This window comes from Parasteatoda tepidariorum, chromosome 7, assembly GCF_982258835.1.
Source record: "Parasteatoda tepidariorum strain Cologne lab strain chromosome 7, Ptep-v5.0, whole genome shotgun sequence".
Lineage (NCBI taxonomy): Eukaryota > Metazoa > Arthropoda > Arachnida > Araneae > Theridiidae > Parasteatoda > Parasteatoda tepidariorum.
This window is the reverse complement of record NC_141761.1, coordinates 9,352,723-9,413,670: the sequence shown is the minus strand read 5'-3', so window position 1 is coordinate 9,413,670 and position 60,948 is coordinate 9,352,723. Positions and strand designations below refer to the sequence as shown.

General features: G+C 28.3%; 2 protein-coding genes and 1 pseudogene across 3 annotated transcripts; all 3 read left to right on the top strand.

Moving 5' to 3' along the window:
- The first annotated feature begins 351 nt into the window (after positions 1-351).
- LOC147806819 (coatomer subunit beta-like) lies at positions 352-4,267 on the top strand. The gene is made up of 4 exons (XM_087168643.1): positions 352-685; positions 2,168-2,281; positions 3,974-4,111; positions 4,201-4,267. Exons 1-3 carry the CDS (start codon positions 352-354, stop codon positions 3,985-3,987), a joined length of 462 nt encoding a protein of 153 aa, XP_087024769.1. The 3' UTR covers positions 3,988-4,111; positions 4,201-4,267.
- A 2,123-nt stretch (positions 4,268-6,390) lies between these two features.
- LOC147806818 (guanine nucleotide exchange factor subunit Rich-like) lies at positions 6,391-10,018 on the top strand. Its single transcript, XM_087168642.1, has 4 exons — positions 6,391-6,488; positions 7,886-7,965; positions 8,930-9,037; positions 9,844-10,018. Exons 2-4 carry the CDS (start codon positions 7,904-7,906, stop codon positions 10,001-10,003), a joined length of 330 nt encoding a protein of 109 aa, XP_087024768.1. The 5' UTR covers positions 6,391-6,488; positions 7,886-7,903; the 3' UTR covers positions 10,004-10,018.
- Positions 10,019-15,754: 5,736 nt separating this feature from the next.
- Positions 15,755-45,355, top strand: LOC147806817 (afadin-like; annotated as a pseudogene). The gene is made up of 18 exons (XR_015435735.1): positions 15,755-15,834; positions 17,169-17,211; positions 18,798-18,813; positions 23,119-23,383; positions 25,502-25,638; positions 25,834-25,937; positions 28,837-29,036; positions 29,154-29,197; positions 31,300-31,540; positions 33,051-33,245; positions 34,376-34,607; positions 35,739-35,954; positions 37,435-37,602; positions 38,598-38,764; positions 39,946-40,034; positions 41,601-41,729; positions 42,670-42,738; positions 45,134-45,355. The product of XR_015435735.1 is annotated as an afadin-like (transcript).
- Positions 45,356-60,948: the final 15,593 nt, after the last annotated feature.

Sequence of the window (60,948 nt, the reverse complement as noted above, 5' to 3'; positions counted from 1 at the left end):
AGAAATGACGGTAAACAGAAGGAAGTTTACTCTTCAGAGACTAGACACCATAGTGGTGCCCGTTGGCAATTGTTACAGTATTTTCAACAAAGGCAAAACGGAGGCCGTTCTGAATTACACCACCTTCTCAGCTCCTCTCTTTGATCATCAGTACCTAGCACCCCACACTCACGATTAAAACTTTTGACGTCATGTAATGCCAGGATGTCATCATTTATTGAGGGCAAATATTCAATCAAATATGTCTTTTTTTTTATATTAGAAATATGATTTCTCTTTCAACAAATCACCCAAACATCAATCCGGAAAGAATATTCAGTGACTTTGATAACTTTTCCGTGCATTTTTTTAATGAATAGTGACTTTAAATTTTTTTGGATAATTTTAAGCATTTTATATGCTTCTTTTCAAGTCTCATTACAATACTTTACTTTATTTATTATGTTATATCAGAATATGTTTGAGCTAAGGGTTTCTCAAACTATGGGAGTGCTGAAAAGAGATTATGCTGCTGATTTAAGCTCCTCTAAACTGAGCAAAGTGACTCAACTCACTGGGTTCTCTGATCCACTTTATGCTGAAGGATATGTTCGTGTAAACCAATATGATATTGTTCTGGATGTGTTGATTGTCAACCAAACTTCTGATACTCTTCAAAACTGTACTCTAGAACTAGCTACATTAGGTAATTGCATTTTATTGTTTAGTTTTCCAATTTCAGTTTTCTTTTTGTTATTGTCTTTCTTGTACGTATAAGTAAGTAAGTGTGTATTTTTATCTATATTACAATATTTTTATATTACTGTAGTAAGATAGTCTAATTATTACTGTAACTCAACTTTTTGAATGAGGTCCTGAAACTTTTATTTATAATTTCATGCTAATGGCAATCTCTTAATTTTCACTCATTTAAACTTGATTTTTTTTCTTCTTTCTTGAAAAGGATGCTAAACTGTACAGTATTACTATTATTCTCATATTATGCTGTTCTGACGTTTTTTTCTTTAAATTTCATGTAAAATATTTTAAATTACTTAATTTTTTACTAATTTTAACTTTTTTTTCTAAAAAAAAAAAAAAAAAAAGGACTCAATCTTTTATAGCTCAAAAAAAAAAGGGGGTAACAATTTCTTGCTTCTCTGCAATTAATGTACAATAGACTTTGATCAGAACCAGTTCAGGGAAAGAAGGAATAGTTAATGATTTCTTATATGTTTGAAGACTGATTGTTTTTTTATTTGTATTGATTTGAATTTGTAAATGAATGGATTCAATGTAAGTGTGTTTATTCAAAGATATCTCATTCTTTTCACTCAATGATACCAGATCAAGGTGATGATAAGATTTATGTTTATAATTTTCTGTTAGAATTTTCAAAAAAAAAAGTATTTATTAGTGAGTGTTAAAGATCTTTAAGGGACCCCATGTTTAACTTAGGAGACAAAATTAATCTTATTTTTGACGTGGAAAAAAATCCAACAATGAAAAGAAATAAAATAAAATAGGCTAATGAAATAATGAGAATCATTATAAAAATATTTAAAAATTAAACAAATTAAATTCATTATCAATAATATTTTTTTCATCTACTTAAAAAAAAAAAACTGTTTTTGTTTTATTTTGATTTTTTAAACATTTTAGAAATCTGTTTACCATATTGTCTAAGTAGGAATTTGATTTTAAATATAAGTATGCTGTTTATTATTGTGATTTCACGCCATAAGGTTTGTAATAGTGTTTTGTGATAAAAAGATGTGATTAAAATATTTAAATCTAGTTAAATATGGAAAATTTGCTCTTTTTTTTACAGTAGTTCTGTAAAATTTAAATACTTTACTTCTTTCAATCATAATATTAAGATTATTTAAGTGTTAGTAAAATATAGCTTAACAAGTTAACAATATTATCGATTTATACATCTGCAACAAATTTATTAAAAATGTTCGTAAACAATATTAGAAGAAGTAACATTTTCTTTTTTTGTAGAAGTTCTTAATTGCCAGAATCTCATTTTATGGAATTTGTGTCGTTAAAGACTTGAATTAAAATGTTATTCACTTCAAATGTATTTTACTTAAGTTGTAGCTTTAAAATGGGAGGGTTTATTTAAAAAAAAAAATATATCTTTTTTGAAAATACTACATTTGATGATTTTATTTTATTGCAGGAGAACTTGTTGAAAAGCCATCACCAGTAATTCTTGCTCCTCATGATTTCTGTAACATCAAAGCAAGTGTTAAAGTTGCATCAACTGAAAATGGCATCATTTTTGGTAACATTGGTAAGTCATTTTTAACTATTCATAAACTAATTTAACTAATTTGACTATTGAATTATTTAATGTAAAATAATTAATTTATATTTTATATTATTTATTATTTATATTTTAACTATTAAGAAAGTGTCAACCATTTGGTTGTCAATATTATTTAATTTTTGTAAGAACAAGTTAGATATTAGTTTTAATTTGTTTGGTACTATATAATACCTAATAAATGTTTTTTTTTAATGATTTATTTGTGCCAAAAAATGTTTCTTTTTGATTCATTATATTAAAAATATTCGTAGAATTACTTATAAATTTTTTGAGACCCTTAAATTTGTCATGACTTATATTCGTTTTTCTATTATTACCCTTTTCTTAAGTCATAATCTTATGCTGTTAAAATCCAAATTTTCTCATGATTAACTTTAATAATGTGCCTTAAATTTTACTATAATTATAAAATATTGCTTTAATGTTATTTCTTTTTTTAAAGAAAAAGCATGATATTATATGATAATGATTTATACTCATAAATTAAATTAAATGTTGCGAAATTTATGCAAGGTCTGATTTGACCAAAATTTAATTCTAATTTGTTTATTCTAGTTCATTACCAGATTAATATATGATCTCTTTAACTCGCTAGCTGTTTTGACATTTTTATTATTACTCCTTTCAAATGTTTACTCCTTTTATTTTTATACAATTATTGTTCAGACCTTTCCCTCTTCACACCAAAAAACCGTGCCATAAAGAGTAATTTTTCTTCTATATAATTCAAAATAAGTAGCTGTTTTTGCTCATTAAAATAAGTTTTTGTTCTAAATGAAAAATTGATGAAGGTTTTCCACATGCTTGACCATTTGGTGGGATCAAAAAAATTAAGTTCTACTTGCAGAACTGCCAGTGTTTTCGACAGTATTAATTGATCAGATAAAAAAAAAGTTCCTTTTTTTCTTAAAGAAGGTCGTTAATACTTAAAGATCTGGTTAATAAAAAGCAATAAGCCACTTCTTTTTCAGCACGACAGCCCCTTGCAGGTTTAATAAGACACAACTTATAAAAATTTTAGAAATAATTATGTTCATCAAGATCTTGTATTCATTCTCCACAAGCAGTAAAAGGTTTTTCGAATTTTAAGCAAGTCAATGCAAATTCACTTTTTTTTTTATAAGCCACAAATATCTGTAGTATTTTTCAAAACCTAAATTAGATTTTCTTTTTAAAAACTATTCAACTATTATTTTTTTTTAAATGTTAAAATTTTGTCAAGAATTATGAGTGAGAGAAAAGCACTTTATTGATGGATGATTTTGTTCACAGACCAAAATATGGAAATTAATTTGGATAAACTTGATCATAATATTTTATTTTCCTCCAGTCAAAAAAATGTACCGATAACAATGAAAAACTGCTACACTATTGTTATACTTCAATAAATATATTCAAATTTATAACACATAAATAACTGAAGACTGAAAAATAATGAGTTATTTTGTTCAAATACTATGTCCAAGATACTTTTGCTTGATACACATTGTTATCAATTAAATTTCATAGAAATGAATGATTTAAAATATTTTTTGTCATAATTATTTCTGAAAAATAACAATGAGGCATTTCTAAAACTGTCCACAAGATATTAAATAAATGGATTAATGCCGATTATATTTGATATTAAGTGATAATTGGTTTCTTTCTTTCTAGAGGCTGATCCGTAAAACTATTTAACTTATCATGCTTGCGCTACAAGTATATCTTGCTACAGTATATCGAAAGGAAAAGATTGTCTCAGCATTGAAAGATTTAAGTAAAGATATCAGAATCAAGCTGGATTTTGGAGCTGTAAGTTTTCTTTCTTTTTAATAGAAATGTATATGTAAGTACTTAATTGAACATGAAATACTTATATTGCAAATTTTTGATTAATTTAGACTCTCCTACAAACAGGAAATGTTTATTTGAAAAAATGAAGACTCGATGATTGACTATGGAAGTGTGGTATGTAGGCTTAAAGCTCTTGCATAATGTTATTTTTTTAAATATAGATTTAAAACACTAAAATTCTTTTTTTCTTTCAAATTTTATTTCTGCAAATTTTTAAAATGTCGTGTAATTCTAGTATTTATTTTTTAATATAAAATTTTAGATTCATACTATATTTTCTGGTATGATTGAATTTTTCAATATATATATTTTTTCTTTAAATTAACACTCGTTTTAAATAATCGATTATGAATACAAATTTCGCAAAGTTTTCAGTCTTTAAATTTAAATACTTTTATATTTAAGAAAATTGAAGAAATTTTGGTTTGAAGTGATAAATTTCTACAAATAAAACATTCTGCTACCATACATAAAATTTAATTTAAAATAAGAATTCAATCAATGAATAAAAAAGATTTTTTTTTGCCTCCTCCACATTATTGTAATCTTTTTTTCAAAAGCATGCACTAGAAACATTTGGCCCAGGTATTCACGTATTTCTGTACTCCACTATTTGACCTTGATGTTGAAAGTCATTAGAACTCAAGAAATTTAATCTTTTGTTTCCATTTTTTCTTTTTCAAATCTAGAATTACAATTACTAAATTCCTTTGATATAATTTGGTACGAAAAATAGGTTATTTCTAGGATTATTATTAATAGAGGTTCAATTTTTTCGACTGAGGGAGATTCATTGCTCTCATTTTTTATTATGATTTTCAAACATTTTATTTCTTCATTAGTATAATTTTTAAAAGAAATTGAATCTGTACTGTGAATTGTACAGCTTTATCAGCATGAATTATTTTTATTTTATTTCCTTTTCTTTTTATCTCTTTTTTAAATTTTTTCTTCTTCGTAATTTTACATCAAAGTCACTGATAGCTGTTCTGATTTTAAATTATGTTTAAAGTTTGAATTATTTTCAGTTCTTTTAAAAAGCTAGGATCTTTAGAAATTTTTCTAGTACTCACTTTGATTGAAGGTAGAATCAGTTGGTCTATTCATGGTAAAAAAATAGCAAAAACATGAATGATACAAAAAAAAGAAAAAAAAAAGGTTTGAATCTTTGAAACAAATGTTGAAATTCAGAAAGTTGAAAAGAAATTGCGACTTACCAGAATAATGTCCATATAATACCAATATATTAGGATAGTTTCTGTAATAGTGTAAAAATTGATTTTATTTAGCAGAACAAAATTTGTCGCTAAACTAGGTTGTACACTTTAATCTCTAAACTATTCAATAATCAGCACGCTTAAAAAAAATTCTAATTTTTTTAAATAATTTTTTTTCCAATATGCTATTTTAATTTATTTTATTATTAAATATTTTTTAATATATATTACTTTTTTAAAGGGTAGTGTGTGTGTGTTTTCTTGATACTGGTTGAAACCTGTCTTAGTCATTACAAAATCATTGAAACATTACTTTAAAATTAGTTGATTATGATTGTTACAAATTTTAAATATACATTAGTATGATGGAATATTAAAAATTGAAACTTGTTTTTTTTAAGGTGTCAGTACCATAAAACGGTCTCAAACTTTACTTGTTCAGTACTTAACAAATAAAATTGAACTCTAAACTATTCAGACTTGTTCTGAGCAAAGCTATTCTAAAATTAAAACAAATATACTTATTATATATCATTTTTTATATATTATAACTATATGTTTTAATTTCTAATGTTTATAAATATATTATTTTTTGTAAATATTTGCCTTTATTATACTCGAGTACAGCAAGTTTTTATTTTGTCGTTTGCTCTTTTTAAGAGCCGTCTGGTACATGTATACTGTACCAAAAATTATCCTGTTTTATTTTATCAATTTATTTATTGATGTATTTATTTTTTATTTTATTTATTTATTTTTTCACATTTTATCTTAGTTTTCTCTTGGCTGAGCCTGAAAAATAAACAAAAATCCTTTTTTATAATAAGATAGCAAGATTTTGTTTATGGTTAATTTTTCATGTCAACTTAGTTGAGGTTAATAGCCTTCCTTGTGAAATCATCCTAATAAAACATATCCTGATAAATTTGAATATAGATTTACTACTTTTGAAAATTTTTTGTCTTTGATTTAGTGTTTATTTTGATTTAGTGTTCACATATGAACATTTCTCTTTTGTTAGATTTTATCAATTTAATGTATTAAAGAAGTCTACTCCTGACAATTTCAAGGAAGCCGATGTTAGTTTTGATTCCTGAAAATTTACAACCATTTATATCGTAAGTATGATCAATTATATCAATAGTTTTAATTGTAGCTGAAACTTTTATCATTTTAACATATCTTTTATTATAGGTTGTCTTTTTTGTGATTGTATAAAATGTTTTTTCATTAATTCTTATGTTTTGGAAAGAAACTGGGAACTTGATGAACTGTTTCTCTTGAAAATAAAACAGTCCTTAATTCTGATGCAAATCAGTTTGGTTTTGATAATGTAAAAACTAAAATAGAATTAGAAATAATAGGAATGAGTTTAGGAATAAAAATAAGCTTGTTAGATTTTCAACTCTTTTCCATTTTTTGATTAGTTTGTTCATTCTTTTAATTGATTCTTGCAATAGGAACAATTGTAAGATAAGTTCTTAGTAGAAGTTTCTTCGTAAAAGAAAGGCATTTAGACATTATAATTATAAGCCATAGATTTTCCAAAGCATTAATTTTTGCATCAATCTAATCCTCAGTATTGTTTCCATTTTGGTTTACGGTTCAATGTTTATTGTTTTTATAGTAAAAATAAGCTTCTCTTACAGTTTCAAATCTTTTATTTATTGGTTAGCTCATTGTTTTAATTGACTCTTGCAATCAAAACAATTGAAAGATTATGTTAATAAATTTAAGTGATTTTAAATATTAAAGTTATTTTTTTAAAAAGTAAGTACACTTTTTCCTAAAATTCACATTTAATTTCTCATAATTTTCTGTTTAAATTATAGATCTCATTTATAGATTTTAAATTATAGCTTTCATGTCTATCAATAAATAATTTTAGTTCACTTCTTTCGAAAAAAATTTATGTGCAGCTATTATTAATTTAAATATATTATATTATTAATTATATATATTATATTATTAATTTATATATATTATATTATTAGTTATATATATTATATTATTAATTTATATATATTATATTATTAATTATATATATTATATTATTAATTTATATATATTATATATTGTAGATTTGATGAAGTTTTTTTTTTCGTCCCATTTTGATAAATCTGTATGATAATTTAGTACCCTTTGCAACTCAAAATGACCTTTTGAGTTGCAAAGTGAAAGGTCATTTTGAGTTGCAGACTCAAAATGACCTTTTCTATGACGAAGCATCCTGCTTTTTTTATTCCTAGAGAGAACTCTACCAGTTTTACAACGGTAACATTTTTATGTAATAAATTCTTAAACATTTTAGATGTTATCAGAAAGTTTATTTCTCAAAGTTTTACGAAAATTATTGTAAACTGGTGAATTATAATATGAAATTTCAGTAATTTTTATAACACAGATCAAATTTTTTTGCACCACACTTGTGTGTCACCTTATGTTGGTCATAAAAAACATCTCTGTTTTTTTAATAGTTAATGTTTAATATTACTAACTGCTTATTCTTTTTCAGACTAGCCTCAACTATCTGATGTTTTATCGAGTTAATATTGATGATTCTTTGAAATCTCCATATGAGCAGTTGGATAGCAAGTAATATATTTCTTTTATTTCACTTTAATGCTTTTGTACAATATTTTGTTATCAATTATTAATATTTATTTAGTTAGGTATTTGCAAAACAATAATTAAAATAAGTGAAAATTTATTGAAAAAGTACAACATAATTTCATTTTTACTCATTGGTGACTTTGGTGACTATGTAATTCGTAAAAAATTTCTTGCCAAGTTCAGTTTTATTGAATTATATTCAAGGAAAACAGTTCTTAACACAGAAAAGCAAACTGGTTGTAAATCAAACTAAGTTAGTTTAGAGTCTACAGGTAAAAAGTTTCTCAAATGTTGTACCTCACATAGAAAAAAATTTTAATTGAGTAATATGAGGATTTCCAATTTTTGTAACAAAATGATTTGAAATAATTAAATTAATGATTTTTAAATCAATTTAGAAATGACACTTGTTCCCTTATAAATTTACTTTGATTTATAAATTAAGACTTCTGATATGATTTCTTTAAAAACTAAAATTAATCTACCAAATCTTATATAGCAAAATAAATTACAGTAAAAATCATAGAAATTAAAAATTACAGTATACCTCAAATTCGGCATGGTTAAAAGATGTCAGTATTCTAAATTTTGTTCTAAAATGCAAGAATATTAAAATTTAAAGAAATAAAATAATAAGGAAGAAAATAGTAAGGAAGTAAAATGGTAAGGAAATAAAATAATAAGGAAATAAAATAATAAGGAAATGAAGTTTTTATTTTGTAGAAGTTTCTCTCTTAATAGTAACAATTTTAAGTATTTTTGTACGGTTGTATAGGTTTGGTTATCAATTAGTTAATTTTAAATACTGTTGAATAAATCCATTTAATTTTATTCTTTGTTTATTATGTATTTTTTCAAATAAACTTCAATGTTTTTATTTTGGTAAAAACTGTAGTATTGTTATATTTTGCATTTAAGGAAACATTTTTCCTGTTATTTTTTATAGGGTCTCTGGATTACGTAGAGAAAGCGATGAGCTGTTTTTGAAAGAAAAAGTGCCACCTCTTTCACTAGAACTTGTGAACAATTTATGCCTTGACTCATTAATATGCAGGTTAATATTTTTTGGAAATATCATTTTATGCTTTCGTGCATTTGTCGACAGTGAAAAGAGATAATCCTCATTAGTTACTTAGAATAGTCTCAGTAAGGCATTTTAATTGTACTATTGACAGAAATTTTCAGTTTTTTACTACACTTTTTACTTTTAACACAAAACAAGTACTTGGTTTTGGTCCTCAAGGCATAATTGAAAGCCTTGCCATTTTGCAATTGAAAGATGATTCGCTATATACTAGTTTAAAAACTAAATAACTTGTATAAGAAAAAATGCTAATTGTTTTTTTCTAACTGATAGCAGTTTTTTTAAAAAGGAGATAAAAAATTATAGCTTTAAAATTCCAATGTCTAGAAATGCTAATTCAATTGTCTAAAATTTAAACACTTCTTTTTTTTAATTTAAAAAATGTTCTGTAGCCAAAACACTTGCAGTTCAAGAATTTACTTAAAAATCAAAGATGCAGAAATTCATTTAGACTTAAAGGAATAGAACTATTTTTCAAAAGAGAAAATTAAAATTTTTTTTCATTAACCTATAAACTGATACTATAAACCAAATGGTGTTTTACTGTGGCCTTTCAATGAAGGTTGTACTCCCCTAATCTAAATATTTTTTTTCACGTTATGTAATTTAATTATTGAAAACCAATTTCATGAAATAGCTTTCCAACACAAAAATATTTCATATTGATTGAATTTAAAATAGAAAAATTATCTAGCTGTATAATTTAAAAACAATTCTTTTTAACCAATTGCTTTTTTTGTGGCTTTTTAAAGAAAATTTGTCTTGTATTCTTTTAGTCTTGTGTGTATTCGAGATGAGCTTATGGTTACCACTCTAGATGGTCATTTTTGGCGGGTAAGATGGGATGCCAAATTAGAGGAGGATTACACTCCAATTTTATGCAATATTTCATTTCGCTTAGATCAGCTGCAATCTAGAGGTAAGTTTTCTTTGTAACAAGAATTCAAAAGATTCTTTTAGTGTGCAAAGCATATTTATTCATTACCTTGTGCTCAATATACACTGAATTTTAGTCGGTTGACTTATAGAAGCTAAACAAATCAGTGGTTGTCCAAAGAAAAATTAGAGAGGTAAAGAAGCATAAGTGAGGTCTTGTGCTCTTTTAAAGAGTAAAAAGGCTGAAAGAAGAACCTTTAGTTGAAATTTATTAAAGAGAGATAAAGTACAACCACCCAAAAAGAAGAAAAAAATTTAAAATAGGATCCTGGAGATCCTTAGAAAATTATATGAATTTTTAAAATTTGCGTGTTGTAATAATATTAACTAATAACTAATAATATTTGAGTTAAAAAAATTATGTGAAAATGGTTAAGCAACAATAAAAAGCATGTTCAGAAATCAATGTGGATTCAAATTCCAAATTCCCGTGTCATAATAGTCACTTGTCATTGTATTAAAAGCATCAGCATTAAAAAAGCTATGTGGAACAATGATAACTTCAGAATATGGTGTGAATGTACAATAGAGTTGTTGAAAACTGTGCTCGTCAAAAAGGGATAACTCAAATTTGAAATTTGCTTATATTAAAATTTTAAGAATTGTTTTTTTTAGCCATTACTATGTGTTTCAACAAACACATGGTAATGGCTAAAAGAACATTATATAACCTACTGAAAAAATTATCAACAAGCAACTTAGATTTTTATGATGTAGTCGAGGTGAATCAAGCATATCAAAAAGAAATAACTCAAATTTAAAAAATTTTTGTGTTGTAGTAACCTCAAAATTTAAAAAATTATGTTGAAATGGTCGAAAACGATAAAAAATTATTCGTATTTACGATGAAATCGTTGTGTAAGAAGTGCATTTAAAATGTGTTGAATAAATTTGAAATCCTTTTTTTTAATAAGATTGTATTGAAGACATTGGAAATTTAAAAATAAAAAAATATGAGAAACGACGGGAATTCACTTAGAACTGTTAAAAATCAAACATGTAAAAAATTAATAACTCAAATTTGCATATTTTCGTAACATGGTAAACATAATGGAATTCAATAAGAAAATAAGACAGATTTAGGAGGAAATTGCCTCTAATGAGGTGCGTCAAAAGTGCTAATTCAAATTAAAAAACTTTTTTGTCATAATAAAGTCAATTAAAAATATTGGAATTTGATGAAAAAAGAAAATATGTGGAAGTGGCTGAAAAAACGATCGTAAGTGCTGCAAAATCGGAAACGGTGGAATTGTTTAAAACTAAACGCTTAAAAAATGACTAATATTCAAAATCTGTGTGCTTTGTAATACTGTATTAAAAATATTGAAATCTGAAAAATTATGTAGAAATGCCTAAAAATGAGCGAAAAACCATATGGATTTTGAAAAAATTGGTGGAGATAGACCTTTTTAGTTAATTTTTTATTTTTTATTTATCAGGCAGGTAATCATAATTGAAGGTATTATTCAAAGTGCTAATAGGCGATGTTTTCTGCAAGAAACAATTATTTTTCTGTCTGATTCGAAGAAATGGAAAATTTAGTTTAAATGAACAAAAGGGTAGATATTTAATTTGAATAAAGCTTAATGTTCTAACATAGGAAATTCAAAATAACAAACTTTTTGTAGAAGCAGAAAGTGATTAATGAGCAGATTAATTTGAAAAACAAATAGTGTGGATACTAAGTTAAATGAAACTTAATATTTCTCTTAACCTTTATTAAAAATGATGAAATCATAGCAGAGAGGCAATAAAAAAACACTTAATCAAAGTTAAAGACTTTATCCAAAGAGTTAACAGTTGTTGTTTTCAACAAAAAGCAAGTATTTTAGTGTAAATGAAGAAAAGAGAGTAGTTGTTGCTCCAGGGATAGAGTTTACTTCCCAATAATGTGACACAGGTACGAATACAAAGATAAATGGTACCAAAATTTTAATAATTGTCTTAAAATTTTGTAACTTTTTTTTTATTTAAAAAACTAAATGTTTATAATTTTTTATTTATTTGATTAGCAAATATTATATAGCATATGAAAATTTTGGCTTTTCATTCATTATTTTCATGCTGTGCTGTGAAAATAATGAATTATGGCATGGAACGAAATGTTAAGAATATTCAATTTTTAAATTCTTTTTTTTCTGTGAGTGTCATACTTTTTCTTCTACTTTTATCCAACTTCAGTTGTCAGTCATTTAAAAAAGTTGTTCAATCAAGGTTTTATTTTATTTATTTGCAATAGTATAGGGCAAAGAAAGGGAACATTTTTACTGTGAGAGGCCCCATTTAAATTAGGCATAGGTAAAAGAGTTGATGTCATGAGTTGATAAGCACATATTTTAAAATTGAATGCGACTTTTTTTGAAATTATTATAGTTTTAGTTTAGTTTATCACTTTACATAGAAATTATGCAAAAAACATTAAGTCATTTCTTGAAATAAAATTTACAGTAAAAAATAATCTTTTAATAAATAGCTACGTATGTTTGTGTATATTGCTACAAGCATATACAGATAAATACATACCACCAACATGAGAGTTGCTATTAGTTAGGAAAATAGTTACTGCCTGTCACTCAGAACATCACAGTGTTAGTGTATTTTAGAGCCGTGACCGAAAAGATTTTCTGTTGTTGGCAAATTGGAAAGTGTGCCACAATAATTTCAGACTGAAAAATTGCTAGAACTACACCACAACTAATTCATGTCATGCTCAACAGATGGTAGCACATTATTTATTTCTATTAATTTTCAAACTGTTATAATCTATATAATTAAATATCAATTAATAAAAGAGTCACACAAGAAACTCATGGAGGCCTTCGTTTCTCCACCTTTTGTATAATGTGTAGCACCTTTAAGTTCCTTACCATTTGACGATGTCATTTTACGAGCTATAACTACTGACTTACCACAGTTTTAAAATTCATGTATGTGTTCAATTAAAACAATATAAATCATGTTAATGTTTAATTATTTTGTGCAAACATTGTTCAAATTTTTGCATTGAAAATTGAGATGTTATCGTTTTTTTAATTAGTTACTTATTAAATTCTTTGCATTTTATTAATTTTTTAATGTTTTGTTATGAATATATATCATAAATCTTACTTTAATTTTACCATCCTCCATTTAAGGATCCAAATTTCATGATGCACAAATCCATATAAAAAATATGGAATATTCTTCCATCATTGGAGGGTTTTCAGTTGTACTATCAAATGGTCATCCTGTTCTATTACTGCTACTACATTGAAGTTTGAGCCTCATGTATGTAATGATTCCTTTTTGTTGTGTAAATTATTAAAAGTGTATGTACACATAAAAATTTATTGTATAAAATGTTTTGATAGTATTAAGTAAGAAAAAATATTTTCTTCACCTTACATTTATATGTTAATTTTAAGTTTTGAAAGTTCATAGCTCTTTCCTGGAGCAAAATTATATCTAATCTTTAAAACAAAACTTTTGACAGTTGCAAATGTTTTGTGAGTATTGCCAAATATAAACGACTCTCATTAATTAAACCATTACCATTATTTTTAATGACCAATAATTTTCTTTCTTGCACACTAAATTCTCAAAAAGAAGTCTTAATTAGTTGTATATAAAATTATGTTTGCATGCTTACTTAATGAAACAGAAATTGTTTACAAGAAAGAAGAAATGTTGCAAAGAAATGTGAATAAATTGTATACTTAAATTGTAATTTATATTACAATTTATTTCAAGCATAATTTGTGCTGTGACATACATCATAGTTTTGTGCATTTCTGTTTTAGGAACCTAGAGTAAATAAGCAAAATTAGTATTTTTATTTAATTTATGTAAAACTTTAATGTATTTTTTTCTGATGTACATATATTCAAATAACTAATGATAAAAACAATATAGCTTAAAGAGGTTTTATCAATTGAATGCCTTTATTAAACCCCCAACATTTTTGTCTTGGGTAGAATATTTTTTTCAGTGGCAGTGAATTAAAACAGAAGTATTTAAAATAGAATATTTATAAAACTTTTGAGAATAAAAAACAAAAGACATAAAATACGGAAATTCTGAAGTAGTCAAAGAATATGCTTTTATTTATGATATTCATTCAATCACACGTTTTTATAAATTCAAGAAAAATTTTATTGTTTTGAGTTTTTAAATTTGTTATCAATATAAAGCTTTTTTTATCTAATTATTTTTGAAATATGATATGGTTTTAAGTAGATTTTTCCAGCAATTATTATTTATGATAGGAGTTAAGTTTTTTTTTCTTAGTAACTATTTTGTATTTCTTGCAGCAAGTTTTTGGAATCTTTGCTAATGATGTTCAGAATGCTACTTGTACAGCTGTGAATCATAGGTTTCGACTCATTGTTTATGGGCAAACAAAGTATGCCTAATTTTTTTTAAATTATCTGCACTATCGATAGTGTTTTGTATTTTTATTGCTAAGTTTATTTATTATTGAGTTCAGAGTTATTAATGATTTTTTTTTGAAATTTGAAATAACTGTTGTAACTTTTCTCATAAATTTCCTTGTGAGAATGAAATACGTGAGCCTTTGTATGGCTGTTTCTTTTCATCTTTTGCAAGAGCAAAATTATATCATTGCTAGTTTTTTTTAATATATCAATTGTTTTTTTAACCTTTGCCTGTAATCTGTCAATTGTTGTATGACAAGCAGGACAATATAATAAAGAAAAATTAAAACAATATTCAAAGGAATTGTCAGTGCCATAAAATAGAAAATTATTGAGAATATTAGAGCATATACTGAGGTTCTCTTCAGTCATAGACATGTAGTGGTTGCAAAGAAAGCAGGTTTTTGTATAAACCAGTTCCATTTTATACTGATATGATGGTTTTGCGAGATCTATTATTTATTAAAAGATCCTGAAAAAAAAACAAAATATATTCTGTCATGACTTAAATTGTTTTATTTGAATAAAAGGAATTACAATCTTATAAAAATTTTACTTGAATATCTTGTTAGAAAATTAGATTAAGGGCTATTTCTAGTTCTAAACAAATGAATAGAAATGATATTATTATGCAAATCTGTGACAGTTTTTTTCCTTGTACAAATATTTGTTTTTTGTTTAAAAGGGAATAAATTAATAGACAGGAAAATAAATTTGATCTTTAATGTATGCTTGTCGTTCCTTTCATTTCCCAGTTCATGGAAAATCTAACTAATCATCACCACTTAATCATCGAATACTTTATCTCGAATTCCTTTATTTAATTAAATGTCATTAAACTATTTTTACCTAAAGATTGTAGTTAATTTTTTTATTAAATAGTGTTTGTTTTGATCGTTGTTTCCCTTAGAAGCATATTATCCTTAAAATTCTATTTTATGGACTTGTTGAGATTGTGAAAATACTCAACCATTATATTACAATTCTTATAACAATGTGATTATCCATACTTCTTAATTTTTTGTTATCTAAAATTTTTTTAAACTATGCTTTTTTTAATTATATGCTTTTTTAATACAATTTCAGTGCTCAAGGGATCATTTTCTGCACTGACGATTTAACAGGTGCTCTACAATCCACACATCAATTAGTATTATCCAGTAAAGATTTTCCTGGTAAACTAATCATTCTTATTATCTGTAATTTAAGTTTTTCGCACCTTTATTGGTTCTGTTTGTTTGCTTTAATGAAAGGTTTCTAATGTATATAACTAGATGCTGAAACAGCTGCTGGAGCCGTATCAAATTTGAAATGGACTCATGATGGAGGAGCTCTTGCTATGACATGGGAAAAAGGTGGCTTTGCAATTTGGAATGTGTTTGGTGCCTTACTGATGTGTAGTCTTGGTTGGGATTATGGGTAATTGATATTTCGAACATAATAATAAATAATTGCCTAATACTTACTGTAATTTATGGTATTAATTAATGTAATTAAAATTGGAGATGAAGGAAATTTTACTGTTGGAACAGTAATCTCAGGGTATATATCAGTATTTTAGTCTGTGTAAAATTACCTTATACATTGGTCTCATTTTAATCCTTATAGTTATCTCAAACTAGCCTCAAAGTACGTCTCAAGTTTTTAATTTTTATTAAACTGTACTTTATTTTAAAATGTTTTCTATTCTCTTAAAATTGATTAACTTATGGTTCTTTTTATTGATGATATAATCCATAAATGACAATTTTTTTTATTTTATCCATGGTTAAATAAATAAAATGATAAAACTAAAGTAAAAGTTTTTTTTTGTATTATTACTGATTAGCCTGTATAAGTTGCTGTAATAAATTTATGTCTAATTCTGAAAATTGCATTTTCTGAAAAATAGTATAGTAGTTTTCTTTTTGTAGAAATGCTGTGACCTATCTATATCTAAAAGTTAAATTATCACAATGTTTTGCGTGATTGTGGTGCAGTGTATACTGTGATTTTATTTTTTCTATAAGCTTCCCATGAGAAGATCCACTATTGATTTATTCAAAATTAATATTTCAGAAAATATTAATCAAAAGTATTATTCTAAAATCCCAAACTTATATTAAATATTTTGCTTCGAAATTGGTATTCCCATTTTTAACTATTTTTAAATTTATTTTTTATTAAAATATGGCATGATATGTTTTTAAATGAAAATAAGCTGTCCGGCATCATTATCTACGTGTGAGGTAATTAATACTAATTGGTTACTTTTTCTCCCTTGCTTTTATCTATATTTTTTTGAAAATATTTTATTTTCGAATTGCCAAAAAATTAGAAAATAACTTCTTTTTCCTTCACATTTTGATTCAGTTTCTTTAGTCACTTTTTTAAAAATTAATATTTAATTCATTTATCAATTCTGATTATATTATTATTTTTGACTGAAAATAATATTTGAGTTTTGATAAATATTTACAGTCATATAATAATAGAAATCGTGATAGTTTCCCTCTGCCATAATTTGTTTTTGGTGCTTAAAATGGATTATTTTTTCAATAACGAAGTGATGTTTTTTTGCTTATACAGCGTTTACTATATATACATAACTATAAATACATTGTAATTTAATGCAAAATCCGTTTTAATATGGAGCTTTAAATACAGGATTAAAAGAAGGCATTTAATATATTACTCTGTTTTATTAATCAGATTAAAAATTCATATTTGGAATTGTATAAATAACAAACAAAGCATGCTTTTTATTTTTATAGGTCTGCTGATGTGATGAAAAATGTTTCCCTTCTAATATCTATGGTAAGTGGACTTTAATAATGTAATTATTTTTAATAAGTTTCTTTTTTTGTTTGATTTAGGATTTTATGAAACCATTCCTTTGTAATTTTATTAAGAGGGAAGGATCTGGAATAAAAAACAAATAATATATTCTTTCCCTTCTAGAAAAACTTTTAACTTACCATTTCTAACTTATAAGATAATGTTTTGAAAAGTCTTATGCACTATTATTATATTCCATTTTTTTATAGAGTATGCAGTATGCATGCAGTTAAAAATAACAATATAAAAACATTTTTAATAATGAAGTATCGATCTTTCTTAAAAGTAAACATCCTTTTTTAAATTGCTAAATCATTGTTATTTTAATTTATCACCAGAAACATCTTTAAATATATGAAACCTTTTGTGCATAAAGGAAAGTACTAATAAAATTAAACTAGAGAAAATACATTTTAGAAATCTCACATTTATAATATTCCTTATCACATTTATACATTTTATTGCTTTTAACTTCCCATAATAATATATAATTCTTTACTATCAAAAGGAAAAGTTTCCATTAAATTCTCACAACTTAATACGGATTTCAAAGTTCTTATAGATCTTTATTATTTTTTTATAAGTAGACTTAATATTATTTTACGTAAAAATAGGCAGATAAGAATATGCTTCCTTATCTAGAGTAATGGTAATAATGGATATTTTATTATTTCCGAAAAAAAAGCTAAAAATAAAATTTATTGGTTACCAGTTTTTACTCTTTTCCATCTTGATATATATGAACTTTCAGCCCTGTAGATAACAAGATGTTTTTCAGCTAACTAAGTTTCAACCAGATATAAGATTTTGAATTTAATTAAACAGTATTATGTTTTCGAAATATAATTGAATATGCTTTTGAAAATAAAGGCTTAAAAACACAAATTTTTTGAATTTTTATTTATCAAAAATTATTTAAATATTGGCCATTAGCAGTATCTGTTACAGAAGTCTCTTTTTTTATTCTTATTGTAAATAGAATTTAAATCAAACTAATGCTATTTGCTTTTGTAACATTAGCGAGTTTGTATGAAAACTATAATTGTGAGCATCATGAATTTCGATATATATTTTGTTAAAATGTTAGATATGTTGTTTAAAATTTTTTAATGGTAAAAGAAGGATATTATTTGAATAATTTGAAATTTGTGTTATACGTTTTTTTATTTTTTTTAATAATAAATTTTTTTTGAGCAATGTTTCACACTTTTTTAAAACAAAATTTTAAATTTTCCTAGCATTAATGCTGATTTTTTTCAATAAGTTATTTAAGTATAGTTTACAAAAGTAATAAAGTAAAAAAAAAAAAAACAATAAGCTATTTATTTTACTGGGAAAAAAATTTCACGTTAGATTTTCATAGAAAATAAGGATTTAGTTGGAAAAAATGCATTTTATTGTACTTAAGCTAAAAAACTAATGGTATTTTGTCCTCATTTCCCTGTAATAATATTCATTTAGAAGTTATAAATTTTATAGCTTGCAAATCTTTCAAATTGTTATTATAAAATTTCAAATAATATTGTAATTTTTTTGAATTTTACTGATTATTAATTTTTTTACAGGAGTGGGAACCTGATGGTTATCAATTATGGGCATTATCAATAAAGCAACTTAATTTAAAGAAGAAAATCAGCCACTTCCTACTGTAAAATACCCTAAAATCGATGTAGTTATTTTTCAGTTTGTGAAAAGTGTTAATGCTGGAAAACTGTTAATGCTGGAATGGTTCGTATACTTGATTTTTATAAAATTTAAGTGATAACTTGTAAATTATGTATTTTCTGCAGTATAGCTTGGATCCATGTATAAATCAAATCCAAATTTTAAATATTAAATGGTGGGTTTTGTATGTATCGGATAAATAAGTAAAATGACACAAAGATTTTTTGTATTGAAACCTTTTTTATAAAATAAATTTATACATAAAAACAATATGAAACTCTATGAACATAAGTCAATTTTTTCTATTTCACTCTCTATTAATTATGTTCGTTTTTCTGATGAACTCTTGATGTTCTGTTTGTTTAAAGAGTTTAAATGAGACATGACTGTCATGTTACTTTCTTATGTTTGTGTTTATCTTATAGAATAGGTTACACTTTTATTCTGTGCATCACAGATTTTTCAAAATTCTGTATGTGTCTTACTTCCTGAATGACATTGCAAGTTCAGGGTACAAAAAGTGAACTTATGCACCAGAAAAGGCTGTGTATAAATTATATGAAACTCAGGAAGAAAACTCTTTTTTTTAAAAAAAAAAAATTCTTTTTTCCTCCCCCCCCTCCCCCCCTTCAATTTGCATTTTTTCTAAAGCTATCCTGTCTCAAGTAATTATTCACAGAGAATTTAGAACTGACAATTAAATCAACATTTTTAGTTTATATGCGGCTCATAATTTTTTTCTCATTTTGTTTAGTGAATAATCAAAATCTTTCTCTTGTATAAAATTGAAATGAATTAAAAAAATGGTTTTAAAAAAAATGAATGATGTTGCTCAGACTGATTCTTGCAAATTTCTAAGAAAAATAAAAGTTCTTACTTAGTTAAAAGTTTAATGTAAGCTTGAATTTTTCTAAACCTACATTTTTATATAAAATATAATATTTGATTTTTCTAAAAGGGAAAATTTTGTTGTAGACTGTTCGTGAACATGCTTTTTTGCAAGCTGAAGACAGATTATAGATCAGTGCTGGCGCTGATATTATACATAATAAACCAGTATCACATGATTGCAAGTTAGAACAAGAATCTGTTGGAATCTCTCGTGAGCAGATGCTGGCTGGTAATAAGCAATGGATAATCATTCCTGTAAGTACATATTTATTGTAATAACAATGCAATGTGTTATGTTTTGTGATATGTCTATTTTTGCCCAATGGGGATGCAAAAATTTGAATGAAGCTGAATTATTACACAGCTAAAACTTTTCTTGGTTACCGTATTTTTCGTCGCAAGCGCGCATATCGATAAAAATGAAATTTTTAAAAAAAGTCATAGTAAGCGTGGCAATGGCGCTAAACCGCGCATATCTGCATCCTTTTAGAAGAGACCTTTAAATTACCATTTAATCTGTTTAATAAAAAATTTATTTTTTTTATGCATTTCATAATAAAGTAAAGTTTTAATTTCTAAATTATAATAAAAAATTTCTTTTTCAGCAAAAAAAAAGCAACAAAAAAGGTTTTCTCTTTCAGCAAAAAAAAAAAAAAAAAAGAAAACGATATATAATATAAAGTTGTTCTTACCAGTTGGCACTGCGCAAAAAAACAGAGAAGAACAGCAATATTTATATGTTCAGTAGCTGAACTGATTGAAATCCGTAAAATAATGTAATAAGAAAAATAAAAGAAAGACTGTTTTTCGACTGTTTATAAAAATAGAAGTCACAACACAAGCGTGTTCGAAACCAATGCATTTTAAAGAAATCATTTCAAAATATAATTTTCAAATTTTTATAACCACTGTTTAGAAAAATTGCAAATTAAACTAATGTCATTTTAGTGAAAGATTAAATTATTACTGTAATTTAAATATCAGGTAATACGTAATAAGTGAAAAAATATAATAAATAAAAGGAATTAATTTATTTTTAAACTAACATTATTTTAAAGCAAAATCTTAATTAAAAAGAGTTAAGAAAATTGCTATGAATTATTGCCAACTATTATTTTTCATTTAAATATTGTTAATAAATTAGAATTAAACGTAAAGTAATACGTAAAATAATGCTGTTTATGAATAAAAATAATAAATAATTCGAAAATATCTAGAATACCTAACAATTAGCTGCTGCATTCGAATCCGGGACGACCTATCGTTATTCAGGTTCTTAACCACTAAGCCACAGCACGTCAAGTACGCTTAAATTTAACACCAAAATAAAGCGCTCCTGAATTTTCAAGCATATTGTTTTCATAACTTGTCCGGCTTGCATACGCAATTAATTTTGGGAGTTCATATTCTTAAAATTTTCTACTATTATATGAAGTTTCATTCCAAAGTAAAATTTACCACGCCATGCTTTCCTTTTGTTATTAATTATTGAAAATTCGATACGAATAAATACCCAGGATTTTCTATAATTAAATTCGTTATTTTTTGTTAATGAGAAAGAAACTCACGCAGCCTCTTTGGGCAAAATTGAAGATTATAAACTTGTTCTGTAGTAATAACTGGCAGTTTTAATTTAATTTTTTTACTAAAATAAACTAATATTTCTACTAAATTTCAACTAAATTCAATGAAATAAACTAGCCGTCACATAAAAGCAAAATTCTGTGATGAAAATACATAAAACAATAATTTATTAGGCATAATAGTTAATAACTTTTGTGGTGGAAAATTAGCTTAATTTGAATGAGTTTTATAGAAAAACTTTGTTTTATAAAAAAATAAAAAATACGAGGCAATTTAGCATAAACATATATTTAATTTAATAATATTTATTTTTAATAATAAAATTTTTTAAATTTTTGCTCTGATTTCATGTATCCTATCATATATCTAGCTTTTAAATATCGGTCAACAGTAAAATCACCGATTCCGTTAGCATGGATACAAATAAGATATCGTTATTTGATATCGGCCCAATTATATTAATTCCGCTGAAATATTGTTATCTGAAATACGTTATCGGCACTTTATAAGAAGTCTTGCATTGAACCGAATCTGATACAACCAATACCATGCCAATAAAATGCCGATATAAGACGGTCCGATGACCGACAGTTGCCGATATCACCAACAACGGGCCGCAAAGTTAACGACCTAATGTGTTTGCTGGGAGTATGTGAAGAATTGAGTATATTTTATTTGATCTGTATCTATTTTGCCATTATTACATAGTTTGTAACTCTCATTATTCCTTAAAGAGACTTTTTCTATTTAATGGTATTGCTTAAAAAATTTAGATATCTCCCTATTTTTTTAAAAGTATTAAATTTTTCTAAAAGAATTTTTTTTCTTCATATTTAGCAAAATTCTTTAAGAAAGAAATAAAAAATATTTTGCACAAAATAAGTTAACTGCAAGTAAATTTTTCACCATTTAAAATGTATTTAAGTAATAATTTTTAAAATTAATTATGTATTGATAACATTGTTTTAATTTCAATTCAAAATTTTTATTTTAAAGTTTGGATACTTTTCAGTTGCCCAGGTGCAAGTAAAAAGTCACCAAAAAATAGACCTCTGTCAACTTTTTATTTTATTTTATTTAATTTTTCAAACAGATAGAAATTAAATAGAATAAAAAAAGCAAAATAAAAAATTTCGAATTGCCTTGTGCCCGGCTGACCAAAAAGTAATAAATTTTATTTTAAAAATGATACTATGACAAACATTTCTTATTAGAATGGGAAATGTATTAAAAAAATGAAATTCCTTGTATAATTTCACTAATGAAACGCTTATAGTGAAAAAATATGCTCTGAAAATTCCTTATATTTATCACAAGATTTGTAAATGTAAAAAGTTCCCTAATTTTGTTTTGTTAAAATATTTATTGCTTTTTTATATTTTAACTTAACCTGTAAAATTTTTTTTATAAAGTTTCCTTTCTTTAACTACATGTTTTTGTGGAAAAGAATTTGCAGTTAGAAATTCTTTTGTAAATGCCACAATCTTTTGTAAATTTGTTAGCATCTATAATCTTATGTCTTATGAATTGCAAACATCTATATGTCCTATGAATTGCAAACATCTATATGTCTTATGAATTGCAAGCATAATAATGCACGAGATAATATATAGGGTGTTTAAACATATCCATGAAGCACAAAGTGTGCTCAAAATTGCTACTTACATCACAGTACAAAATTGACCTGGACCATTACAAAAACATGTATTATAAATTTTTTAAAAACTTTTTATATGGTATTTTTAGGTGATACCTTGAGAATATTTGGAGAAGCTTTAAATAAAGATGTGCCTTACAAAACACTTTTACTTTCTACAAAAGATACTGCATCCTATGTGGTAAAAGAGATATTGAATGAATATGGATCCTTTTATGTATTGTCTTGTATAAACTATAGTATCACATCATACAAATGATGGTCCTGATTTTCAAAATGGCGGTATCAGAGAATATATATTGGATGATGATGATTGTCCCCTGATGATTCAGCAGCAGCATAATCGGAATAAAGGTAAAAACAAACTATTAGTGAATTTCTGGTTGATTCAAAATTCTGATTTGACACTTACGTTTTGACAAAAAAAAAGTAGGAAAAAAAGCTCATTGATATGCTAAAAACAATTGACATCATTCCTTTGCAGACATTTTTATAAATTATAGAATATCGAACAACTGCATGTAAAGAGTCCCAAAAAGTCAATTGAGACTGACAATCATTTGAGTATTGTAACCAGGGCTTGAAAAAAACTCAGAAATGTTACCCGTCCCCGAGGACGGCTTGTCCAACAATGTACCCGTCCTCCTTTGAAACGAACCCGCAGCTTCTAAATAAATAAAAATATAATTTTCTCTTATTTATTACAGACATTTATATAAATTGCACAATGAATTACTAGTTACTAGGATTACATTATACAGTAATAAAAGAAATACTAGGTTGCTAATAATAACCTAGTATTTCTTTTATGAAATAATTTATTTCCTTTACGAAATAATTTATTCGGGGGTATTGCGTTTTTTAAATGAATCAAATATGACGTTTGCCAGTTCCACAATCAAGTCAATGATTTACTAAGGTTTCTGCACAGAAATCTGAAAGGGGTTTTCCATTTAGGTAAATGTTCATAATTGCGTTTAACGCTTCTTGTTTAAGACCAGTACGTAATGTGTTTTTTTGTAAGTTCATTGCTGAAAAGCCCCTTTCAAATGCTGCTGTACTCCCAGACAGAGAAGATATCAATTCCATTTCAGGGTCATTTTAGAAGTGAGGAGCTAGACTCGTGTAAGATAACAAAAATTGAAAATGTATCACGAACATAAACGGGAAAATGGCCGTCTGCACGGACGTTGGATTCGAGAAATTCGTTGTCCGCGGGGAATTTTTGACCGCCGAGGACGGGCGGACGGGCTGTTTTTCGAGCCCTGATTGTAGCAAGTACCATGATCAAAATTAAAATATTGATAGTATTTTCTTCATTGATAATGGTGTTTGTTTAAAATACTAAAAACATCGCTTTTCATACTTATTTGATGTTTTCTTTTACTTTTGCTTACTTTTTTTGAAATTGTTTTACTTAAAAAAAATATATATATTAGCATTATTTATTTTATCTGTAAGAAGACTTTTTTGTTGCTTGTTCTTTTTATTTTTATAAATATGTATAGATGTCTGTTTATTCAGTATACTGTAAAAAGTGGATGATTGAAGGAAAGACTGTTTTATCTAAACTAATGTTAATCAAAATATGCTATTAATTCAAATCTACCACAAATTTTATTAGAAATTGCTTAAAGCTTGTTGTAATCAATCAAGAGTAAAGTTCGCTGTAATTGGTAGAAAATAAAGCTTATTGTAATCAATAGAAAAACTTGGCAACAGTTATGAAATTATTAGTTTTTTGCAAAGGTCTTGGCATGATTTAGTTATGAAAATCTTAATTCTTAGTTGTGTTTTAATTATTATTTTTGTTGTCATTTATTTATCTTTTTGTAGGAATCAATAGTATATCTTTTATTTAAAATTATTTATGAGTGGCAAGTTTAAACATAACAAATAATTAATATAAATTTGGATAATCTTTTTTTCATTTATTCTATACAAAAATAATTAAAAAAATTTTTTTAAAACTAATATTAAGTTATGAAAAATTTTTGTGGTTCATATAAAAATGAATGGTTTTGTGTCTGAAAGATTTTATGGAAATGATAGCTCATAAATTTATTTATTTTGTTTTCTAACTGTTATTTTCCTTTCTGCCTGGAAGGTTGAAAACATAAATAATGACAAACTTTTTGTGTAATCTGTTTTTTCCCCCTGTAAATAGCTGTAAAAAATTTTTAAGTTACAAAATTTTTGCAGCTTAATAAAGTATGGTATACATCGTGAATACTTCTTGGCATACTTTAATTTGACAAAGAAAACATATTTTTATTTGCTTTTCTAACTGCTAAGTATGGTTTTGGTTTAATTTTTTTTTATTTTGAACGAACATAATGAATAATATACTTTATTTATATTTAATTTAAATATAAAATTTTTTGAAGCTTGTAGAAAATTGTTAGCCATATGCGAAAAGGAAACTTTACGTTCTGTTGTTAACTCAACCATTAAATGCTTTTATTTTTGTAGGTGACTTATCATTTCATGTTCGAAGACGACCTGCTGATTACCAGCCTAGAAAAAGGAAAAAAAAGTCTAAGCCAACTAAAAAGGATGGCAGGATGATACAATTGAAAAACTACCCTACCTCCTTGAAATGAATTCTGGTACTTATATCAAAAAATAATATCCTAATTTAAGGTTTTTTTTTCTAATGAAAGAAATTGATATAGATCCTTATTCCTTAACATTATAATTGTTTTTTGTGAAAATATTAACTAAATAAATACAAATACTAACATCTTTGCCTTTTTGTTAAAAATCTAAGCTTTTTTTAAATTAATTTGTTGACATGATTACAGATGGCAGTGATGGACATGGGCCTTCCAAGAAACACAGACTTTACCGTAATGTTACTGAAGTTGGTAGTGAAAGAAGTGGCTCTATCGGGGGACAATACTTGCAGGTAAAAGAAAAATTAACGATGAATTTGTGCATTTTTAAATATTAATTAAATTTTGTACAAGAATAGACAAAATAGGTTGGAAATGTATAATTTCATTTAATTGTATAATTTATTGATTTTTACTATGGATAATTTGTGTGTATATAACATGAAATATTTATAAATACTCAGTTGACATTGCTATTTTACTCACATTATTTAATAATTTTTATTCTTCATAATAATTCATAACTCTTAACTGTTTTTAAGAAGAAGTTTTTAAAGCATTTAAATAGAAATAAATATATATTAAAATGTGCATATATATATATATATATATATATATATATATATATATATATATATATATATATATATATATATATATATATATATATATATATATATATATATATATATATATATATATAAAAGACTTAACAGTTCAAACTAGTAGAAATCAATGCATTTCTATAATCCAGGAGTCATAAAATTCCTCTTAAAATCCGCTACTATCTGTAATACATAATAAGTTGAATAGATAGAGTTAATAATTAATAAAGATACCCATAGAACATTTTTTTAATTATTCAAGTCCTATTGCAGAACATAAGTTCTTATTCTACTGCTGTTAACATTTGAATTTATAGTTGAAGTTAGTCATATAAATTGTTTATATAAATGCTTATTCAAGTTTTTCAGGGTTAGTAGTTGGGTGCCTACAGAATGTTATTTTCAGCAAATACTAATGTGGATTTTATAATAATTGATTTAAAAATTCAGATATTGATCCAACATGTTTTTGTTTAATTTAATAACGTTTAAAAAATAGCAAAATTCGATAGTTCAAATTAAAGAATTGCCTACTAATTGCTTTCATACTTTAGACAAATAGCTTTCTCCACATAGCTTTTTAAATTGTAATGGAATTATGCAATTTTATAGAAAAGAAAACTTAATTAACTATTTTATATTATCAAATTTTTATGGTAATGACTTAAATGTTATAACACTCATATATTATTCTCAGCAAATGCAGTAACAAATTTAGTAGAGTTGAATTTTGTTTTTTCATAATTATTGATTTATGTCTTTCATGTAATTTTAAATCAGCAATCAATTCCAATCATCTTTGCAGTAATTATATCGTAGAATTTATAAAAATTGAATCTACTAAATTTTACTTATAAAAAATATTAACTGGCATATTTACTGTGCTTTTGTTTCGTGATTATTAAAATCCTTCATAAAATTATTTTGATTATCGAAGTTTTAAACTCAATTACAAATTTTAATTTAATATTGGTATTAGCGAATATTACTAGGATGAGATTTTTCCGCTTTTTAGCGGATTTTTGGCTTTTGTCTCTCGAGTTTCCGACTTTTTTGTAATTTTTTTTTATGGAAAACTCAGATTTTTCTCTAAATGTTTCACTTTTTTTAATAAATATTCCGCCTTTTCTGAAAATTCAGCTGTTGAAATAACAATCATATTTATTTTCCGATTTTCAAAGATGAACCGAAATTCAAACTATTTTAAGACACTAAAATAGCAATTTTTGTATGTTAAAAAGTCATTAAATGTTTCTACTTCACAATTATTGATGTGTTTCACAGAGCTTTATCTAAATTAGATAATAATATGAACATAATGATTCCAATTTTCTTTTCTTTTCTAAATAATTAAAAAAACTATGTTACTGATATTTTTTCTATAAATCACATATTAGTATTTATTAAAAGAACTTGAAGGTTTATGTATGTTTTCAGTAGTGCTGAACTATAGGCAGAATTCTTAAGTAATAATTGTCTCCTTTGTGTGAACTGAAGAAACTTCTAACTTTATTTTTTCAATGGGTTATTTTACTGAGTGTCAATGTAATTCATATATTAAGAAATTATTATGCAATTAATTATGTATTGACACATAGTTATTTATTATCTTAAATTGTCTAAAATTTATAATTAAACGATTGCAGGCGTGTATGATTTACTCGCGTGGAAATTCAGCTTTTTTCTCTTTAAGCCAACCTCATCCCTGATATTAGCTAATTGACTCCACTTATTTATTTAAGGCAACATTACTATAAATATTTTCTACACATATTGATCTCAAACTATTGTGAATTGCTCAGTGCACCATTAATAAATTTGTAAAAATAAATAAATGTATAACTGTTAAAAAGTTCTGTTTACAGAGTAATTCTGAAATTAAAATTAGTATATTTTGCTATTCTTTTGAATTGAAATTTGCTTTTATAATGCTTTTTTTTATTTGTCCTTTGCCTTTTTCTAAAACAGTATATGTCTACTGCTCAAAAAAATGTCTTGATCTTATCCTGATTTATTTGAAACATTTTGTCCTTTTCCTTAACCCATTATGATGCCTGAGTATTCCTGTTTCCTTTTTATAAAACCCTCAAATAATCTATATATATTAATATCATTTAAAACTTAAATCTATTTTGTATTTTATTTTTAAAATTTTCTTTTCTTTTACTGTTATACTGTTTAATAAATTATTAAGACTTTTATAAATTAAGATATTTATTATCCAGGAGCTTTAATTTCTATTTATTGAAACATTCAGGCTATCAAGTAATATTTATGATTTTATGAAAAACACCATACTGTAAACAGCTTCATGTTTCACTTTTTTATATTACTTTAAAATTTTCTATTTATAAACTATATTTTCTACTTTTTTAAATTTTTTATTACCAAGTTGTTCTATTTATTGTTCTAATATTTTAATTCCTATATTTTGAAAAATTTTGATTTTGTGATATGCTGATATTACTTTTTATAAACACATGTTTTCTAAACATTTAACTATCTTTTTTCATTGAATTTTGTTTATTCTGATCTATGATTTTTCTATTTATTTACTTAAATCTTCGATTATTTATTATACTTACAGCTGTTTGGTCCAAATGTCCAACCTCGTCACTGTGTGATTGCTCATACACAGAGAATAGTTATAGTTACTCCTAGCAGTGGAGATGCAGAAACTTATGTGAATGGTATGAGAGTATGTGAAACAACTATATTACGGAATGGAATGGTTGTACGGTTTGGAAAACTGCTACTTTTCGATTTGTTGACCCACTTCATGACCAGGTAATTAAAGATATTTTCAACAAAGTTTCGATCAAAATAAGTCATTTTCAGATAATTTTTCTTCACTACATTCAGTTGCATATGTTTATTGGTAACATATTTATTTCTCTTTTCTAGAAACATGGTATGGACCCTCGAAAGCATCCTGAATTTATACAAAGGTAATATTCTTATATTATCCTTAAATGTATTTTAACTTTAGTTAAGTAAGATATTTATTGGGTTGGTTTTATAGATAGTTAAAAAAAATTATATGGATTGTATATTTATTTAACCTTCCAAGTGTTGAATACTTCTCCACTATGCCTCTTTTACCTCCTAAAAAACACCTTTTTTTGTTGGAGAGCCCTTCGCTTAAAGTACAGAGTAAGGACTAGATTGTTAATTTATTAAATTTTTTTAATTCATTTCATTTTATACAATATGAATTTTACATTACTTATTTCAACAAATATGTTCTTTTTTTGTGTAGTATTACAGTGTAAGTCCATTATAACTACGATTTAAACAGCAAGTGCAATTGTCGTTATAGTAATTTTGCAGTTATAAGCAAATACACATATTTAATATTAAAACAACAATAAAGGAGCTTAAAAAAATGAAATAAACATATTCATCTCTCTCATATTTCAAACCACTACATATTTTGATTTAAAATATATAAATAGACTGCTTTTGTCTACCGATAACAAACTGGATTGAGAGTTTTTTCAATATGGCAAGTCATTTTCAGATTGTTATAAACTTACAATTTTTGAATTGTTAGTGTCAGCATTTCACTGTGAATGGGAAAACTAAGTTGTAATTACAGACCTTTTGTAATAGATTGTATTTATTATTTCGATATTGCTGTATAATTTATCCTTAATCTTATGATTATTTGCACTTTATTATTATTACATTTGTTATTGTTCATTTGTATTGTTTCTTTTGATGATCATTCCATCTGAAATAATTCAAATTATTAATTTTGAGTAAATTTTAAAAACTACTAAAGCTGTAACAAATATTACCTACTAGTATCATGGTTTAGGAATTAAACATTATTTTATGTTGTAACTTAATTCAAATACTGGGAGAATAAGAACTTAGGGATCATATCAATTAAATCAAAATCAGCACCAACTAATTAGTCAATTTATTTAATTTAATTTTAATGAATACATAAATAAAGTAGACCAAGATCTTGGGCCAAAAAAGAAAAGACAATTAAATCAAGTAATTTAGCTTCAAAGAAAATTTTGAAACATAACTGTACTAGATAAGTATTTCTAAAGATTTTAAAATTTTTATTTTTCTTCTCCCTGTCCTTCAAAGTTAGTGAACTAAAATCTTGTGTGCATTCATAAATCTGTATTTTATTAGCTTTCTATTGGTAAGGAAGAATAGCCTTGAAATTTTAAAACCAATAAATAGTGAATTTGTTGAAATTTTAAAACCCAGGTACGTAAAACCTGTGTAAGTTGACCACTTGTGGTGCATTGTTTTAGTGGTCAACTTAAACAAGTGGGCAACTTATAGAGGGGGTAGGACATTGTTTACTTTTTCGTTTCCTACATCATGTTGCTATATATTTAAAAAAACTTTTACTTGACTTTAAAATTTTATTTAGCAAATAGTCAAATGAATATCTTAAGAAATGTGTTTAAACCTGAATGAACTTCAATTTGTTACACAAACATAATTCTAATATTTAACTAACTTTTTAAAAAAATATTATTTCGTTAGTTATGCATGTGAAGTGCTTAATAAAAATAATTTCTTAAAATATCAGAACACGAAAACATGTAATTTGAAAATTGCAACTGGAAGAGCAACTTTTCAACTAACACACCCGCTTTCAATGAATGAATGAGAGAAATGGTCAAAAGCTGACCCCTACAGTTTCCCCAGTCGGTCAACTCACAAAAGGGTTTAGATTGGCTTTTTACACCATTTCACCGAACAAGTGAAATTTTAACATAATGACAGAAAATTTTCTGCATTTTTTTTCCTGGTCAACTTATGAGGGTTTTAGAATAGAATTTCATAATATTCTATTCTAAAACCCTCCTACCTATAGACAAAATTGACTTATTTCAGTGGTCAACATACAAGATAGACAGGTGGTCAAGTTGCAAAGGTTTTGCTTCTTTATATTATATAGAAAAAATTCTGTTCTTGATAATTGAGGTCAGTTTATGGAGGTGTCCAACTTACAAGGGTGGTCAACTTGGCAGGTTTCACTGTAATTCCTTTAATAAATAATTTTTAATTTTCACAGAAGTCGAAGGGAAGACCAGGTGTTCCTTCATCATCATGGTAGCTATGAAACTACATTTGATGCAGATGGCAATGCAGAAACAGTATCCACACATTCCAGAGATGAGCGTCTTTCCAAAAAGTCTGACGATGCTCTTTCTCATAGGTCGTGAAAGTACACATGGACGCAGTAGTGAGAGATATGAGCGCGAAGAGGGGCAATGATCCTATTCTTCCAGCTGTTTTAGAATTCTGGGAAGATGGTATGGTTTTATAAAAAAATATTTCCTTTTCTATTTTCCTAAAAAGTTTAGAAAAGTTTATTTATTTCCTTTTAAAATTAAAAAAAAGTACTTTTAAGCATATTTGAATGTTAATTGCATATACTTTCTCTGTGTAGTAAAAGCTCTATTACTTGTTAGTTAAAAAAGTAAGTATTAAAGTTGAAAACTGTTTCTGGGGAATCTGTTTCAATTTTGTTGTTGATTGAGAAAGTATTTTAGTTAAAGCTGGTGTGTTTCATGTAAAGATGATTTGCTAAAAGATACTAAAACTGAATTGTTTATATTGATTTATTGACTCTGTATCTTGAAAATTAGTCAAAAGTTAATTGTTTATAATTAAAGCTTTTTCAATGACAAAGAATGCAGGAAGTAAATTTAACTTAGTGTTTTGTATAAATAATTAATAAATCATGTTACATATTAGAAAGAGTGATGCCATATCTCAAAAATGCTCACATCTCTGTTTTAATCGATTAAATTGTAAAGCTGCTTAAAGTATAACTAAATATTAAGTTGCAGTAGTATATGTTGCAAATATATGTAAGTATATGTTGCAGTAGTTTATTCCTAAATTATTTGAGTATAGATTCTTCAATGTAAGCTATGTTTTTGTCCTGTTATAGAATGAAGCTTGTATTTGGACATAGATTTTTAATGTAAGCTATATTTTTGTCATATTGCAAAATTAAGTTTATTTGTTTTGTATGTCTGCGAGTTCCCTCTGTTAATATTTAAATAATATACTATATAATATAAACAGAACTATACAGATACAAATACTATACAATAGGATTTTTTGCATCAAGTTGATTTAATGCACAAAAACTCTATCTACACCCTAAATTAAATGGTTTTGATAAAATTTAGTCATATTTTCTATTAATTTTATATTTTTCGTAACATGCATTGTTTGTGTTAGCGAGGAGAGCAATAGGTAGTTTTGATTAAGTTTGTATCTTTGTTTAATTATTTGTGGTCTGTTGAAAGAGGATCCCAGTTTTTTAAATACAATTGTAGGTAGCAAAAAATATAGTTGCTAACTGCTATAAAAAAAGGTTTTTAAATTATGAATTAAATCAGTTAACACAAAAGTAGAAAACTAGAGCAAAAAAAAATCAAAAATAATATATATATATTTTCTTATATTTAAAATTCAAGTTATCCCAACTCTGCTAATATGTAGTTTAGTTGTAAGATTATGCTCATTTCTTAATAGCGAAGTTACTCATACTTTTACTAATTCACCATGTAAAAATTTGATTCACTATGTTATCTGATCTCGTTAATTTTGGATCACTTAAAAAAATTAGTTGGCAGTATTTTTTGGATGTCTGTAGTTGTCGTGTTACTTGTTGACAAAATCGGATGAGATTTTTCACTATTCAACATTGTATATAATAATTGAAAGAAAATTGTTTTTTTTTTAAAGAAAATTTAATCTTAAACTACTTAAATATTTTAATTAATGTTTTTCTTTTAAAATTTTTAGGTGAAGAAGCTTTTCTAGCTGCATCAATTTCTCAGCTAGATCCTAGTCAAGTGCTGTCACCAACATATGCTCTGTTGGCTGCTCGATATCGTGCCTCTACACATTTTAGGCCCGAAACTACCCCCAAATGATCGTGCTCATAGGCTGACAGCTTTGATGAACAATGCAGCAGCTGTAATGCATCAAGTTATACAGGTAATAGATTTTATTAGTTTATTGAATATTTAAGTCAAATGTTTGTAAATAAGTGATTGGCGGACACAATATACAAGAGCATGCAAACGCTGTTGACGAAAAATGTATGATTGGAATACGATAAAAAGTTTGGTAGTTCAATAACTAGTTTTATAACTTAAAACTGCTAAAGAAAGATGTGTTGGTACATATACTAATCGATGTAAATTTTTATAAAAATTAAAACATGTAAAAAAAATCAGAAAATTTTGAACAAATTTTGTCAGAATTAGGTTAGGATGAAAGATAGTTGTAAGGATCAATAGATTGCTTGCAGATAGTTTATTTATGAGATTTTGTGTTTACAGATTTCATTTTACCTAAGTCTGGTGATTGGATTCAGCTCTTATATTTAGATAAATTTTTATAATGTGAAAAATTTCTAGAATTTTTTGAATAGTTTAAAAATTTTCTCATACAGTTAAGCTCATTAAATATTAACTTTTTGGTTCTTAAAATTTAGTTTTCCTTCAATCATCAATAAGTTATGTATTTCAGTTGAAATTTTATTTGTCATTGTCAATTAGCATTTTTTTTTAGATTTATGTATCTGAATCTGTGTAAACTAAAAAAAAGAAAGCGAATTTTAATATTTCTTTAATAACCCTACTACTTATTCAATGTTAATTAGTTGAAAACAATACCGTATACTACTAATTTTAGGTATGCAAAGCTGAAAATTTTTGTGGATTTTTTTCAAGCCTTTAGTTGAATGCCTTGAAATTTTAGAAATTACTGAGGTATTGTAATTAATTGTACAAAAATTTCACGAAATTAAATTTAAAATTTTTAAAACAAATTTTCTTAAATTTCATTATATTCTATGTGAATAAAAAAGTTACATTTGTTTAGCTTCTTAGCAGTTTTTACGGCTAGTAAAGTATAAAATTTTGTATATATTATAATTTTTATCTGCTTGTGTTGCCTTTAATATTAAAATAAATTCATAATTTTTCTTTTTAATTATGTATAAAATATATGCACTGACATTTTTAACAGTTTTTGTATGGTTTAAAATAAATCCTTTTTTTATATTATTTTTCAATCATTATTTAGAGGATAATTAGTTTTCATTTATCTCTTTTTATTAGGATGGATATCGAGATGCAACTATCCTGGCTTTTTGGCTTGCTGATACTTCTGAATTGCTTCATTTTCTGAAATAAGATCGCCTTTTAGTGAATATACTCTTAATGCCCAAGATTTACTAGCAGAAAGTGTTCTTGCGAAGTCTTGTAACGTGTCAACAGTAGAACATTCAAGATGCAATGCCAGCTTTCCTTGAAGATCGTGATGATGTCAATGAAGAAGAGGGTACAACTGGTAAGCTTTTTTCTTTTACACTGCTTGACATTTGGCCGTTAGGCATACCATAGGAAAACTCTGTAATTAGTGTGATCAACTGTTTTTCTATGTTATATGAACATTTCAAAATAAGGAAGGGAATGATTTTACACCAACTTAACCTCTAAATAAATTTATTCCTATATCTAATTTTACAAAAGTTAGTGTCTTTAGTAATCTATAAATGCTGATCAGAGTGGTAGCCTTCTACCGATTACTTAATGGGTTTGACAATTTTAGCACTCGTTTAAAGGGCCCTTCTTAACATTAGATATATTATTTTTCCTCTAGCATAAATTAATTTTTACCTTAATAGACTAATAATTTGAGTTTGGCACAAGTATACCCTCTTTTTTGATATTTAAAACATTATACTTGCATTTAATTTAATAAAATATGCACAAACAGAGTGTCCAAAAAATATAAAAGTGATCAATGTCACAAGTCTAAAAAGAAGTATCACATATTTTAGAAAAAATGTATTCAATGATACTATTTTGCGGTGGAGCCAGGGAATGCAATTCTTAAATAGAAACCATTTTTTTATTGCAGATTCGGATTCACCAGAAAAAATGCCTCAATTTCATCTACTGGTTTTCTCATTTTGGTTCATAGATGGTGTTGTAATTTTGAATTAAAATGAGTTTCAAATTATTTAAAGACATTTTTCAACCAGTTGCATATCAGATCAAATAAATATAGACATTTTTTAGTGTAAATTCTATTGGTATTTTCTTAATATCGAATTCTATTCTCTCCCTACTTTCTGAATCTAGGCCACTCCCATGGAGTGAGATCAAATTTAATTTCCGATTTCTGATCAGATGCCTTTTTCTAGAGTTATTACACTGTTTCTATGCTTTTTAGATTTCCTGTTTATTTTATTACTAATTTTTGTTACCACTTTTTCAGTAATGAAATAAAATAAAGAATTTTTTTTTTTACCCAGCAATCAACCTTAGTTTAAATTTCTAAATTAGTTCATGGAATTAGCTTTAAACTTTCTTATTGAATTTTTTTCTAACTTTGTGTGTTATAATTATTGTATTACATCTGATTGAAATGCAATTTCATTTATAGCTAAGTTTTATATGAGGTGTCTGTTCTCAGCTGATGTTTTAGCTGTGTCTGTCACTTTTGAGGCGATGCCGTGTCAATGCAGTCATCCAGATGTTTTCACTTCATCAACTGTTCAATAAAGTTGTATGTGAAACCAGAATGAACGAGACTTTGGGGTGCAAGACTAAAGAGAAGGTTGGGACGCGTGGAAGCATAGACTGAGAAAAAAGGATTGCTGCTGATTGTCTTCTCAGTCGTATTGTGCAGGTAATTTTGTATTTTTCGCAATTGCACTTTTATATATAAAAATAGCACTATTTTTTATACTGCAGTGATTCTACTATATCAGGGGTGGCCAAACTCCTTGATAGTCGAGCCATTTTTCAAAATTTGAAATTTTTCGCGAGCCACAATTAAAAACGTATTTAAAAGGTATGCAAAAAAAAGGTGTTAAATTTTTTTTACATAAATTATATTTATTGAAAACATATAAGTAAAAGTACTAAATATGTGTATTTAATTTTCTTCTTAATAATTCTTTAAAATTTGGTTAATAATTGGTGATAGCACTTCTCAGTTATTCCTTGAGATGCTGGTTATTTAATACTGATCGGTGTTTGGATTTCACGAATTTTAAAGTAGAGTAAAATGATTCACATAAGTACGTTGTTCCGAATATTGAAATAATTCGACAAGCAGCCTTTTTTAATTCAGGATACTTCCATTCTGGTACAAATTTCCAAAATTCAGATATCGACGTCGACTTATATTTTAAAAGTAGAGCTTGATCTTCTTGCATCTCTATTAATTCTAATTCTCCAGATGCTTTTTGTGTCATAATTATATTGGAAATGGAAAACTCACCTTGAATTGAACAACGTTGCTCTTAGTTTTTTATATTTGTTCTCGGTAATTTAAAAGACATTTTGAAACACATACGGAACGATAATAATTTTTTTAAATATAATAGCACAAAAATGAAAAGGGAACTCGGGTACATCTATCGAGAGCCACAAATAATCCTTCAAAGAGCCGCATGTGGCTTGGAGCCGCAGGTACTATATGATAACTAACTGTACTGTATGATAACTAAAATTTAACTAAAAAGTTATACTAAAATTTTAAAAATCTTTAAAACATTTTCTACGTATTCAAACATTTTAAACTAATTTATATGGAAAGGATTTCTATCTTGTTTTATTTTCCCCCTACTGGCTTGTGAATTAATTGCATGCAATAATTTTTGAAATTTTTTTAAAGATTTTATATGGGATCTTTTTGGAAATAAGGAAAATTTTTAATTTTTCATCACTTCCATTAAATTCAAACACTTCCATTAAAATCCACTTTCAGACAAAGTATCCCAGTTAATAGTCTATATCTATCTTTAGAATTTTGTGTTGAAGATAAGATGTTCCTTTTATGGTGTAAAAAATATTTTAAGATTAATTTTATATTAATAAAATCTTAATAATGCTGAGAAGTTATGTGAGAAAGAATTTAATTTTTCTTTACATTTTCTTATAAAATGTATGGTTTGCATTTAAAACCTTGAAACTTTTTAAAATTTAAATGTAAACTTATAGCTCAAAATAAAACAAAGCTCAAATTTATAGTTGAGTAAATTGTTTTTTTGCCTAAAGATATTTTTTAATAAAAATTTAGAATATGTAAACTGATGGTTGTTTTTTGTACCCAACATATTTTATGTTGATTATAATAGTGCTTAAATTTAAATGTGTTTTAGGCTGCTCATTTACTGCAAGCTCCAAAAAGCAATTATGAAGACCTGGCTTCCATTAGTTGTCTTTGTTTTAAACTGAACTCACTGCAGTTACAAACACTCTTAGAAAGCTATCTACCTTCAGATGATGAATCTCATATACCTCAGGAATTTATTGAAAGTGTTGTAAAGGTATGTGTTATGTATTTGTAGTAACCTGACAGAGTTCTTTCACTGAATAGTTAGCTGTTATTAAATCCATGACTAACTTTATATTGTAAACTACTGTACCCAAACTTTCTTATAAATATAAGGAATAAACTTTCAAAGCAAAAAAGGAAGAGGGAAAAAGTGAATAATTCTCAACTGAAAGTTCTGAAATGGACATACTACAGTTTCAGTTTAAGAACCTTCCTCGGTGTCTGGATACCAAAATGATGGTAGCAAAGTAAAGAGACAAACACATGCTAAGTGGTTTAGCCAATAGAGACAGAGGAACAGGTTTGAATAATATAATAAAAAATAAGATATGAAAAAATGCGTGAGGGGATCTGAGGAGAGCTCCAGGGGACAACAGATTAAATTAGAGTACACTTCCAAATATTGAAAAACAGTGGGATGCAGAAAGGTTATTAAGTAAATTATTATAATTTTTCAAAGTATGAAAGGACAACCAAAAATTGAATTCGGTAGATTAAGAGCACAGTGTTAAATGATTTTAACAGAATAAAACTCAAACATGTGATTAAAATTCAAACTATGTAGAGCAATGAAAGATCGATTAATGTCCTGACTTTGGTCATAGCTTTCTCTTTTTTCTTTTTTTTTAAGTTGAAGTTTAAGGGTATGTTTAGTTTATCCAATATATGCAAGACTACAGTGACACCAAATTTGATAAAGACACCAGCTTTTAATATCAGATATAGGTTCTTTAAGGTTGGTGAAATTTAATTTATTTACTGGGGAAGAAACTATTTTAAAACTGAAATGTATTCAAAATCATAGCAATTTGGGAACTGATTTTCAGATAATAAGGTAAAACAATCAAATTGTCAAAATCTGATTCGAAATTTTGGTAGATATCAAATTGAATTTTTTATGGATGGAATCAATAATATTAAAAGGAAATCACTGTCTACAGCTATAGCTAGAGAGCTTTTTAGATAATAGTTTTTTTTTAATTTTAGGTTGCTGAAAATACTGCTGATGAACAAGCTAGAAGTGAAGGCAGAGATATTAAACTCGAAGAACTCACAATTGCCTTTCTTGTTGCCTGAGGATGGTTATTCTTGTGATATTGTCCGAGGAGTTCCAGCTGGATTGCAAGAATTTTTGCAACCACTTATTCTAGCAGGTAAAACAATTGCTTTATTATTGATGTACAAATATTTTTAATTTGCTATTTTATATTTATTTAAAATTGCTATACAAGTGAATATTGAAAATTAAATTTAAATATTTAAATGAAAACTATTTTCTTTCGTGACTTAAAACTAAATTTTCAATAACATAATTAAAATCATTATTTTTAACTATAATATTTCCTTGGTAGATGAGTTTCTGATTTTTAAATAAAATTGAAAAAAAAAATTAAAAGATCTTTCAATTTGCCATCAAAATCTTTTTCACTTTTAAATTGATTTTGAAAATTATTATTTAATAGTTGAAAATAATAACTTATGCAACTAATCAAACCACCATTTTTTTTATCAATATAAAGAATATTATGTATGTAAGTAAATTACAAAAGAAAAAATATTTAATGTGTTAAAATTGAGAACTGCTAAAATTTAATAATTCTGAATTAAGCATAGATTTTAATGTTATTTATTGTTTTATTACCTTTTTCAATATTCTGTTATGATCAGTTTTAAAAAAAATTTAATCACATTTTGATGGAAATGTAGAGTAAATTTTGGTAGAATAGTTTTGAATAATTATCCATTATAACTCGAAACTAATAATTTTTACCTTAAGAAATAAATTGCTGTCATGAAAATGTTCTCACAGTTCGAACTCTTTAGAAGTCCTCATTTACCTAAAAAGACAACTACAAATATTTTATATTTTTAAAGCCTCAGTTAAACATTATACACTCAGCTTACTTTGATATATATGATTGATATATATGATTGTTAAGTAAAAACTATAATTCAGTTAATTGGAAATGGGCTTCACTTTAAGTTTTAAAAACTTTTAAAAAACATGACTAACATTTATTTACTAATTATGTGATTTAAATTAATGTTGAATATTTTCTGATGTCGTGTTACATTGTTGTCAGCATACTAAATATCATTGTAGCTATAGTTTTTTTTCTTGTTTTTTATTATAATTATTAGAGCCACATCCTTCTCCCTTTTTAAAGTTATTCGTAAAAGGTGAAATTTGTTTATTCGGACTTTTTTTAATGTATGATTAGAATTAAAGTATTTTTGAATTCATTAATGTAGTAGCTTTTATTATTAATAACTTATTTAACTTAAATATATTACCAGGAGTATTGTATATAACATGTTTAATATTTTGTTAAAGGTCTTTGTCGTCTTACAATTCAGCCTACATCTTCTGGGTATTGGACTATTTACATGTCTGATCAAGATATTGGCAGGTTGCCTTCTGGGGTAATTAAAATTTATGTATTACATTCAAATAGTTAATTTTATTTTGATATTGTTTCTTTCAATTGTTCTGAGAAATTGCTTGAAAATTAATCTATGTATTAAACACTTTAAGTAAATGTGTGTGAGACTTTTTATATATTTATTATGTCATTCATAAATATACTACTGAGTTAAAATATGTGAGTTTTATACTTAAAGTCTAGCTTTAGAAAACTGAAAAAGAAATAACTGTTTTATTTTGATAAACTATTAACATTTGTAAAAAAATTCTGACTTCACTATATTTTTAATATTTTAAGTGAAATCAACATATTCATTAAAATTTATTTTTTGAACACTCTTTAAACTGATATTCTATATCCTAAAATAATAATTATTTGATGAAATTTCCATTGATATTAAAGGACACATGACACTAAATTTGCTTACTGTGAGAGATGTATATCAATAATTTTGTCACTAATGTTTCAAAATAGTATGTTAATTCTTCTACCAGGATGAGAAAAAGTTCACATAAATTTGAAAAGAGTTTTTTACAATAAATACTAACTATTGGAAGATTTTGAGTTATAACTTACTTTCTGTTAAGTTGAATGGAAAGTTTTGTTCACGAAAATGCATGCCTTATTTTATATTAATGTTAAGGTTATTTTATGAAAGAAAGTGGCAGGGTATTTGTCCTATAACTCAATTGTTATGTTCTAGCTTACAGAGACACAGGTATATGGCAGAAAAAAGGAATGTGCATACATATTCTCACTTGTATTGAAAGTATCCAGCAGAGCTAAGTGATAACCCTAATGTATACATTTAAGGATAAACACCCTACCATTTTTTTAAGGCACAGTTTGCATCTTTGTTTAATGAGGTGCGCCAAAAGAAATTTTCCGGTGTACCTAATATAATTTATCGTCAATGCAGGATTCATTACCAGATTCAATTCTTTTGGAATTTTGTGAAAACAATATTAAATTTGTAAATGATTTTGTTCAAACCTAAGATTGTAATCTCAAGTGATACATATTTTTGCAAAAACCACAATTATATATGACTACATGAGCATTTAAATACTAAGAAATAAAAACTAATTTGTCCACTATTTGGTTGTTAGAAAAATTGCATCACCAATTTATTTAAAAGTTTTCCAGGAGGATTTTAATTTTTATTTGTCAATTATCCATATAAAAATGCTCATGTTTTTAAAAGATAAGTTTGATGAACAGTTAAGTTTTTGAAAAGTCTTGTCTTTTTTTTTTCAGTATTGTGGTTTTTGTGAAAGGTTCTATAATAAAATGGTCCTTAAATGGACCTAATTTTTTTCTAGGTCATCCCCAATTATTGATGTGTGAAAACTTGTCTGTATTTGTTCTGTTGTGTTTTAAGAGACATTTTCTTTACCGTCTTAATTTATTTATTATTCTTATTTATTCTGTGAATACGTAAGATTACTTTTTAAAGTACTTTTTAGAAAGTGTGCCACTTTTAAAAAGTAACGACTTTGTCTTTAAAAAATCTAATAACACGTATTTGAGAAATGTTAGAATTAAATTGTAATTTAATTTCTAGGCTCGTAGTCCAAGTTTACACAGTCATGTTGATGATAGCAGCAGCTGGAAAAACCAAGAAGCAGAAGTAGATACAATCCGCTTACAGAAAAGTAATAATGGCATCGGTCTGAGCATTATTGCTGCTGGGGTAAACATTTAATTTCTTTCCTTGTTATAAAAAATTGTTTAACTGCAAAATACAAGAAAAAAAAAAGAATTCTCAGTTTTGAAATATCTTTGCATTTTTTAAATTCAATCATTAATTTAAAATTTATATTAAAAATATTATTTTTAACTAAAATGTAAATTTTTAATTGTAGTCTTAATAATATTGTAATTTTTAAAGTATTCCTAAAATTTTCCCTAGGAGCAGAATTATGTTGAACATTTTACGTCAAGACTTGAGAATCACACTAATAAAATTATTACTACTCTTTTTTAGTGACGAATAATATTGTTTTGCAAACTAAATTTGTAGGCCTTAATTAGAAATACCAAATTATGTATAATTGCTTACGTAACAGAACAAAACTTGATAACAGCATATAAAATTTTCTTCACTTTTAGAGTTGCTTATTCTAACAGTTCTGCTCCATTAATTAGTTGTTCTGTTGGGATTTCCACATACGTTGCAGTTCTGAGCATTAAGCATTTCTTATTATTCTCTTAGAATTTACAATTTTTGTAACTGTTTAGTTTTAATTATTTATTAATATTTTTTAAAAGCTTAAAAAGTTGATTAAAATGTATCCTGCAAATATATTTTAAAATATATTTAGGTGACACTTACATAATAAATGTTTAATATAATAAAATTTTATATTTTACAATTAATATAATAAATATAATAAAATATAATTATTTTATAATGAATGTAATTATAATTTTAGAATTTATTAAAATATTTTCTCTAATTAACATTGTATCCGAAGCATTGTTTTAGGATATGCCGTAATAATTCGAGTTAAATACCAAGAAATATAAATGTCTACAACATTCTAGCCTTGTTAAATTTATATGTTTTTAAAATTTACATATGTTGAAGCATACACATACTAAGAAATGATGTATGGTATTTATTCTTATAGGCTCCCTCTGACGCTGGCAAGATCGGAATCTTCATAAAATCTGCTGTAAAAGGCGGTGCTGCTGACCTAGTAAGTGGTTATAATTGAAGTAATTGTGCTGAAACTAAGAATGGCTTAGAAATAATTGAATTGTAAATGATGACTTAAACCTACTCCTCCCCCCTTACTTAAACATTAGATTTTTTACTATAGAAAAATTTGTTTCTCAGGTATGTATAGTGAGTTATTTAAAAGCATATTTTGTATGAAAGATATAAATCAGGATTCATCATTTTCCTGATGAAAAGTATTTTTTCCTCATTTCTCCTGCTTTTAAGATTTTGTTATTCCTGATTTTTTTTTGTATCTGCAGAATATACCATTTCTGTAATGCGTATATTAAAATAATTTATTTTAAGAATTGAAAGATTTGGATTTTTTTTTATCTTGATTGGTAATGCTAGATCACAAAATTTGATCGATCAAACTTGGCGACTGTCTACTAATTATAAGCATGATTTAGATAAACAACCTTACTCCCAAGATTCATTGCTTCAAAATTTTTGAGAATTCAGTCATTTTATGTGAAAGGAAACTTAAATATTTTACAAAATCAAATTTTATAGTGATGAGTTCAAGGGAGATATGTTTACTTATTATTTACTGAAACGCACACTTCCATGGTGGAATTTTGTGCTTTTATAATTATTGATTCATCTGATTTTAAAAATGACAAATTTCAATCGACCTTTTAGTAATTATATAACTAAATTATATTTTTACAAATGATAAAGTAGCATATTTACTGTGTTTTCGTTTTGAGGTCATTAACACATTAAAATTTCACAAATCAAATTATTTTAAAGTAAACTCTATTACAAATTTTGAAAAAGGGGAATATTAATTCATTTTATCGCCTCTTTCCTAACTACTTTTTTAATACAACAATACTATCATAATTTTTTTATGTATATTTATCTTAAACTATTATAAATTTTGTTCAGTGATCCTCCAATAATTCATCTGATTTTTACTGGAAACTATATAAACTTTCTGTTCTAAGCAAATTTATTCTGAAATTCAAAATTGTTTTTATTATTCTTTTGGTATAAAATTTGCTTTCATTAAACTTAACTAAAGCAGAATATGCTTTCTTTTTTATAGTAATCTGGTATGTGCCTCCTGCTCCAAAAATGTTCTGATATTGAAAAATATTGTAAATTGATAAATATTGTAATTACAATATTGTAAATATTGTAATTAAAGCCGATATAAATACGGATTATGTTTTATCATCAGAAACTTTCGTCATTGGACTAAAGAACTAGAAACTGAAAGATGTAACCATGATATGTAACCATGATATTTCAGTTATACTAAGCTATTTCAATTATTATAGCATTATTTAAGTATGTTCAGCTGTTTTTAAAAACTATACCCGATTTTTAAAAACTGTAACAACTGAAAAATTATTACATTTGCCATCTAGTGTGCTGTTTAATGACATAAAGTGAGAGAAAAAATAGTTCACTACAAGTATCTTTTATATTAAAAATATCGGGACAGCTACTGTCACCGTTGTTTTAGATGTTCCACCTAACTTTAAGTTTGAACTTGCTGCGAATTAACTAATAAAAAAATAAGAAAACTTAACAAATGTACAAGGAGTGCTAAGCAATAAAAGAAAGTTAGTCCGAGAATTATCAACCATTAAATTTGCTGTAAAAAAATGCAGAGTTTTTCGATCATTTGGTTAAAACTTTAAGTTCTTTTCAATGTCCGCAACTTTAGTGTTAAAATTTGACGTGCTGAATGGTTTATTTTCCTTTTTGAATTGAGTGCAATTTTTTTTCAAAAATTAGTTTTATTTGAAAATTATTTCAATTAACTGTTTTTTTCCCCCAAATTCATTTCCCTTTTTCTTTACTTTACAATTATCTATTGTTGTAAAAAAGTATTCACCTCACTCAAAATCTTCGTTTTATTTAATCTTGCTTGACTTGATGTCAAAATGAACAACCAGAAGAAAGAATAAATAAGTACGAAAAGAGAGTTTAATTTTAATACTTCGAAAATGTAGAAAGTTTGAAGCAATTTTCATAGTAGTGTTTGCAGTTTTTTAAAGAAAGTTCAAAACGATAAGGGATTTTTCTTATATTAAATTTCACCATTGCTGTCCATTTATTCTGAGGTAGTGAAATTTGCAATTCTACGTAAAAAGTCCTGAATATTTCGAGGTGTCTTTTAGGAAGTACAAAATCTACTAAGAAAATTGCTTGAAACTTTATCCTGCTTTTAAAATATTTATATCAGATTTCTTCCATTAGTTGCAAAATACAATTCACTACAAAATAATGAAGGCATAATTTTAAAATTTTTCCACGCATGCTCAGTACAAATAAAACTAATTTAAATGCTCATATCTTGTGAATTTTTTTCTTCGAATTTTGAAAGCAATATTTTTAAAACCAATTTTAAATTGCAGGGGAAGAGCTCACTGATGATGCAAAAAACTAAACATCGTGTCGGACCAAGGAATGTAAAAGCTTTGTATCAGTATGGAAAGACGAAATAAGGTAGTCATAGAAGTGGAGTGATATAACCAAGATATTCTTGGATAGAAAGAATTTGGAAAATTCAAGACAGGAAACGGCAATGCAGTCCTTTATTCGGGTACTGATTAAAGACATGGAAAAGGTGTTGGATACATACTAAGAAAAGAAACAGCGAAAAGCTTAATTGAATGGGAACCAATTAGTGATAGTAGATCAAGATTTTATTCCAAATACAGTGGATGCCGCTTAATGTGATCACATCGGGACGAGCATGATTTGATAACAATAACCGATTGATTACAATAAACAAAAAAAATTTAAGGTATAAAAATGATTTTTTTACATACGTATTAAAATAAAAATTATTTTAAATTCGGAGTTGTTGCTGTGAAACTCTAAAGTATTTAATAGAAATTAATTTTCACTAAAGAAAAAGAATTAGTTAGTATAGTTACATATTTAATGATGAACTGCAGAAAACGATACAAAATACAAAAGGTTAATTATTAACTGAAAAAGAAATCATCAATTGTCGATTGTTTAGCATTCTTTCGAAGCAAGTCATTTACGAATCGCTCATAATCATAATGCTTATGAAAGTGTTCCGCGTCGGCTTTGTTTTGCACACCTAGCCGTAAGACTCGAAGTGCCTCCCTCATCTGAGCAGGCGTCGGAATTTTGTCCTCGATAGCACTTTCGGGTTCATCATCGGCATCAGAATCTTGTGACGAAGCTGGATCTTTGACACATACGGCTTCGCAAATGTCCTCATCAGTTAACGAAGTAGAAGTCTCAACCTTCTCGTCGATCTCCATCCATGCTTCAAAATCCTCAGCATTCATATCGGGCGGGGGATTGAAAACGTCTTCCATTTCTTTCATTACAGCAGCATTGTTGTCCTCTGGTTGACAAAATCCTCCATGACTAAAACAATTTCGAATTGTTTTTTCCGAGACATTATTCTATGACATTGTTAACAAATGTATGGCATCCAAAACATTTGTTTTTTTGGCTAGAGCGTTCGCATTAAGATCTTCAGCGTCTTGGTCTTCCATATTTTCTAAGATCCTTCAAGGTGCGGATAATTCCCTGGTCACACGGTTGAATTAAAGAAGTGGTGTTTGGTGGTAGGAACACGATATTTATCTTTTTTAATGAAACAGTTACATCATGAGCAGTGCAGTTGTCTATGAGCAGGAGTATGTTCCGTTTTAGACGCTTGTCCCATTTCAACAGCCATTCGTTAAAGATGGTGGTAGTCATCCATGTCGTTTTGTTGGCAAAATAATCGACGGGCAGATTTTTCACACCTTTAAAACAGCGGGGCTTCTTACTTTTTCCAATCACTAAAAGTTTTTGTTTAGTGCCGGCCATACTAGCGCAACATAGCACAATTAGGCGTTCCTTGGAGGTTTTGCACCCTTGCGTACTTTCCTTCTGAAACATGTAGGTGTGTTCAGGCAGCGCACGAAAATATAGGCCAGTTTCATCAGCGTTATATACATCCTCAAGTGAATATGTGGCAATAAGTTTAGGCCATTCTTCTTTAATCCACTGGTCTGCGGCTACATTATCGGCATCTTTTTGCTCACCATGTGTCCTTCGGAAGAGTATGTTCTGCCTCTTTTTCCAGCGGTGGAACCATCCTTCTGTGACTACGAAGTTTCCTTTACCCAATTTTGCAGCCAAATCTTCAGCTTTTTGGCGCAAAATTGGACCATTAACACGAGCGTCCCTCTCACGAACGTTTGTGAACCAAAGTTTTAATGCAGATTCAACCTCTTTGTCTTTTCCATCTCGATTTCTTTTACAATTCAGATTTTCGTTTAAAGTGCACTTTTTTTCGATATCTTCACGATTTTTTAAAATTTTGCACAAAAGCGGCTGCGAAACTTTCAATTGAACAGCAGCATTCCTTTGGCTCATTTTCGGCAATTTATCGTAGCGATTTAAAATGTCAACCTTTTCTTTCACAGTAAGATCTCTCCGTTTCCTTTCCATTATAAAAAACAAATCAGGTTACAAACCGTAGGAACTATGGTAAAGTGAAAATTTATGCTGATCTTCTTCTAAATGCGTCTTTTAAGCACTTAGATGAGGCTTTATTGTTTGACCACTACCCCCCCCCCCCCCCAATTTTATTGTTTGACCAATAGTGACTGGCTAAGCGACCCGCCCAGATCAAGTGGCATACCCTAAACAATGTTCTCTTTTGAAGGTCACCCCTTACCCCCTTCCCATAGTGGCTGGGACATATCATCTGTCACATTGTTTAGTTCTTCTAAAAAGGGGCTCGTGACAAACATTGACTCGTTACTGGCAGGTCTTCTTTTCTCCTTATTTAGGATTTCCGGGAATTTCAAATCGCACAGTGCTACGGAAATTTACAATGCTTGATCGAAAATGGCAAAATACCCCCCCCCCTCATAATAACACGTGTTTAAAAGATAATATATGAGCCCCGTTTGGACTTTTGGTAAGTTTCAGGAAACACTTCACAAAACACAAAAAAACGTTTTCCTTCTTGTCTTTATTGATTTCAGGAAAATAAATGTACCTATAAACTGATAACAATAAACGAACATTTGATTACAATAAACGATGATTTTTCAATGTATTTTGATATAAGCGGACGGGACTAAGCGATTTTGATAACATTAAACGTTTGATAACATTAACCGTGATCACATTAAGCGGTGTCTACTGTAGTTCAAATTATCAGTCTTACAAGTTTATTCTCAGACAAAGGATTGTGAAGATGAGGAAAAAGAACGATTTTACGAGCAATTGCAATGTGTAGTAAATAAGTTACCGAAACAAGATGTAAAAATCTTAATGGGAGATCTTAATGCAAAAATTCGAAAAAGATTGTCAGAAAGCCAATGCTATGTGGGAAATGAAGCTATTGAAGAAACGAAAACTTTTTGTATCCTTTTGTGAAATGAACGAATTTGTTATTGGTGGAAGTTAGTTTAAACACAAAGATATTCACTGGGTATCACCTGGTGCACAGGAAACAAATAGACCACACTGCAAGCAGAAGAAAATTCTTCTGCCCAATGAAAGATGTTTTAGAGTGAGGAGACCAGTGCAAATTTCTTATTTCGTCTTATTTGAAATTAATGCTTAGAATACACCCAAAAGTTAAAAGAAGAATGAACTTCGACACAGCCAAATTTGACAAGGCGATCGAATGACAAAAATATTTATTTCGTTATCTTATGTTCATTTCTTTAACATTAAATGTATCATAACTTTGATGATATTTCTCTCTTTTGAGTGAATAGTTTGTCCTTTTTGAGACATTTTGCTGGGAATATAGACATTTTTAAATTCTAAATATATTTAATTATATAGAGTAATGAAAGCTAAAATAGTAGATGATAAATCAAAGTAAGTGACTGAAAAAGAATTCACTGTTTGTGCTTGGGACGCATTAAGGGTTGTATTAATTTCAAGAGCGGAGATGTTTCCCCTCTCACTCCCTCGCTAACATGAACTCTGAGTCGGAGGAGGTGGAGCCAAGTGCCAACTCCTGGTGAACGAACTATGTATATATTTTTGATAATCTTTAGTACATTTCTAGGAAACTTTTTTTTTCAATTCAAAACGAACAATAATTGGCATCAGATAATACAATTGATTTTTGGAACAAATCAACAAGTTAAAGTTCTAAGACCGATAACTAAACAAATTTTTACTGAAAGAACTGGACTGAATAAATATAGAGATAGAACAAGGACTGCGAAAATCGTAAGGAAGAAGAGAGGATGCTTCCGAGAAAAACTAGAAGGATATCCAGGCGATAAAATGGAAAGAAACTAAACACCGTAGATCAAATAAAACAAAATGGGAAGGAAGTGGATTGAAAGTCATAGAGTAACAAATAACTGATTCAGGTGATTTTTGACCTCTTCATTTGAAGTAAATGTTCTACAGTTCAAACAATTTTGAAATGACCGGAACAAATAACAATCCGAAGACGCCAGATCTGGAGAATATGGTTGGTGTGGCAGTGCATCCCATTCAAGCTGTAAAAGCTTTTGGCGTTACTTTGACCAAACTTGTATGAGATCTCGCATTTTCTTGGTGGAACACTGTACCTTTTCTGTTGACTAATTCTGGCCTTTTCTGTTGAAGTGAATCTTCCCGTTTGTCCAGCTGACGACAGTAGACTTCCGAATTAATTGTTGTGATATCCGGTAAAAGCTCCAAAAAAGAAAAAAAAATATTCCTTTAAAATCTCACCAAACAGACAGCATCATTTTTTGTAGGATATTGGTTTTCGAAATGCTTTAAGCCGGTTCATCGTTTTTGCTCCATGATCTCTTGTGTTTGACATTGTTACGGGCAACTAATTTTTCGTCCCCAGTAATGATGCTCTTCAAAAATGGATAACTTTCGTGACTTTTGAGAAGTGAATCAGAGACATCCGCGCGACGACACAAATTTCTCTCCGTGAGAATATGAAGAATCCATATATCGAGCATCGAAGTTAAACCCAAGCCTTTCAAGTGGTCATAAGCAGTTGAATTCGATAAATTTCACCTCTCACCGATCTCACGTGTTGTTATTCGCCGATTTGCATCAAATAATGCCTTTATCGTGTCTTATTAGCTTCAACCGGCCTTCCAGAACGTGGTGCATCTCGACATCAAAATTGCCGGATCGAAATTTTGCAAACCAGTTCTGGCACTGGCGTACTGTCAACAGATCTTCTCCATACATATCGGTTAATTTCTTTCTGGCATGAACAGCACTCTTACCTTTTTTATAGTAAAAAAGTAAAATATGACGAAAATGCTGCTTATTGCTCTCCATATTTAAAAGGGCACCAACCAAAAACTACTGCGTAGAATTAAACTTTTTCACACACCAGCCTTGCTATATCAGCTCTCCAGATGCTTTGGAAGTATAATTCATGGAACGCCTTATATAATGCAGCAACATCAGAGCGGACACATCTATCAACAAATTTATTAGTAAGATCTACGACAAAGCATACCAGCTACTTAAATCAACTGCTTGAGATTGAATTTAATGACGTTAACACTAACTACAGTATAATAACTGTTTTTCTTCCTTAATGTGTTCTGGCACTGTTTCTTTACGTTTTTCAGAATTTACTCGAACTAATTTCAAATTAATTCTTTTATTCACATGCACAGTATTTACACTACTGCAATTTATCGGTGCCTCGGTATGCGAGCAACCCCTTTGGGTAGCTGCCGAGGGATCAATCAATTGTTAACTTGAGAGTAATGACCAACCCAGAAACGAGTGGTAATTACCAGGACGCCTGGGTCATTGCATTAACAGAGATACATACAGACTTATATTTTTACGTTAACGTGTATTTCTAATTATGATTCTTTGTGGCAGCTGATTGAGACTATACGTTCTTATAATGTTTAAATATGCCACTTTTAACGCTATGACGCAGATGGGACACCGGTGTCTCTTTTTTTTAAACTGTTTGTCTGACTCTCTAATTTCAAGAAAAATATATTTTAGAAATTTTAAAAAGGCGCGTGTCCCACAGGAAAGCATTTTGTGACCGATGTTCTACCAATCTATCACCTTTTTCATCATTGATGATATTAGAAACGATTTTATTTCTTTTTACGCGGATGACACTGCAATAGCTACGAGATAACTAAATCCTGATCACGCTGTAAAGAATCTAAGTTTTAGCTTAAATCTTTTGCACAAGAGCCAAAGAAGGCGCGCTCAACAGTTGGTCAAAATTAAAAGTCTTAGAAGTGTCTTTAAGATATTCAAGAAGGTTGTGGATAGTCTCCAATTAAAGTCGATTATTTAGGATATTCACTGTTAGAGTATCTCTTAGCTTTAAAACTGGAACACTGAGTTAAGATGTTAATTATGGTTAATGGTTCTTTGCAACTGGAACAAACAGGTGCTGGTTCGTTCAGTAAGATGCGTCTATGTGTTAGTCTTGTATGACCTATACGTAATCTGTTTATTAGGACTTTAATTTTTCTGCAGCAATTAAGGATTTTAAAAGGGAAATTAGTGGTTTTATTATTTCTGTGCTTCAGTTTCTTTATTTCTGTGCTCCATTATGTCTGCCAATTAGTATTTAAAGCGTTTATTACTTCGGTTTGAATATCAAGTCTTAAAACGAGTGGCAAAATTTACATGGCCAATGGTATCCCACCCATTGTGGTGGTCCTGAAAGAGTGGACACCACTTCTGGAGAACGCACTAGGTCTGCTCATCGGGAAGACTGATTGTGCAGCTCATAGGAAATAAAAAAAAGTTCATTTCATTATGAATTAACTATTCAATACTGATTAACTAATTCAATACTGATTTCACGAGAATTTTTTTTTCCATAAGATTATTTAGGTTTTGTTATTTATATGCGAGTTAAAATTAGAAATGTTTTAAAATTTTGGTGTTTTAAAGCTTATTGAAAACTTTTATGCACCTTTAAGTAAAAAGAAAATAATGTTTCAGTAAGCGTCATTGCCTTCAGAGAAATTTTATTGATAATATTTTAATTTGTTACTGCAGTCATACAAAGTTTCATAACATATTTGACATTCTGAAAAACGATCTTTTTTTTCTTTCTTTTTCTGCGTGTGTGTGTCATTTTTTCTTTAAAAAATAGAATGAAAACTAGTTGTATACTTGGTTCAGGCATATAACCTAACCAACAGGATTCATGGTCTTATACTTGGAAATAGATAATGACCAAAATAATTCCTCAGGGGGTTTACTTGCGAGTAAACACGGGTGTCACAATCCCGAGGTACCCCAGTGATTATTGTTTTATTTAGATTAAGTTTAATTTTCTGTGAAGAAGTATGTGCTGTCTCTGGAAAAAAATTTGCCGACAATGTCAATGAAAAAATTGTTTCAACACGTTTATATAAATTCGAAATGAAATCTGTACAAAATCCCTCAAATGAAATCTGTACAAAAAATTGGACAATTTCAGGAAATTATTACACGCCCTCTGTTAAGAATATAATAACCAAATTACAAATTTAGGGGCGATCCCATGACGTAGCGCGTAGTCTCAAGCTGGGTGCAAAGCATGCCCTACCAGCCGGTTGAAAGAGAGGGGGACCTAACTTCCTTCCTCTCGTCTAAAGTGAAGCACGGGATATAGAGCACGTAACCTGTAAACTCCGAGATAAAATTACCCCCTCGATTGAGAATGCAAATAGGTAACTCCAGGATCCCCTTTTCTACCTTACGAGAGGCGGAGAACATGATGGTCAGCAATAGCCAACATTGTTAGTCTATATGCTTTTTTTTTGGGGGGGGGAAAGGAAATCTGTTACTTAAAATAAGTGAAACATAATCCTAACAAAAGCAGCAATTTTGGATCTAAATGAATGACCAAGTAAACAGTACTTAGATCTTTTCTTTCCATAATGAAGTTGAGGTATTTTGTTCTAAGGGTGAACAATTGTATTACATGATCTTATAAAAAATTTACTTTCGTATTTTTTTTCATAGGACAAGGTGAAATTCAAAGCACTCCATAACTCGTCATCAGCAAACAATAAGATACTTATAACTGGGGCATATTTGAGATTAGTATCGATTAATTCATCATATTAAAAAAAAACTCTGACTCAGTCCCGTGTCTTGAGTTAAACCCTGTTTGTTTAGACACAACACACAGTCTGACTATATTTAACATTAATGAAACATTGCTTAAAAAGACTTTTAATCTACTTGTATGTAAGTTATCAGAAATGCCAGCCTTTTTAGCAATTCATTTCCCTAAACTCATGAATTTTTGAATCCCACAAATACTATCTTTGCTTTCTCTGAAGGCAGTCTTTTGTCTTTCGTTGTGAGCGGATCAATTTGTTTAGCATATCTACCAAACCCTGCTTGCTTTCCTTAAATAACTCCTATTTCATCAAACAAGCAGTAATCTGTTAATAATCAGTCTCTCAACTAAAAAAAATTATTTTGTCGCTGTTTTTCTTATTTTCCTTTTTTGTCTGTCCCATTTTCTGGGGATTAAAATGTTTGATACGGATAAATGAAAAATTTTTAATAATTTGTAGTGTTACTTTTTGAATCTCAAAATATTGGTATTTCTACTAGTTGTATACTTGGTTCAGGCATATAACCTTACCAACAGGATTCATGGTCTTATAGTTCTTGGAAATTGATTATGACCAAAATATTTCCTCAGGGGGTTTACTTGAGAGTAAACACGGGTGTCACAATCCCGAGGTACCCCAGTGATTATTGTTTTATTTAGATTAATTTGAATTTTCTGTGAAAAAGTATCTGCTGTCTCTGGAAAAAAATTTGCCGTCAATGTAAAGGAAAAAATTGTTTTAACACGTTTACATAAATTTCAACATTACTCCTTCAAAAGAAATCTGTACAAAGCATTGGACAATATCTGGAAATTATTTCACGCCCTCTGTTAAGAATATAATAACCAAATTGTAAATTTCAAAGGTTCCCAATACTTCAAATGCAAGAGTAGAACTGAAAACTAGCTCTGAATTATCCGTTACAGCCATGTGATTGAATAGAAATTATTTTATCAGCCTAACTGAACTAAAAACCACTATTAAGTACTGCAAACTAACATCACCATGTAATGCACAGAAATAATATATTCATACATCTTCCAAAGATTCTACTTTTGACAGTCATAAAATTGACAGAATGAGAGCTGAACGGAACTTTCCTTTCAATTTACATAGTACTCACGAGTAATAGAGACCAGACTAGCTTAGTACTTAAAAGTGGTCAAATTTTATCAATTAAAGATATTTTAAAAAGTTCCATGCCACAATAGACAGGATTTTATTCTTAGAATCAAATTAGGCATTTTTATATTAGCAGTGTTGTTGAATTTTGATTTGGAAAAATTTTCTAACCAAAAGTGCCGCCCTGTAACTTTAAAAGCCTAATGATGCACAATATCAGAGTTGCTGCATTTGGCCGTGGCTGTTAATGTGGAAAATTTATTCTTGGCTTCTATATAGAAAAGATTATGGGTCGCTTTAATGTTTAGAATTTGTATCTCCTGTTTCCATCTTTCGCATTGTCGGGAATTAACAGAATAATTTGTACATTGTTCTGGTGATATGCAGGTTTTAAAATTATGCCCCGATTGACAACATCGATAACCCTTCCCTCTGCAATTATTCGTATAGTGGCCAAATTTTCGGCACTTAAGACAGATTAGATGAGGATTAGGAATGTATGGACGAACTTTGCAGTTTACGATAGCCAGCTTTTGTATCTGAAGGTAGTTGAGGATTATTATCTGTTCCTTTTTTTATGTGTAGATTATCAATTACGCCTTGATTACTCAGTCCTTCAACTATTGCATAGATTGAGAGAAACTGGAATGCTTTATCGGATATAACAGTTTTAGATATGTTCAGAGTATTGTGTGTTACATTTACAGGGAAGGTGCCAATTTGTACTTTTAAAAGTGATGCGGTGTGTCTAGCAGAAATTGTTTCAATTAATAAATCACCCGAGGGTAATTGACAAAAAAAATTGTGTTTCAAGCGAGATTTTTGTACGAGAGATAGCGATGGTGCCGAAAATTTGTTTTCATTTGTACTTATTGGAAATTTTGTTTTTGTTAATCTAAGTGATGATAGGTTTCGATTGTGAGAAACCCTTGTTGTCTCCATAACGTATGAAGATGTTCCGCTGAACACTCCCATTCCCACCATCCATCCCAATAAGGGGAACAGAAATACTTCAGCATCGGTACTTTGTTAAGGGTGGATCTAGCTAGATCACTACCCCAGGAGAGTGTGGATCCGCCATTACTATATAGCTTATGGGCAATCCCATGACGCAGCACGTAGTCTCAAGCTGGGTGCAAAGCATGCCCTACCAGCCGGTTGAAAGAGAGGGGGCACGGAACAAAGAGCACGTAACTTGTAAACTCCGAGATAAAATTACTCCCTTGATTGAGAGTGCAGATAGGTAACTCCAGGATCCCTTTTTCCACCTTACGAAAGGCGGAGAACATGATGGTCAGCAATAGCCACTATTGTTAGTCCGTATGCTTTTTTGGGGGGGGGGGGGGAAATCTATTTAAAATAAGTGAAACATAATCCTAACAAAAGCAGCAATTTTGGATCTAAATGAATGACCAAGTAAACAGTATTTAGATCTTTTATTTCCATAATGAAGTTGAGGTATTTTGTTCTAAGGGAGAACAATTGTATTACATGGTCTTATCAAAAATTTACTTTCGTATTTTTTTTTCATGGGTCAAACGCCAACAAAGTCTATTTCTCATCACCCAGATTTGTAAAGAACTCTGGTCACGTTTACCCCTTATCAAAACTCTAAAACCCTTTTTACCAAAACTCTAAACCCCTGGGCGGGTGCCTGTCACAAACCTGTGGCGGGTGCCTGTCACAAACCTGTGGCGGGTGCCTGTCACAAACCTGGGCAGGTGTATTTTAAATCTTGCAATCCAATTCTTTTCTAATCTTTTTATAAGCTTAAAAATATTTTTTTGCTAACCTGAACAGATGTCTGTATCAAGAATAACTGTTTTTAAGGGAAAACATGTGTCTTCCTTTCTAAGAAATGCTCATCTCACGCCTACTTCCGATCTGATTTCAAAAGAAACTGAAAAAACCATACCATGTGTATCAAAGTTTTCTTAAACCATGGTGGAACAATGAATGTAGACAAGCACATTAAACCCTCAAAGTAATGCATCGAATTCCGTCGTTATACAACTACTGAAAACTCAATAGATTTTAAGAAAAGAGTGATCTTGAAAAGTGCGATGACAGATCCAAAGAAACTTCTGGATTCAACGTGTTAACAAAATACATTAAAAAAAACCATTTACAGAAATTAGGAGAAAAAGCCGAACATTATATAGCCATTATAACACTTATTCTTTTTCAAATCTTGAAACCAAACTTAATAATTTTTATATGATGTTAAAGAAATAGTTCACAGCTTAGGTGAGAATTTTTCAAAGGCTAAAAATCAATTTCATTAATACCCTTCCTTCGAGCAGTATAAATCTAAAACTGAAAGAAAAAACCCATTAAAATGTCAAATACAGCCGATTGACGGGTGGAATTCCATTATTACACAAGCTGGGTTAAAGACTGCTGTAAAATTACCACTTCTTGCCCTGATGATGGCATACTAAAAGCTTTCTCAGTCCCATTTTTTGAATATTTAAAACTTAACAGCAAATTTAGATGTGAGATGAATTTTTCCTCAAATGGGTCGAAATCGAATGTAATTGCGGATCTGAAAATTACTAGAACTCCAAAACTAAAAAAGGCCCAAAGTATTCATCTAACGAAAAATCAAAATACATCCCATCTTCTAAACAGGGTTGATTCCGAAAATGCCTTTTCATAATTGTGCTTTGTTCATAATTGTTTCATCACAAAATCTATTGATCAGGCTCACCCGTTTTTTGCTTTGACGTAATTAAGAAAGTAACAGATACTTTAACAATTAGCAGATGGAATGGTTCACAAAGATCATTAAAAGAAATAGTTCCAGGAAGGTTGTTAGTATTTTAAACAGATTACGAATTGGCCATACATGATTGATAATCATTCATATGCAACAATCATAGACTCTTTTTACTAAGCGAACTAGCTGCTGTTTGCCCTAATTGCAGAGAACCATTAAGCATAAAACACATCTTAACACTGTGTTCTTATTTGAAAAATGAGAAACGTCGTTTGTTTAATAATTTCTTTTTCTTTATTTCTTTACTCGGTAGAACTTCTCATCGAAACCTTATTGACATTCTTAAAGATAAAGGATGCTTCCCTTTACCTTAAAACATGCTTATATATTGACTAAGTGCTCGGTGCAATGTATCCTGATTTGGCTCTTACACAAAAAAATAACCATATCCTTGATTATGCATCAGACAATATATTGGACCACCTATAGATATAAACAAATCGTACAATTATATAAAAATCGATTTTCATATCATGATGTGTTGATATTCGGGCAAAGTGTAAAGGAATATTATTTTACATATAATTATAATTCAGTTATTACTTCCTTACTACTTAAAAAATACCTTCAGGGAGGGTGAGGTAGAAAACAATATCTAGCTTACCACTTCTGCATATACAAAATTATCGCTGATATATAAATGTTTTATTATCATATGAAGATGCGTTTAAATTCCGGCAAAATATAAAACAAAAAATATTTTAGCATGCAATAATAATTTGGTTTTCATTTCCAAACTACCGTGAAAATTCTTCCTAGGAAACAGTAAAAATGAGCAAATATTATACAGGATTTCTTTTCTCCAACTACCTCAATACCCAAGGACTGATGCATTACTAGTTTTTTCAGTTCATAAATGTTTGGGGATTTGAAACAAATTTTTCTTAAATAGCGAAATAGATGCTATCGTTATAAGATTTTTTTAAATATCGGTTGCTAGTCAAAGAACCTATATCTTCCTTTAGTACAGAATTGAATCGCAGCATATCCAGTATCTATTGGTTTTGTAAGTAGGCATTCCTTTTTTCTCTAAAAAAGCAAACATAAATGACAATTTCATAGTAGATCCCAGCTGTATTATAAATCCATACTTAACACGTTGACCTCTGTTCTACCAACATTGAAATTACGTCAGTTTCATGTGAACAAACCTTCTCTATTATAATGGTAGTCAAAAGACTCATACCATGCTATGTGTAGTACCTGCATAGGAATGAATATCTTGACATTTGCCACTGCATTATAGACAATCAAGAAGGTGTGCAATCTATAAGTTTGTAATTAATAGAGATCTATGGAAGTGTTACCCTACTTTCTTATCGGAATGAATATTGAAGGTTTCCTATTGCCAACTAGTTTATTATTTTAGAGCTGGACCATTGCAAGCTTTTTAATGTTGTCAATAATTGTTAGAGAATTCGCATTAAATATTTTTTAAATGGTTTAATAAGTTGGTATAATAAGATTTCTATTACCAAGCAATCATGGATGCTAATTTAAGAATAGACCCTGGCTCAACACTACCATAGTTACCCATAGCAGCAGAGTAATGAGATCCATGATATATATTTTCCAGAATTTGTGTTATATATATATTATAAATTGCTCTAAGGTATTTAGTAGAAACTTTCATTTCAATAATGAAGTCATTATTCTGATTTCTTTTTATCTGGAACGGCTAAGAAACTGCTGTTGTGTCACAACAACCAGAAATAAGACGTGAGTTGTACCAAACAATTTATTTAAACATTCACGCGAAAAATCACAAAATATTATCCAAAGAAATATCTCTTCTCAGAAAAAAACTCTCTTTTTCAACTACACAAAAAAGAACATCACTTCTCGCGTGTGTCTCTCAAGCAACATCATTTTAGCATTACCTCTCGAGGAATTTATGCTGTTAGCTGAGTTGTCACACAATGTTACGTTACAGTCTAACTCCTCCCTTCCACAGAGTTTTCTTTGCAAAAGTAGGAAATGGCAAAAAAAACATACATAAAATTTTGTCAAAACTGATCTATATAGGTTGACATAAACTGTTTTGTTTATCTGTATGTAGGAAAATAAAAGTTAACAACAGGCTCAACTTGATGTGCCCAACCGACTAAGTTAGTCGGCTCAAACTATCAGCATTGATATGCATAGTTCCAGGTTTATGTATAACGTCGAAGTTCAAATGCTAAAAGGATAAGGCCCATCGTAATAGTCGGGAATTGATTCCAGTGTTTTGTTTAAGCCATACTAAAGGATTATGATCTGTTTGAATTATAAATTTGTGAGGACCATCTATATATCACTTTAACTTCTTGACAGCAAATATAATTGCCAAACATTCTTTTTCTACGGTACTGTACCTACTTTCAGCTTCACTGAATTTTCTACTTAAATACAGTATGGGATGTTCTTCTCCTCTATCATTGATTTGCGATAATACTACACCCATTCCAAGGTTTGAGGCATCACACTGTACAATAAAGGGTTTATCAAAATCAGGACTGTACAGAACGGGGCTCTCAGATAACTTCAATTTCAGGGTTATGAGAGCCTTTTGACATTCGTCATTCCAAAGTATAGACTCCTTCTTAGATTTTCCTTTCAATAAATCCGTTATTGGGTTTGAGGTTAAGGAAAACTCTGGAATATATTTACGATAATATGCAGCAAGTCCCAAGAAAGCCCGCACTTCACTCTTGGTTTTTGGTACAGAGAAGTCTTCAACAGTTTTTATCTTGAGTTCTCCTGGACTTCTTTGTCCTTGTCCCACTTGATGGCCTAGATATTTTACATAGAATTGTGCAAATTTACATTTCGACGGCTTAATCCTTAAATTGGCGTCTTGAATTCTTTCCAATGTGGTGTTGAGATGAATAATATGTTCATCCCAAGTGTTCGAGAAAATGGCGACGTCATCGAGGTATGGAAGAGCGTAATTTTCACATCCTTTTAGTATTTCGGCCATTAGTGTACTAAAATAAAAAGGTGCATTCTTTAATCCAAAAGCCATTCTCAGTGGTCTAAAGGATCCAAAAGAAGCAACAAATGCAGCATATCGTTGAGCTCTTTTACTCAAAGGCAGCTGCAAATATCCTCTGGTCATATCGATTGAGCTTATATACATAGCTTTGGACACTTGCTCTACTCTTTCTTCAATATTTGGTAAAGGATAGTATTGGCTACGAGTAATTTGATTCAAACGTCGATAATCTATACATGGCCTAGGATCTTTTCCTGGAGCTTCAACTAATATTAATGGTGACGCGAAATCAGATTCGCCTGGTTCAATGATCTTAGCCTTCAGCATTTTCTCCTTCTTCTTTCAATATTTTAGTTTGACGAGGAGATATACGATAGGGTTTTGTATATATTGGCTTTTCGGTTTCTAATTCTAGATCAAATTCTACTAAATGAGTACAACCAGGGTCAGTTGAAAACAAATCAATGTATTTATCCAGTAGAAGTTTCAATTCGCTTATTTGGTGATCATCCAGTCAAGTTTCTACTTCACTATCCTGCAATAATTTCTTAAACTTCTCCTCATTTTCAAAATTAACCGGTTCCATCGAATAGTGCAAATCCAAAGCACTTGGAGTCATCAGTTGAACTAAATTAACGGTTTCAGGTCTTTGGAAATAAGGCTTTAGCATATTAACGTGATACACGTGAGTCGTATCTTTTTCCAAAGTTTGAACCACATAATTTGTTTCAGATAGTTTTTTCACCACTTTCATTGGACCAATCCATTGCACTGATAATTTATTAGGTCTTGTAGGCGCTATAACTAAAACAGGGTCGCCCATTTTAAAATCTCGCCTAATGGCTTTCTTATCATACCAAATTTTCTGTTTCTGTTTTGCATCCTCCATGTTCTGAATTGCAAGTTCCTGGATTCTTCTCATTCTATTTAAAAGGGAGAAAACATACTCCGTGACCGTATTTTCAGAATCAATTTTATCAGATAATTTTTCATAAATTAATGTCATGGGCGTTCGAAGATTTTTTTCCATGCACTAGTTCAGCTGGAGTAAATCCGGTACTATCATGTACCACAGACCTTAAAGCAAAAAGTACATGAGGTAAATGTTGCTCCCAATTCGTACCAGTACTTTAAGCATAGGACGCGTAAAATTCTTTTCATAGTCCTATGAAAGCGTTCAACCGGATTACTTTGTGGGTGCTGCACAGAGCTATGTAATACTCTGATTCCAAATTTTTCCAAGAATTCTGTTGTAAGAGGACTGACAAAAGACGT

What these genes read in the sequence shown, in the direction of transcription:
- LOC147806819 (XM_087168643.1), top strand. Translation starts at nt 352, where the DNA reads ATGAATAGTGACTTTAAATTTTTTTGGATAATTTTAAGCATTTTATAT. An exon ending in TCTAGAACTAGCTACATTAG is followed by an intron (nt 686 to 2,167) that starts GTAATTGCATTT and finishes ATTTTATTGCAG; the next exon opens with GAGAACTTGTTGAAAAGCCA.
- LOC147806818 (XM_087168642.1), top strand. Translation starts at nt 7,904, where the DNA reads ATGTTTTATCGAGTTAATATTGATGATTCTTTGAAATCTCCATATGAG. An exon ending in TATGAGCAGTTGGATAGCAA is followed by an intron (nt 7,966 to 8,929) that starts GTAATATATTTC and finishes TATTTTTTATAG; the next exon opens with GGTCTCTGGATTACGTAGAG. An exon ending in CTTGACTCATTAATATGCAG is followed by an intron (nt 9,038 to 9,843) that starts GTTAATATTTTT and finishes GTATTCTTTTAG; the next exon opens with TCTTGTGTGTATTCGAGATG.